We start from the raw sequence: 72089 nt of genomic DNA, 5'->3' as shown, positions 1-72089 counted from the left end.
CCTCCTTTCTGATGCTTTTACGGCCATAAGTGCAAGCAATATTGCGTGCAATTCGGCCGTAAAGATGGAGCAGCCATCGGGGAGTCTACGGGAGATTGTTTTGTTCCGAAAGGAGCAGGCACACGCGACCTTTCCCTCCATTTTGGATCCGTCTGTGTAGATGGTGCCACAATCTCTGTAGCTCTCCTGCAGTTCCCTAAAGTGGACTTGTGTATGCTTGGGTCTGTATTTTCTTTTTTGAAATTGAGGAGGGATAAATTTAATTTGGGTTTATTCATTAGCCAAGGAGGGTTCTGAGGGGTTTCTATTTTAGAGATTTGGTCAATGGGTGGAGTTAAATTTTGGATGGGTTCTCTCATTCGAAGGCCCAACGGCTGTATGACGTTAGGCCTTCGATTGTATAATTCTACCTCTGTGGGGTTAAATATGGAGTCAAAAGCAGGGTTCGTGGGGTTGGATTTTAGCTTGACTATATACTGCATTGCAAGCTTTTTCATTCTTATATCCATGGGGAGTTCTCCAGCCTCCACATGGAGACTTGGGATTGGTGATGTAAGAAACGCGCCGAGACAGAGACGCAGGGCAGCATTTTGTATTGGTTCCAGTATTTTTAGGTACGACTTCCTTGCTGCTCCATATATTATGGATCCGTAGTCTAGCTTGGATCGAATTAGACTCAGATAGAGCAGCAGCAAGGTATCTCTGTCAGCTCCCCAGTCCGTATGGCTGAGTACTCTTAGTATGTTTAATGACTTTTGGCATTTCTTCTTAAGTTCCTTAATGTGGGGGAGAAAATTAAATTTGGAATCTAAGGTGAGGCCTAAAAATTTTGTAGTTTTCACGACAGGGATCTTCTTTTTGTGTATAAATAGTTTAGGGTCTAGGTGGAGTCCACTTAGATTACAAAAATGCATACTAACTGTTTTGGAGTCTGAGAATTTGAAACCATTATAGTTTGCCCAACCCTGAATTTTGTTTAAACATAACTGCAATTTTCTTTCAAAGGTGTTCATGTTTTTCCCATAAGTGAGAATGACAAAGTCATCAACATACAAAGAGCACTCTATGCCAGGGGACAGCGCATTTATGATGCTATTTATTTTAATGTTGAACAGGGTGACTGACAGAATGCTGCCCTGGGGTACACCCATTTCCTGGTCATGAGTGTCAGAAGCGGAGTTGCCCACTCGAACCTGAAATTTTCGATCTTTCAGGAATTCCTCCACAAAAAGGGGGAGGTGTCCCTTAAGCCCCATAAGCGCCAGGTCACGTAGAATGCCATGTTTCCAGGTTGTGTCATAGGCCTTTTCTATATCGAAGAATACAGCTACTAGATGTTCTCTTCTGAGTAATGCATTTCTAATATAAGCTTCCAGCCTTACCAGTTGGTCAGTTGTTGTCCGCCCTTGCCGGAATCCGCACTGGTAGTTTGAGATCACTTTATTCCTTTCCAGGTACCAGACCAGCCTACTGTTAATCATTCTTTCCATGGTTTTGCAGATGCAGCTTGTTAGTGCTATTGGTCGATAGTTAGCTGGGTCAGAGCCGTCACTTCCCGGTTTAGGTATCGGTATAACTGTGGCTTTCCTCCAGCTGTTTGGGAAAGCGCCTGTTTGCCACACACAGTTATAGACCCCTAGCAGGACTGCCAATGAGGGTTCGGGAAGGTGCTTGAGGAACTGGTAATGGATTTCTTCTTCTCCAGGCGCTGTGTCATGTGACTTGTCCAGCGATTCCCTCAGTTCCTCAAGCGAGAACGGTTTGTTGTAGTCTTCATTGTTCTCTGACTCAATGGGGTGTCTTTCCTCCCTGGTTTTGACTTTTTGGAACTCTGGCGTGTAGTGTGCAGTGGATGATTTTTCTGCTATTGAGGATGCAAGGCAGTCAGCTATTTCTCTGGGGGACGTGACAGTTCGTCTTTGGTTTTTCAAATGCCCTATTGCATTTGATTCTTTCCCTTTGATTCGCCTTACTGCCTTCCAAACCGCTCTAGCAGAAGTTTTGGCATCCAGACTGCCGACAAAACTTCTCCAGGAATTCCTTTTGGCTGACCGTATGGTTTGTCTAGCCTTTGCTCTAGCTATCCTGAATAGCTTTAGGTTTTCCTGGGAAGGATTCTTTATAAATGCAGCCAGTCGTTTTTTCCTATCGCCAATAGGACTTTTGCAAGCTGTATCAAACCATGGTTTGCTAGGCCGTTTTGGATTTGCAGAGGTTAGGGGTACAACTTTCCTGGCTATACTTAGTAGCTTGCTAGCAAAGGTATCAGCTGGGTTCTGTTCATCGAGGATATTTTCTGTGATATCCTCGGAGCATCTTTTTTGGAATTGTTCCCAATTGGCCTTATTCAGTTTCCACCGCTGAGGTCGTCCTAATGAAGGGAGATTGTTAGTAATGATGATTGGGAAGTGATCACTTCCCCGTAGATCATTGCTAACTGACCATTTAAAGTCGTCCAGAAGTCCGGGGACGCATACGGTGAGGTCAATGCATGTGAGTGATCCAGTTCCTGGGTGCAAGTAGGTCAGTCCTAATAAGCATTGACCATATTTAATATCCTGTTCTAGATCAACAGCATACAATTAAACATAAGTGCGCACATAGCCACATTATTCCTAATGACAATTACAGATTTGTTTAGTCTTTGTTGTGTAATATTTGTTAATATTTCCTTTTAATTCTTTCTCTCCATAATTATTTTTCCCAGTTTTGACGGAATTCTTCATTTTTCTCATTACTTTTTCACTTCCCTGTTATGATTAAGCTTCAATAGCTTTGTCTTTCGTTATCAGAAAATGTTTCATTTGGTATAAATTTAAAGGGAAATTCATGCTATTTTTATATAACACAAAATAACATTTATAAAATTAAACATTAATTTTATATAACGAGGTCAACTCAGTTAGGGGAGAAAGAGTTAATGGTCTTTGACTAATTCTCTTTGTGTCTTTTATAAAAAGGGAAAAAAAAATGTAGATAGTCAAACATAAAAAGAAGTAGTTTTAGTAATTCAAATGTTCTTGCCTGACTGCACCCACGACAGAAAAATGTGTTGAGCTTAGGACAGCCCTGAGCTAAAGCTATAACTCCGTCATTGGTTATTTTGTTACACCAGGAGATATCTAGATAAGACAAGAGTGGACATCCTCGGTTCTGACCTGTACTGGTAGGACTGGTGTTGCTGGAATAGAACAGAGGAAAAAGTATTAAATATTAAGAGATATAATATCACAAGGAAGATATAGGGACTGGGATCAGGCTAATAAGGCTAGTTAAAAAGCCTTCGGGGGGGGGGGGGGGGGGGGGGGAGAGGAGAAGGAGGAGGAGTCAATGTCTTAAACATGGCTTGAAATATATCCAAAGCCTTTAAAATCATTATGTCAAAATTGTTTTAAGGGGAAGATTGCACTGTGCATTACCTAAACAATGGTATTTGGTATAATACAAAACAGAAAGTAAAGTTTTGTCAAAATCTTAATGAAAGGAATAGTTTAGATTGCTTTTAGATTACAAGAAATGAAGATATTAACAGAATGACATAAGAGCAATGACATACCTAAGGTATTTGAGTGAGGCATCTGTTATTTCTGGACAGGATGTAAGGTCCAGCTTCCGTAATTTAGAACTGTATTTACCTAAACTTTCACAAGTTCTGAAAGAGGTATAAAGCCCAGACATTAAAACACACTGATCAGTAGAATCAATATCATCAACAGATCAGAGCCTAACCATTTCGCAACTATAGTCGCTGCTAGACAATTAGAGTCACCAATTTTTAGTTAAGGATACACTGTTTGTTTTTAAAAACTATTTATACCTTTACAAACTCTGACCCAAGAGAGCTAGTGAAGCTATTTTTATGTGTTTATTTGGTATCTGCAGCATATTGGTATGGATTTTTATGATTTCTTTTTTTTTTTGCTAGCCTACAAAATTGGAACATAGTTAGCCAAATTTTAGGCTGTAATGGATATGATTTAAATAGATTTCAAGGAAATAATGATTAGGGTAAGTGATTTAAACTCATCTGAGACAAATAATAGTGAAAAGGAAGAAAAAATTGATGCTACATACAGTATTGATTATGTTAGATCTAGTCAAACTGGAGATTGGAATGCAACTAAATCTGATGTGATACCTTAATGTTTTTGAGCTCTGTAGACCTATTTATGACATGATCCTAAATCCTAGCTTTATCTTTATCTATTATAAAAAGAAAAGTTGTATTAGCTTTTTTTCTGTGAATTTTGTTGAAACATTGATTTATTAAATAACTGATACAGAGTTTTATATCCCATCTCTTAGGAATGAGGGAGATTGTTCTGTTACCAAAACACTACATTCTAAAAACCTATAAAGTAATAATGATAATTTCCTTCATAGAGTAATGTTAACAAGCATGCTTCTAGCTTCAAGGAGCTTAAAGAAAATAGAACCATGAATGCAACTTACAAATCTGTAATACTAGTACATTTGCTTAGAATTAAAGTCTCTATATGTCGACATTGTTGAGCAAAATTTCTGAAAAAAAAAAAAAAAAAAAAAAAAAAAAGAACAACTGTACAAGCCATCTTAAAGGAAATCCTGCTGCTCCTATTTGCCTTAAGGAAGAAAAGTATATTTAGGTTATGTAAACATCTCAGACTGACAGATTACACTCGCCATGATGTACACACATGAACAAAATTAAGCTTTCTAAGTAAATATGGCCTAATCATTGACAAACTTAATAAAATAGAGTTAGATAATATATATAGGTAACAGTAAACATTGTTTTTCCTAACCCTATTTAGATTAACTAGCAGATAATTTTTTATTAAAAATAATTGTGTCATGACCATTTTATTCTCAGTAATTTCGATGGGCAGGACATGTAGTCTGCATGCCAGAAAATTGCCTTTTTTAAACGACTTCTGCAGAGCTAACAAAAAAAGCCAAGAGAAGAAGTAGGCTTCTCTGCTGAAGACCCAACCTACCCATTCCATGTGTGGGGCCAGCTTTTAAAACCGAGGATATTGGACTCTATATCCATCTTTGAGTTCATAGGATTTGAGAAATGGGCTCATCTTTGACCACAAAGGAGGAGCTATATATATATTCTCAGTCACATCAATCTGGACTGGGAAGTGGTTAAGTGCTTGCATTCTGAATTGAGGAGTCTTGGGTTTGAATCTTGATGAAAACTGGGATTTTGAATTTCCGGAATTTTAGGATGCCCCTGAGTCCACTCAATTCTCATGGGCACCTGACATTAGTTGGAGTAAGTAAGGGCGGATGTTCATTGTGCTGGCATATTTTGCCCTTGTTACCCATCAATCATATTCACAGATGACCTTTACATCATCTGCTCTATAGATGGCATAGATATAGATAGAACACACTCATGCCAATATTGAATAATACAAAGATAGTCCTATATGAAAAAAACAACAACATGAAATTGTATCTGCTTTCAATTCTATGACTTACTGTAATGCTGTATCTGTTATACTCTGACAGCCTTTTAAACTAAGTGACTTGAGAAAGCCTCCACATCTTTGGGACATATACTCAACAACACGACCCTAAAACAGAGATTGTATAAAATGTAATGGCATATTAATTTCGACAACACATAAAGGTAGAGCTTCTTTCAAATGCACACATCTCCAATTACAATTCTAAATCGATTAAAAGCTTACTGCGGTGATTTGGTAGTAAATCACATATTAATTAAAGGTTTAATTAATTAATTAATTTTTTTTTAAGCTATTTATTTTTCTGTGACATGTTGAAGTGTAGGTAATTACATTTTTTTTAAACTTATGATTTAAAGGCACCATATACATTAGGTCATATCCCTGGCGAAGATTTTACCAATTTAGTGACTTATTTAATTATATACAAATGTAATAATAATATATTAATAATAATAACATCACACACTGAAAATATAATTAATATAAAAAAATGTGTGTTACAGTTTACTTTTAGAAATGTATAACTAAACTACACATCTTTGAGATTAAGTCTCTCAGAACTATACAGATGTTGAATTTTCAATGCCTTTAAACCAAGGTGAAATATAGCTTTTTGAATATCCAAATTGTTAAAGCATTAAATAAGCACAAGTTTCACATGAGGCTATATCAATGCTTGGCTTGTATATTTTCAAGATCAGTGGGGAAGTTCTTTACTAGGCAATTGAACTGCTGTTTTGGTGCAATTTATAGTACCAGTTTTTACTCTGCTACTCTAGACAGTAAAGTTCCCCTTTTAGACCTTTCAGGCTGATGATGTAAAGGTCATCTGTTTTTTTGGCAAACGGTTAACAAGCAAGTTGTCATTTGGCCAGCACAACAACCAACCGACTTTACTTTCCCCAACTTAAGTCATGTACCCATAAGGAATTGAGTGGACTCAGGGGCACCCTAAAAATCCTGAAATTTAAAATCCCAATTTCAAACCCAGGTTTGGAAGCCAAGCAATGAACAACAGCCACTGTGCTACTCTAGACAGTGCAAGATATTATAAATGGGATTAAACTTTTTTGTTTGAATTTTTTCTTCTGTAACGATTTGTTATTCTCTCCACTAGTAAATTCATTTTCCCAAAATAAATGAGCCAATACACAAAAAGATATTAAAAGGCCTGGCCTAAAGATTTTAAAGGAGATTTAATCTCTTACATACAATGAATTTTTTTTAGAGCTTGCAATGCAGAGCCTCATTTCTTTTACTTTCAAGATCCACTGCCATTTTATTCAACAACCAATGTTTTACTTCAAGTTTCATAAAATATCCTACCAAATACAATGCAAAAACTGCTATGCCCCCCCCCCCCCCCCCAGCATTTTAACCAAATACTAATGATGATAAAAGAATGACTAATTATTTTTTAAACAACTCTACTATAATCAGCATTCACTGCACTGCACATGACAACTACTTCAAAACATAATGTCATAAACCATTCTCTTCTTTACCTCAATATCTGTTTGGAAATCAAAAAGATCTATATTTTGCCAATTGCTACCATCCAAGGCCAGCATATTCCAGTACTAGAAAGAAAGAGAAATAGTAATAACTAAACAGAGGTGAACCAAATATTCGCTTCAAACAAGAATTAATTTAAAAAATAGCATTAAAAGATGGAAAATCTCATCTCTCCACAGTGATTTGTTTAAGAAAACCCTTCTATAACCAATGGCTAACAAGGAACCTGTTTATGTTTTTTGTCCTCAAGTCTGTTAAAAAATATTAGTTAGTATGTTATCTTTGGCCAATAGTATGAGACTGATCAACTATTCCCTAATAACTCAAATAACTTTTGTTCTAAAGTGTTTTATAAAAAGGGTTTTGCATTTTGATTTTTTATACAAGAGACAAAAAATATTAAAATGTAAGTGCTTTTATAGAATTGTGTTGAAAAACAAAACGTGTCTTTATGTTTTTTTATTGGCAATTTTGCTTCATTGTCAGGACTATTTAAATTGAGGAATTACTATGTAATAGTTTTATTTGAATTCAATTTTTGATTAGATTAAGGAAAAAAAAAATTAACAGTTATTATTGGACAGCATTTAGTGTATACGAACTAGTTGAAAACTTTTGGAATCAAAGCTATATTTTATAAGAATTCAAGCAAATGTAGGTAAAATTTGTTGAATAAAGAGACTTTTATTTTTTTTTAACATTTACAATTTTTTAAAGAACTCTATGACCTCTTGATAGATTGCTTCCAACTTGAAAATATTTTTTAGCTGACACATATAATGTTTCAGTGGACCTCCAACCACAAAGAATAATGGAGTGATAATTTATAGTTTTGTTGATCAAATATGAGTATAGCTGATGCCCTTTTACAATATGTAAATAATTTTGTTTTAAAAGGTACCTTAGAAACCTGGGCACATCTACATAAGGACACAACATCAAGGTATGAGAAGATTCTAGAAAAAAAAAAAAAACATATAATTAAGTCATTATATTAAAATTCAAAAAACAAAAATTAATTATGGTAACAATTTTCAAGAATTTAATGTAACCAAAAAATGATAACTGTTTTTAATTTACTTGTAATTGATTTAAAACATGAAATCATGTAATAAACAAAAAGGATTTGATAACAAATCAGCAGTTGATAATATCAGAAATAAATAATTTTAATTAGAGCAATGTTTCCCAAACTTTTTCCTTAAAGGAAAACTTTGAACATTCTCAGTATTTAGTGGAACACTTTGCTTATTTTTTTCTAGAGAGGTTAATTCACGTGGTGGCCTACTTGTTAATTATTGCAGTAGTTCTTGGAACACCTATTCAGGCCTCGTGGAACCCTAGTGTTCCACGGAACACAGTTTGGGAAACACTGAATTAGAGGAATATTTACTGCCTTAGTCTTCAACATTCCCAATGTAACGGATGCATGTGTAGTCAGATGTAGCTGAAGTATTTCTAGATATACTTCTGTATACTAAGTGCGTGCATACCTTGTATGATGTATTTTCAATCTGCGAGCTCTTCATGCACTCCGTCACAAATATAGTTAAGGTACTAAACAGGAACACAGACTCAAATGACCAAGTTGACTCAAGGTGAACTTCAAACAAACGTTTATTACAGAATGGGCCACAGTCTTGTCTGTCACTATAGAACGATGTTATCCCCTTGAGAATCTAGCGGTAACTGATCTCTACACGTCAATCTTAACCTCTAATCCCAAAGTCTATGTCATCGTTCTAAAATATCTGTTCACTGTCAGTACATTAAAGTGCATAACCGAACTAACTAAACTAGCTATCTAACACCAAAACTTATCATGTTGATGGAGAGTTATGAGCCCAATTTACTTTCTCAAATCTATTTACTTATGTATTAAGTAAATAACTACATGGCACTCCTTTAATTGAGGCACAGTGGCTGAGTGGAAAAGTGCTTGGCTTCCAAACCGCGGGATCCTGGGTTCGAATCCTGATGAATTTTTAATTTCTGGATCTTTAGCATGCCTTTGAGTCCAGCCACTTTCTAATGGGTACCTGACATTAATTTGAGAAAAGTAAAGGTGTCTGGTTGTTGCGCTGGCCACATGACACCCTCATTATCCATGGGCCACATAAATAGACGGCCTTAACATCATCTGCCCCATAGATCGCAAGGTCTGAAAGGGAGCTACTCCCTTATTAGAATTATTTCAACAAATACACAATATTGTGACCTTAATAAACTACGAAACCTTTGATAGCAACATTGATATATATGAAAACAATTCATGTTTAAAAAAAGGTTAAGAAAAAATAAATATGGGAAAAACAAAAACCTGCCTAAGAAGCAACTCTTTTGGCAATTTCTTATTGATGAGAGCATCATCTTCATATGTGGATTGAGAGATCTAGATGAAAGAGATGTATAGTTGAAACCCTTGCACATATATATGAATAGAGTTCATACAAAGTGAAGGAAATCTTACTGGTTAATTTGGTATAATGTTTGTCATAATGTTATTACACAAACATAACCATTAATATAAAATAGAATATGACTTACACTTGTCCAGTCAAATGAGCAAGGGGGAGCGCCATTTTTGGAGTTGCTCCTTCTCTTGCGCCTTGATTTTTCCTACAAAGAGACCCGGTGTGTGAATTTTTAAAAACTTTTTTATAAGATTCAATAATCATAAGCTTATAAATCAGCGTATGTGAAATGGTAGCTAGGGGTACTTTGCGATAGATAATACATCAAAATGTGGGAGCAGTTGATAAACTTAAGCGATCTAGCCAAACACAAAGTTTAATGATGATGACTCTCATGTCTTTTCCCAATCTCCTGCAGGAGATAACAGCCTTCAAAATCTGGACCGCCAAGACAACAAGCCCTTAGAGGAGATTCATAGTTTTTCTAGTTTGCAGTCAGTCTAAAATTAAACCAAAAATAAATACATAGATCTAGATCTAACTCATGTAGGCCAACATGTGTTCACTCTTACAGATAGTTCCAACTCATAAGTCAGACTATTCATTGTACACAATCATTCACAATGACAAGCCCAGGCCATTTTTTTTTAGGGGTTTATCTTTATTTATTTCTCAAATTTAATTATCTATAATATAGATCTAGATCTCCAGTACAATGATGGCTGCATGATTGTGACATTGTGTGGTAAGGCGCTCGTCTTGATGGTCTCATGTTCGAACCCAGCTCACAGTTACACTACAGATATCCCTAGTCGTCTAGATCTATATATTTATATATAAATTATAGATAATATATTTATATAATAATGATATATATAAGGCCTATAGATCTATATATATTTAATATATAAATAATAGATCTAGATCTACACTCTAGTCACTCTAGATTAGAGTGCTAGTGCTATTAGAGCATGGAATATGGGTTGCATGAGCTAGCCAGGAAAACCAGTGACTTGGCAGAATTTAAGTCATTGGTTAATATGTATGACTAAATGCATGACGCGTAGGACGTAATCATCTTCCTTTTTGAAGTAATGTCTGTATTAATAATTATATAAGATAAGATAAGATAGATTAAATAATATTATATTATATATAAACTACATATATGCCTCAGCCTCATATGATCATCATATGGATCTAGATCAAGATCTAGAATAATAAAAATATTGTCAATATTATGAATCGAGATTATTTTTTTTTATAGATTCTAGAATCTAGAGTTTATAATATATAAATCTATAGAATAGATCTAGAATCTAGATCTACATCATAAATTGATAAATGATCATAAATCATACTCATACAACAGTAAGTGAGTAACAATACTACTAGATCTAGATATCTATCAATTTACATCTATACTATACTATACTATTGACTGAGTATACTATAGCATAGCAGCCTCCAGAATACACTGTACAGGCAGATCTTCTAAACTACACTCTACAGTACAGTGAACTGTACTACTGCAGTCTGAGCAGAATAATAATAAGAAGAATAACTTCATAAGAGATCTACAATCGCATTTTGACTCGAACTCTAGCTTTATGTAAAACGATGATATACAAAGAGTTTCCTACCTCTGATTTGTGTTTAGTGTGATTACTATAATGATTATTATGATTGTGGTTATTCATGTCTCTACGCCATGAAAATAGTAATGGAAATATTTAGACTGAGTCCAACAACACTGCTGCCTAACAAAAAGAAAATAATAACATGAAATCTCCGACAAAGAGCTTTGAAAGGAGCATTCGCATTGGACAATCAATCGTGACGTAATTAGACGTTTTTAGAGCTTCTTTTAAGTTGTATCTGTTTTTTGTTGAAATTAGAAACGCCATCACTTGGATTGTTTATTATTTTGTTTTGCACAATAAAAGTCCATAGTCAACTGATACGAACGAAATAACAGAAAGATAAACAACATGGAGATTTTCGTTTCCCAAAATAGATTTGGCCGACCAATCAGATGAGAGATAGCATTCGGTAGACTCCCAGCTGATGGTCGATGTGCCCTAATATTTCAGTGTTTAGTTTCTAAAAATAGACTGTGTACTTTCGCGTGACAAATAGAAATTAAATCTAGCAACACAAAACATAAACAAAGCGGATTGTTTAGAAACGTTGTCAATGATGGCTCTGATAGTAAGTCTGTACTGTTTAAAACTCCAATGTAAATGAAACTCTTGATTGAAAAATACTTAAGCCTACGTAGAAAGAAAAGAAAATGGAATTATGGCATTTGTATATAAAAAAAAAATAATAATAACAATTTGGCCTGTTATTCTCTCAGTGGACTCGCTGTGAACGACCCAATTTAAGGTGGGGATGAGGAAAACGTAAAACTCGTAAAAGAGAAGGAATGCGTTTTTTTTACTTTTTTTTTTTTTTGGTGGGGGGGGGGGGGCGGGGGTAATTACTATTATTCTATAGGTATATATGAGCATTAAACAAACGTATAGCATTTTTAAAAAATGGGGCTATATCAACGTGTTTTTATGAATGCTTCAGTTAAAACTAAATTAATTTAGGTTGTAAAATGTCATACCAAAAATTTACTTGTAGGGCTATTGCAATAATATTTTGATAAATGGCATTCTTCTAATCCTCATGGCTCAATGATACTCATCCTTGTGATAAGCCTAGCTTGCGCTCCGGACTGTCGTATCGACGGTTCCGGTTTCGAACACTAGCTGTCCTTAGCCATTCCGCGACATCATATATGCGGAAGCAGAGGCGTAGCTAGCCACGTGCGGTAGGTGCGACCCGCACGGGCTGTCAATTTGTCAGGGATATCCAACTTTCCCCAAGTCTGTATTAAAAAAAATAATAAAGTGTCTATTCCCTATTCCTATTCTATACTGAACGACATTGTAGAAATGCCTGGGGGCAAGGTCGGAGTGGGTGTCAAAATTGGCCCTGGCATTACCATACGCATCTATTGTTATCTGGCCTTATCATAATTAAAATAAGTAAAGTTGGATAATGCATTGAAAACTGAACGCATGCATGAATAAACATAACGTATTGTAGGCCTGTATCTCTAATGTAAATAGACTTAAATGGTTTAGAAACTCAATTCGTACAAAAAAAAAACGTACATTAAAATTGCAATCCTAATTAGTTTTTACATTTTTTTATATAATAAAAGGGTAAAATATTTCACTCGATGGCTGCCTGATAGTCTGGTGTGCGCTCTGGAGTGTCGTGTTGATGGTCCCGAGTTCAAACCCTGCTTGCCGCCACCATCCCACTCCCTCACGTGATGTGGGATGTTTGGGTTAAGATATAACGATGTTTAGTTTTTAAGAAACATCCAAAACATGTAAACAAAACCAAATTAAAAGGAATCAACATAATGGCTGCCTGGTCGTGCGGTTTGCTCTCTGGACTGTCGTTTGGATTTCTCGATGGTCCCGGGTTCAAACCCTGAGGGCTCCCATCCCCCGTCGTCCTGCGTGAGGTTTGGACTAGGAAGTAAACTATCTTCAACTCTGAAGGAACATCCGAAACATGTAAAATATTTTACAAATAATAGGTTCTATCAACAGATCAACTTTAGCACTTTGAGGGGTAGTTCTTTTATCAACAGACTACTCGCTGACAGATCGTATATGCTTGTGTTGCAAAACATTTTGTTGTGCAAGTCTTATCACTAGCCCTCAACGTGAATCTCTGCAACTGTTCTTGTGTCATGTTGATTTTTAGCCTTTTTTTCTAAATGCAGAAACTTACAGAAACTTTAATTCATAAGTTAATTACGTACTTTACAGCCTAAGCACTAACACAAATGCAGCCCAGCTGTTAAGAATCCTTATTTTGCTTTCACAGCCTGCTCTTTTCAACAAAATCAATAGGCCTACTACATCTGCATTTAAATCCAACGATGGGCTCAATAAGTGGTGGAGTTTATTGCCGAAATTTGAAAACCAAGAGAATGCAGGGCTCACATTCAGTCAGCGCCTGTAGCTTGAAGTTTGTCTGTAAGTAAGACTAAAACTGCTTTATTGATCCTTCTGGAAATTTGTTGTGATTACAAGGACTTTTTTCTCATATAAAAACAACACAACAGAAACATTCACATAAATAAAAAAGACACAACATAAAGAGTTCATTCAGCGACTACACACAAGCATCTTGGTGTTGATAGAGTCTGACCGAGTAAGGCACGAACGAGTTTTTGTACCGCTCTGTTCTTGTCTTGATTGACAGTGTCGCCCACTTCGAGACGACTTGACATAGTTATGATTGAACGGGTGGCTGTTGTCTTCCAAGATTTTTGCGATTTTTCTTAGACATATATGTTAAAATATGGTAATGTTGTGCGTGTGATTTTTGATGCCCTTTTAATAATGTAGGTAAGTAGGTAACAGTATTGAGTTAGGGTTAGGATAATGACAGCAAGGTTTCAGTAAACAAGTGGGATATATAAAGTGGCGAGACTCATTGCCGCAGATAGTTTATAATAAATTGAGAGCGTTGCTTTAGTCTATGTTGTTCAAAGCGCTGCTTTCTACTAGGGGCTATGACGTCATTTTTCTATTAGAATTGTGTGTAGTATTTTTTTTTTCTACTTGTCGCGTTGTCATTATTTGATATGACATCATATTTTTTTTCTTTAAAAATCTGGTGTATTACGCCATCTTGGTCTTGATAGACAAGCTATACTATTTGTGGTCCTGTATTTTTTTTTCTTTTGATTAAAGTTACTGGACAGCCGTAATAGCGATAGCCTTGGATCTGTTCTTGGGTTTCAATGTTGGCGTGCGTTATCTATTTCATCGTTGAGTCGATACTGTGGACTATGGTATTACCCTGGATATTGTGGTCGTCATGTTTGTTAGTCTTGTTGCCAAGTTGTTGGTCAGAAGCTAATGACAGACCTTGTAGGCTACTATCATGATTGATGTTTATTGACAGTTTCTACAGTACCTGTTACAGAGACGAATCTTTGGCATAAGTTACGAAACTCTGAAGTTGAAATCATTACCAATGCTTTGTCAATGTTGTCAAGCAACATAGTATAAGGTGCTTACTTTATTAGTATTATTTAAGGAATTACTTAGAATGAACTTATTCAGTCTTATGAACTTATGGCGAATTATTTTCATAATTACTTCTGATTACTTATCATGCACATCATTTGCTTCAATATTATTGTATTAAATATGTATTTCATTTTAAATCATCCTACACATTATGTATTAGTTTATATACGACTGAGTGTGTATGGTGTCTGTTATGCTGAAATTCGGGACTTTCTATGGCCTTCTTCAGTGGCGTAGCGACTATGGATCATCTCATGGAAATGAGATGAATGCCCGGTCAGCGGTGCCGCAGATTCTGCTAGGGTGTAGCACTGGGTGCTGCAAACTGCTTTACGGTCGCCAGCTCCTGATTTTTCCTCAGGGTTGACTCCCGAAGCATTTCCCATGATTGGGTATAGCTGCAAGGCAACAGAGTTTTGAATTCAGAGTTTTCCAAGGTGGATTGCCAGCCATGGCTCACGAGCCCCTCCTGCCCGAAGCTTAAAAATTACTGGTTAATGCGCCAGTTACTCGCCTTTGCCCCTTCTCCTGTTAGTGAGAATAGCCGGACTCAATATCTAAGCCACACGTGAAGGCCAGGGACTAGTATAATTATAAAAGCAAAAGGAAAATAAAATTATTCTTTAATACACACAGACATTACTACACAGACATTTAGACATCTAATAAAGCTGAATTGAAGTCCTGACACTCATTTGAAACGAGTTGAAGAAGAATAGGAAAGACAGAATCGAGGTAATTTCCTTTCAAAGTAGCCTACCATCAACATTTTCAAAATGCATAAAAATTCTTGACACATTGATAAGTAGGCTACAGATAATAATTATTCTTTTAGATCTGAAGCAGGCAGATTGTTAGTATCAGGCGGAAGTTTAATTTTCTCACATACCTCTGGTTTTCGGTCTCCTGTAGTAACGGAGTTTGAGTTTGAGTTTTGAGTTAAGGCACATCGGCACAATTTAGGTCATGTCGTGCCCGTAATCCTTTAAGGATCACTATCCCTTTACATAACAAGCGCTAAAATCTATTAACGGAAATAATGTACTAGCAAGTATACCGTTTATAATAAACAATAATAATAGTCAGTGCGAGAATGCACATTTAAACTGAATGCTCTAAAAGTTTATAGACTACTATTTTGGAGGACACCAATGAATACCCGATACTCAATCTCGGATGAAGCGGAAATTTTGCATAATTATTTCTTTTACCCGACAACACAAGAACCAATACATAAAAATCAACCAATTAGTTAATTAATTAATTGGTAATTAATTATTTTGTTTCGTATCTCGAACATGGGAACGAAATTGAAATTCGATTAAAGTGGTGGTATAAACTTAATTATACCCCTTTATAGGTCGCCGCTCAAAATTGAAACCAACAATATATAACTATACACTCTTTTTTTAGACAATAAGCACCTCACTAGCAAAGTTGTACGCACTTCAGTGCGAGGAGACGTGACCCAGGAGCTCAAATTCAGGTCGTCCCCCTCCTTTTTTTTTTAATTTTTTGGAAATGCTTTTAAAAACCAAAAACGGTAAAATCCATCCATATCGATCTCACCCCCCCCCCCCCTTACGTTGTTCCAACTGGTGCAGAGAAGTGATAGGATCATAGCGTATTGAAAGCTAAAAGTAAGAAATAGCGTCCAACAAAAACAATTGGTAAAGATATTCTTAATCGCAAAGATTTATTGATGTTAATCTAGATCTATTACAAAAAGAATTAAATGACTGATCCAAACTAATTGGTACAATTACATTCCAAACAAGTTACATTTTTTAAAAATATTTTTTTTATGTTTCTCTTTACATTAGTTAGGTCTACTTTGAATATATTTTTTTATATATGTTGTTTTCGGCCACTTTACCATCAGCCTAGTTATCTAGAATGTATTTGACCTAAATAGCACGAGATGTACATAACGCAACAAGAAAAAAGCGAAGTTTGGTGGACTCTCGGGGCGCCAATCAATTTTTATTGACATTATTTTTTTGTACCATGTGACTTTTGTCATTTCTGCTATCTCAAGTGTGAATCAGCAATCAATAAGAGGCGTGTCCATTTCTGTATGTTATTCAACAATCATTGTGTTTGTTAGTCTGCGTTGTTTCCTCCTGGCGCTACAATACCCGGAAGTAGATTCTTTTCAGCTAGTGACGATCCTTTGACGTAATGCTATTTTTTTTCTTTTAGGTTGTTTTCAGATTTTGAGGGGAATTGTTTTTAATCCTATGGCCTTCGATTGGTGAGAGCCTCGCAGAAGACTTCATTATTTTTATTTTTATTAAAAGACGAAAAAGCAAAACTTGTGCCCAATGTTACTGTTTGGAGACACTAGGTTTTAAATAAATTGTGTAATTGTATTTTTTTCGCTGTTTTCGCTTAGGGCCTCCAATGATCTAAGGCTGGCTTTGTCAACACAATATTAAAAAAAACAAAACACTGGATAGATCCACCTGGATGGGAGCATAATGTAAGGGTCCCGGATTGCAGGTACCTTACATAACAAGTGCCAAGATTAATGAGGAATGCAGTAGTTGGTTTCGCAGGGCCATCCGTGATCTACATATATACCATTTATTTCGAAAACGACTCTAACGATTTTCTTTAAAATATCAAGGTGTATGTATCAAATCATCTGCCACATTGCTAAAACTCGAGTTCGACCGTTATAACTGTCAAAACATGTTTCATTATCGTAAAATTAATTTTGACTTTCAATTTCTAAAAAAGGGGAATTCCGCTTAGTCTATATCATTTTATATAGGCCTATAGATAAACAGGAACACCAGAATCACTTTAAAAGAAAATAACTAATAGGGTTTGTTGGACTAGTCCGTTTCGTTTCTCTGATTTAAAAGTATTGGGCCGGAAGTCGCTTTTTTCCCTATATATCTTTGTATTTTTCAGTTCTCTTTTTAAATTAAACAGACATTATTATGCTATAATTTTAAGTGTGCCTGATAGAGAAAAAATTTCTGCACAAAAATACGGGTAGTTGGGATATAACTCGATAGAGGCTATAAAAAGAAAAGACCTGAAACTAGCGCGTGAAACTACACATTTACAGTACTTTATTTGATAAGTATTTTACCCAAGATCTGTGGGTTTTTTTTAGGACTAGCTTATTTCAAGTTTCCGACATTTTCCGATACACAATTTCATACACAAAATAATTGTTGAAAAAAATTGTAGTGATTTTAAACTTTAAATGATTACTTAAAAAGGTGTTACTCTAATCAATTTTGAATATTATTTTGTTATGAATGTCATTGTTTATTTTGTGTCTGTTCTAGTTTCTTAAATTTTTCTTGAGTAAAGGGGTCGTTTTTCTCCTAATGGATATACCTGATTTCTCCAAGCAGCCTTTGTAAAATATTGGTCCTAAATCATGCTATGTTTATAAACGAAAAATCGCATGGCTGCATTATGATGAATGTACGTGTTAGTTCAGTATATTTTACATTACTAGGTAACTATAAATAACCGCATAAATAGACGTAAGTTTATTTTTTTTTTCTGTTAGATAAAGTCATATGGCAAATTTAGTTTATATCCTAATTCTAAAAAGGAATAATAATAGAATTATACAGTAAAAATAATCACTAAGTTTTTCTTTTAATAGTTTTGAAAGTCTAACTGAGTTTGTGTTTTTGCAGATGTACACAAGCTACACAATGAGTCAGTCCATCTCTTCTAATTATTTAGAAATGAGTGTAAAAATGTAGACTTCGATATTTTTAGCCTGAATTTAAGAAGTTACAAACTTCAAATAACTAATATATTGCCTCTTCCATAAAATTTTGTTCTTAAAAAATAAATTTATCCAATGCTCGAAATCCTGCTTGTATACTTAGGCCCTATTTAAATCAATCCGGTATCAATGTATTAAGTAGCAATAACCCCGCAAAATAAATTAAATGAAAGAAGATTGAGATATACATATTTTTTTGTGACGGTACGCACCGGTACGGGGTACCGGCACCTTTTTTTCAATGTCTGGAAAAATTATTACTTTTCTTGTAATTCAACGTTAATTGTTAATTTATTATTAGTTGAAAGTTAGGCAATCTATCACTGAGTACCGGAGCCTCTTTTTTATTTTTACAAAAAAAAAAAAAAAGCACTTTATATACTTTCAGCCGACATGCCGTATTATTAAAAACACCTCTATGTGAACTTCTCAATCATCTAGAGTCTTAGACAGTCATTATTTTAGACTAGATTTAAGTAGAGTCTAGACCTAGATTTAGTAGGCCTAGCTCTATTATTATAAAAATAAAAAAAATCAGTCATTATAGACATCATTCGCAATTTTATTATTAGGACTAGGCATTGAAGTAAATCTATTAATAAACTATAATAGATCTAAGTCTAAGTACTAACTTATTAAATAAGTCATTATAAGTAGAAGTATTATAATGAATATTGTATAGATCTAGATTGACTAGATTATAGATAGATCTATAGATAGATCTCTAGTTTAGTAGATTAAGTATAGAGCATACTAAACGTATTACAGTATTATTAGATCTATGTCTAATGTCTATATCTAAGAATTAAAAAAACTTTAGTCTTTATTAATATCTAGACTTTTTTTCTAATAAAAACTGACTATAGGCATAGCATAGGCTAGACTCGGCAATCTAGTCTCAAGATAGAATATATACTATTACTAGATCTATTCGATTTTTATATATAGACTCTAGATCTAGACTAGAATTAGATTATAGATCTAAATATAGGCCTACTAATAAGGAGAGATGATATGAGGTATTAGCTAATAGCGTTGCACAAGAAACAAACCTGGGTTTTTCTAAACTCTAATACTTGGTATGTAATAGTAAAACAGCACCTATGTAAATAAATCGTAACTAGCAATCAAAAACCTAGATTTTTTGTAGTATATATAGGTCTGTGGTTGTATTTTATATAGCCTTCGTAACTTCTTCTATAGAGAAATGACTTTTGTAATTTCTTTTACTGAAAATTGGGCTAATCGCGTCTGACACATATATAATTTTTATGTTCAGCAACAAACCCTATTAGTAAAGTAACTATTGGCAATAAATTACTTTGTTTGTTATCTCAAACAAGGGAAAGAAATAGTACTTTACTGAAGTGGTGGTATAAGCTGAATTTGTCCCCTTTATAGATTATCGTCTGAGGCTTCTTTAATTACACGACTGATCTAAACTAATTGATACTTAATATAAGATTTTTTTTTTTAAAAAACTATTTTTTTTTTTATTTTGATTGTTCTCAAATATTGTAAGGAAAGATGTCCCCTTAGAGGCTTTTTGTATTTGTAATGTTTCGTGAATGAGGACCTGTCCTCCTTGACTCCATCAGATATATTACAATACACTCTTCCCCAGATGTTAATTTTACAGAATAGATAATAAACCTTTACATACCATGTTATAGAGACATGCAAAAAAAAAAAAAAAGAAATAAAAACAAAATGGGGTACAAACTAAATAGAGAATATGTGTCGTAGTTAAAACGTCTTATTCATTACAAAAAACAAACCCCTTCCATCATAATGTATAACTCCTGTTAATACACGGAACTCTTCTGAGCAGAAGATACTTAAACTTGACTGATGCAGACATTTTGATAGCTTGGTGATTTGATCTTATTGCCATTATCATAGAGCAGTACGCAATCACTTGTCTCAACGGCTTTGGCTTTAGGTTTCGAATGTTTTTTACGTTTAATATGGACTATTATTGCGACGATGGAACACAGAAGAACAACACAGGTAGCCCCAACAACAAAGCTGTAGTTAAACTTCGATCCTGGAGAATTCGATAATGAAATATTGGTGATGGTAAATCTAGTTTCATTGAAACGGAGAGCTCTATTAGATGTTTCTTCCGGTGGGCTTGACATTTCATTGAGTGTCCACTCAATGCCAGCTGTCGTGACGTCAGAAATTAGTTTCGTAGCAGAAGTAGATCTAGTTTTTAATGTCGCTGCTTTCCTTAACGAGGTCGCGCATTGAGAATCGCAGCTTTTCTCTGTCGCATAATGTGGGTCAACAAAAGACAATTTGGTAAAGGCGGGCTTTTTCCAGGCGAGGTTCACACACGCTGACAAGCAGTTGTCCCCGAGCAGCAGTGGGGTGGTCAGTTCCAGCCTTAAGGAGCAGACGTCGACAGAGGGCGTGCAATGAAAATGAATTCCATCTCCGTGCTTATCAATAGTACACGTCATTTGTTTAGGGATTACAGATGCAGGGGAAATATTTTCAAAGTAATTACGGCTAACGGAGTTGATTTGGTAGACATCTCCTCGAAGTGTTCCGGTGGCGTTGCAGACGAAAAGTGGACAATCGCAAAGGCAGGCCATAAATCTGAAACATACAAAAGCAAATTCTTTTTACGTACATGAGATCGGGTTATTCCGTATACTTGTTCTACGCCTTTCATTCAATGATACTTAAAGTAAGCCGAGCTTTTTAAATTAAGTACGCATTCAGAATTTAATTTGTGTTTATTGTGTTATGGCAGTTTTTCCCAAGTGTTTTGCTTAATGGAACACTTCGCACAAACTTAAATCTGAGTATTTAGCGAAAAAAATTGCTTTTTTCTGTTGTTGTTTTTTTTTTAGAGACATTGGTGGCTAATTATTCCAGTAGTTCGTGGAACACTTATTCAGGCATCGCGGAACGTAGGGTTCCGCGGAACACAGTTTGGGAAACACTGCGTTCTAGTAAGGATGAGAAGATATTTTTTATCACAAGGTCTGAAAGGGAATTTTACATCTTCATCAGTCAACGAAATATAAAAACAGTAAAAAAAAAATATCGCTTGCCTAAAAAAAAGTTTGTAATTTTGAGGAAACATTTCATTAACACAACTATTTCTATGCGAAACTATTTTTAATCACTATGAAATAAGTTCTGTAAAAATTTTGAGCTAAAATTGAAATAGATAATTTAAAAAATAGATTTTTAGAAAGATTAGTTTCGTATCTCCTCTCCTCTCCATAGCTTTATTACCATAGACATATATAAATATAGACTAGAAAATAACTTCATGTAACTTGAAAACATGTATATCATATCTATTGTTGTCGGATTTCCGAATTCTGAATAGTTGCATGATCTTCAGTCTTAGAGATTAAACAAAAATACACTGCTGTATAATAACGTACAAAAAATTGCAAGTCACAAATTTTCGTTTCATAAAACTCTTTTATCGGCCAGTCTATATTTATTTATGTCTTTGGTTATTACAAAAAAAAAAAAACAAAAAAAAAACTTTTTAATTGTTAAATTAAAATATTCTTACTGATGAAAATAGTTTCCGTTGAAACTTATAAGTCTAATGTCTTCGCTGTACTGTAGACTTAACACAGGCTTGAAGTCGTCCTTCATGGTAGAATGGCCGCTGACATATTTTCCCGTACAAATGTACAGCAAACAAAAGAGGACATGTCTCTCCTTGAGCATTATATAAATCATTGTACTATGAGGTATATAGTTGTTGGTTGTGAAAATTTGGTTGGAACGAAAATTTGATTTTATTTATTTGTCAGAGTTCTAAGAGCCTGGATTTTCTGAAGAGATACAACATTATGAAAGTTTTCGTGAGAATGTTTTCAAGTGTACTGTTTGACCAATACAAATCGGGACAACAGATTTACGTATGACATCTCATTTGAAACCGGAAGTTGTAACTCTTAGTACATTTCATTAGTTTTCCAGTTCGTCGGTAGGTTAAGGAAATTAAAACTTTGGCTTTGAAAAATTAGTCACGGTAGTGAAAGTTCAAATATTATGTAGAAAAAAAAACACTTATCTGGTACTTCTTTTAATATAATTATCAAAGTTCAAACACATACCCACCAAAGGAAACAATCTCGCACGTTTAATAGGGCTAAATAATTTTACTTATTTGGGCATTTACAAATAATTACAGCTTTTGTTTCAGCAGTATTTTTGATCTCCAATACTGTCCACACCGGCCTCCAGAACACAGAATATAGTTATTACCATTCGACAGCTACGCTGGGGCGGACACCTATCCCACACGGGAGACGTCCGCATGCCAAAGGCGATACTTTTAGGCGACCTTAAAGAAGAAAGACGTAACAGAGGTTCTTTCTCCCCCCCCCCCCACCGTAAGCGCAATAGAGATCAGTTTAGGTGGCATTTCGTCATACTGGCTTAGATGACCTCTGATAGAGACAGTTTGAGATCTCTCACAAAGGCTGCGGGACACACATTTCAGACCTAAAAGGAAAATCATTATGGAAGACAGGCGCAGAAGACTGAAAGAAAACTTAAATAGACCGCCGGCGGACAACGGCTTTGTCTGCACGAGATGCGGAAGAATACGCAGGTCTCAACTGGATTTGCGCAGTCAAGTGAAACAGTTCACTCCTCCTGAATCTTCGGAATCAAAGACATTGCTATTATTATTGTTCTCGTTTTATTTCTATCTTCCCAAAAACACTGAAATAATTACCATCAAATATATAAAAACTGTTTATTTTCTGTCTTCTGTATTTTTATTATATTTTTAATGAGACACAAATGTGACTACCATAAATTATTTAGAAACCTTAACGCAATTTTCTATAAATTGTATTGTAACACTTTTTTTTTCTTGCAAAAAGCCGAATAACATGTAATACAGAAGACAAAGCCGCATTACTGGAAATAAATCAATAAACTCACATTCGGTTACTAAGAGTCTAGACACATGCGTAACTCATAGAAGGATAAAAGAAAAAGTTACACATTCAGAGTTTGCGGTCATCTGTTTCTATGGCCAACGGTTATACAGGGTGTCATGTAGCCATTTAAGTTTGGTGGACTCAGGGGCGCCCCCCCCCCCCCAAAACAAAAAATCACGAAATTGAAAATCCCAGTCTTCACCAAGATTTGAACCCAGTACCCAAAGTTCGGAATGAAATCGCCTTATCATTCAGCCGCCTGTAGTATGTAGTGGCCAAACTTTCTGTTATTTATGAGTGATTTGTGTTTGAATCAGAAAATAATAAAGAAAGAACTCGATTGCAGGATACAATTTAATGAAAGTAAACAACATATGGTTGTCTTGTCGTGTGGTTAGCGCTTTGAAATGCAGACTTGATGGTCACGGGTTCCCACCCAACCTATCGCCATCCCCCGCTACCCTGAGGCTCAGTCTAGGGCTCTTTTTACTTTACTTAGATTTAGGTCCTCCTCGCCGTTTGGTGCATTGGGCGACAAGCTCTCTCACAAAGATCTGTCACTGGCAATGTCTGAAGCCTCCTCCCACCTGGTGTCCACTGTTCTGAGGTCCTCCATGAAAGTGTGTCGCCAGGTAATACGAGGACGTCCCTGTTTGCATTTTCCTCGTATTGGCCTCCATGTCATCGCAACTCTTGGTATACGTAGTTTTTTTTGTCCCGCAAACCTCATGCGACTCTCTGTCACAACCTCACTAAGTGTTCGACTCCCAGTTCGGCATAGGATTTCCTTGTTTGAGACCTGATCCATATAACAGAGTCCCAAAATCTGTCTCAGCCATTTTTTGTTGTCTAGAGATCTAGGGTTTAGCTCTGAAGGAATGTCTTAAACATGTATAAGATAAGATACGATAATTTTATTGATCCAATCAAATGGAAATTCAGTTTGACTACAATTGACAACCTCAGCGTAACTACTTTACAAAAACAATATAGATGAAAAAATTCGAACAACATTCACTCACGAAACGCATACACATTCATAACCAGCGCTTTATGAGTTTGACTTCTATGTACTTCTCGATGACGACACTCTGGCCGAAAGTGGGATAAAGGAGTTTTGAAATCTTTCTGTTTTAGTCCTAATGGAAAGGAGACGACCACTTCGTTCAGAGTGAATGTAGCAGTGGTTTAATCGGTGCAGGTTGTTTTTAAGAATCGTGAGTGTTTTGGAAATGCATCTTTCTTGAAAAAGCTCTTGAATGTAAAATAATCCTACGCTGGTTATTTTTCACACTTATGGTCAATGCCTGCCTGACAAGACCTCCATTATCCGGTTTCTGGTAACCCTACCTAACCCTAACCCTACCTTACTGACCAATCTATTCTCTGTTGGATTGTACATAAGCACAAAGTTGGCAACATATTTAGCTGCGTTAGACATACATATTTACCAGATTAGCAACCCAATAGCTGTGCTGCTTTTTCATATTGCATCCCGTGCAGAAATGTTTTATGAATGAACAATACATGTGTCATGCTTCAGAAACAACAGAAGAGATACGTTTGACACACATTAGCAGGAAATAAATTCTCCGTGTTGTTTGTTTTCTTGTAAATTACTTAACCTTTGAACTATTTAGATTCATCATAGTATTTAAAGACAAGAAGACAACCGTATCGCTAACGCTTACATCGCTTTTGGTGGTCTTTAAATGAGAGTATAGCGGATTAGGTCTTCGCTTACCTACGAAAGTAAATGTCGATAAAGCAGTGGTTCTCACCACGCTTTTGTATGGCTCTGAGACCTAGATGCTGTATAGAAAGCTTCTAGGTGATTTCGCTCCATGATGGGCATACGTTTGTAAGGGTAGCTCAGTAATAACTGTTCTGCCTACACGATGAGTATAGTATTTGGAACCGTTTTTAAATGTTAAGCTGAAGATGTTTTTAAAAAAAATTCAAATTATAGTTAATAATAAAAAAAAAATAAGGCTTGTCTTCGAGTTCGAAGATTAGTGAGGAATGCAGTATTTCCCGTGGCTGCGCAGCCCCAGCTGTGACCTACATATTTTGCCACAATCAAGACAAGCATAACCAGTGTCCGCAGGTGGACAGGTGTAATATATAACACTATTGCATACATCCACAATACACTTTATTATATATACACTTAGAAAACCATTGCGTAAAAAACATAAAACACTTTATTGCAAACTAAATCATAACACTTTTTTAACATGCAAAACATAACCTTTTAGGGCATGTCATTTTAAAACACTACATACGGGTACTATTCGAATACAAAACACATTCCAGAATGTAAACTCCTCAGCATACAATACATAGCGTTTTATACGTTTATAGTAGGCTAATACACAACTCTTTATTGCATGTACATAAATATCGGTTTACACCATACGGATAGAAAATCTTTCATAGCATACAATACATATAAGCTTATTGAGTATATTTATACACAAATAAACAAGTTTAAATCTTGAATGATAGACATTATCGGTACATTCTGGATGCTGATACTCATATAATTATGAGTTCAATTAGAAGTTTCTATTAACTGTTAAGTTGCTAGGAAAAAACACATTCACACACCTTTCAACATTTGTCTTCAAATACACAGTTTAAAAAGTTAAAAAAAAAAAGTTTTCCCAGTCAAAATAAAGTATTTTAATTCACAACTAATATTTGGCTATGATAAAGACATTTGACATAACTCATGAAGAAAAAAAATTAGCCTAAACAGCCGATTATCTACGACTACAAGCTACCCACACTCACACATATACAATCAAAGTTTACATGAAAACGAATGCAATAAGACACATATAATACATATGTATGTTAAAAACACTTCACATAATTTCCTAACATTTGGATTTATTAGATCTATGACATGCGTTAACATTACTGATATAGCTTCGGTTTATGCCGAGTGTATGGGCCAACTCAAAACAACGTGTGTCGGGAACAAATCGGAACTCATCAACTTCTACTGCAAATGTACGAAATTATTGAGAGAGAGACAGAGAGAGAGAGAGAGAGAAAGATAGAGGGTATGGTTTTGAGTGTGTGAGTGCAAAAAAGAGAGAAGAGAGAAAAAAATACAGAAAGTGAGAGCTATATGTGTGTGTGTGTGTGTGTGAGAGAGAAAGAGAGAGAGAGAGAGAGAAAGAAAGAAACAGAGCTCTGAAACAATTGCTATTGACCTATTAAAATTTACTTTCCTTTGACAATTACAATATTTCACATCCCAAGTGAGATTGTTCATTGCTGTATTTATTGTTATTTGTTTTCAAGCAGCTAGCCTTAGTTCTATAACTTTGAGATAGAACACGCCATTTTGTTTTTCAAATTTATAATTTATGCAAAGGTCAAAGTTTGCCATCACCGTCTGCTTTTATATTTTTACTTGAACGATGTTCGACATTCTCGTCCTTTGCTTCAGCAGACGTGACCTTTTTCTGAGACTTGTCAAGTTCCGAAAGCTCAACGAAACCTATAGGAGAGACTTGGCTGTGGTCGGCTATCCGCAGCTCGTCACTGGGATCTTCTTCGTGCAGAAATTTCGAGGATCTTTTCTCGACCTGGTCGTGTTGATCGGATAGAGTTTTAGATCCCTTCTTTTTCTTTTGACGTCGAATGCAGCACATCAGGACTATAAGGACTATTAATGAGATGAGAAGTATAGCACCTACTACGCCAACGATAATCCAAATAAATATCGGAACCCGGGAGACGGCTTCAGCCACAGTCTCGTCATCATCCTGACCGCTCTCGCAGACGTCCCCGCAGATTCTCTGTACTACTTCCGGGTCGTGCCCGAATTCGGTGACCTGTGAGGCGTCCCACAGGAAGATGGCGGATTTATCGTTGCTAGAAAGCTTGCAGGCGTCGAAGGCGTCATCGCAGGTGAGATTAGACCGCGTGCAGAGGAGCTCCCCCTTTTCTTGAATGTAGCGCTGGTCTTGCAAGGCGCACCTGAAGATAAATTTGGATGGATCGCTAGACTTCTCCGATACTGTCAGATTCGCAGTGTGAACGTAGTCCGAACCGTAGACATGTTCTGTTTCTGTAGCACACCGCGTTGTTTTGTCGTCATTTAAACATTCAAGCCATCTGAAAAGAAAGGGAATACGTAGTAACGACGTAGGCTTAGACTAAAATAGACCCCATGTTTATTCATCTTGTGTACTACAGTTATAGTAAAACTGAATTTAATTATTTTTTTTGACCAATAAAATTATCTTATTTTAATATAGATGATATATGCATAAGGATGCACTGGGGACATGGACCTTCCGATTCGACAGCATCGCACAGGACCAAGCGAACAAACCACTAGAATCACAAGGCCATCCAGATCCCCGAAAAAAAGAATCTTTCTGACTAGTTGTGTTTCGCCAGCATTAATATTATGATTATTTACATTATGAATACCTTACCTTCTAGTTATTATAATTAGGTTATCTTTATTTGTGTCTCTTAACAAGCCCATTCTAGAATATGGCCAGCACAACGACCAACCGCCTTTACTTTCTTCAACTTAAGTCATGTACCAATTAGAATTGGGTAGACTCAGGGGCGTCCTAGAAATTCCGAAATAAAAAAATCCCAGTCTTCACAGAGATTCGAACTCGGCGCTTCTCAGTTCGCAATCTAAGTGCTTTATCACAGGACCAACATTCTTACTCCCCACCCCTTTATTAAAATAACTCGTTGTAATATAATTTGGTTACAAATTTCTTTTGAAAATAGATTTTTTTGTTTGCTATGCTTTTATTTGTTTAGGTGACTAGAACATAGTCATTTAGGACGCTGTAGATTATACAAGGTTGTTTACGTGACTAGAACATAGTCATTTAGGACGCTGTAGATTATACACGGTTGTTTACTTGACTAGAGCATAGTCATTTAGGACGCTGTAGATTATACACGGTTGTTTTACGTGATTAGAACATAGTCATTTAGGACGCTGTAGATTATACACGGTTGTTTTACGTGACTAGAACATAGTCATTTAGGACGCTGTAGATTATACTAGTTTGTTTACGTGACTAGAACATAGTCATTTAGGACGCTGTAGATTATACAAGGTTGTTTACGTAACTAGAAAGAACATAGTCATTTAGGACGCTGTAGATTATACAAGGTTGTTTACGTGACTAGAACATAGTCATTTAGGACGCTGTAGATTATACTAGTTTGTTTACGTGACTAGAACATAGTTATTTAGGACGCTGTAGATTATACTAGTTTGTTTACGTAACTAGAACATAGTCATTTAGGACGCTGTAGATTATACTAGTTTGTTTACGTGACTAGAACATAGTTATTTAGGACGCTGTAGATTACACAAGGTTGTTTACGTAACTAGAACATAGTCATTTAGGACGCTGTAGATTATACTAGTTTGTTTACGTGACTAGAACATAGTTATTTAGGACGCTGTAGATTATACTATTTGTTTACGTGACTAGAACATAGTTATTTAGGACGCTGTAGATTATACTAGTTTGTTTACGTGACTACAACATAGTCATTTAGGACGCTGTAGATTATACAAGGTTGTTTACGTGACTAGAACATAGTTATTTAGGACGCTGTAGATTATACAAGGTTGTTTACGTGACTAGAACATAGTTATTTAGGACGCTGTAGATTATACAAGGTTGTTTACGTGACTAGAACATAGTCATTTAGGACGCTGTAGATTATACAAGGTTGTTTACGTAACTAGAACATAGTTATTTAGGACGCTGTAGATTATACAAGGTTGTTTACGTGACTAGAACATAGTCATTTAGGACGCTGTAGATTATACAAGGTTGTTTACGTAACTAGAACATAGTCATTTAGGACGCTGTAGATTATACAAGGTTGTTTACGTAACTAGAACATAGTCATTTAGGACGCTGTAGATTATACAAGGTTGTTTACGTGACTAGAACATAGTCATTTAGGACGCTGTAGATTATACAAGGTTGTTTACGTGACTAGAACATAGTTATTTAGGACGCTGTAGATTATACAAGGTTGTTTACGTAACTAGAACATAGTTATTTAGGACGCTGTAGATTATACAAGTTTGTTTACTTACGATGCCAATAGATCTTCGTCGAACTGAATCGTGAATCCGTGCCATGGCTGCTCAGTCACCGTCAGGTTCAGAACGACACCCTTGAGATAGTTGACAATCTTGCCATTTTTCTTGCCCGTCGTCACGTCTGCTTTCACGGGATTCGCTGTAGTTGTAGTTGGCAAGGCAGACGTTGTGTTCACTTCTGTTGTACCTGTGACATTATTGACATTGGCAGCAGCTGTAGCGACAGAAGTGTTCTGGGAAACAGTGACGCTTACAACCATCAAGAGGACGAAACACTGTATTCTTTTACTCAAACCAGAGATAGCCATATTTGTTTGTTTTGTTAAGATATTCACCTGCATAAATAAACAAGCAAAAATATTTAATAATAAAAACTTATCCCAGGGGAGGAAATATACATTCTACAGCCACTTCTCGCAATAATGTAAAAATATATATATATATATAATTAATTTATCAGTACTATTAATTAACTAGTTCGTTAATTGTTTTTCATTGATTTATATTTGTTAGGAATAATTATGCAAAGTTTCAACTTGATCCGATAATGGCAATTGGTAGATATATCGTGTTCAGAATTTGTACGAGACAGACAAAGTAAAATAGTAGATATGAGGTTTGTAAAATATGATTGGCTTAATAGCAACCATTTTTGGAATGGATTCAATGCGTTCTGGCTGTTACAATTGTCTTTGATCCAGACAATTCGTTTATGTATAACTCTAGTGAATAAAGAAATAAAGTATATTTCAATGTTTTACCAGCTGTCTGAATGTGTAAGTTTTCAACATGTGAAGTTTGGTAAAAGTTAATTAATTCTAATAGGTGAAAACCTTCAAAATTGTGACAACTAGCCCCTTCGTTCCCTATATATGTATATAATACTTATATACAATCTTTCAATGTCAAGACTATGCTTCTTAACTAGATCCATCAATACTAGGGGGCCTAAATCTCAAGCTAGATGCAGTTAATCTAGTCTATACTACCGTCTTCAAAGTCTAGATCTATATCACCAAATTAGAATTTTCTATACTCTGAGTAGATTTATACACGGGGTAAATTGGTTTCTTTTTTTTTTTTTTCAATTTTCATTCTTAATTAATACACTAGTTATACAACTTCTTCCCTAGAGATGGCAAGGTATGAAAAGGGTAACTTTACTTATTGTTCAGAGCGAATTAATCGCTCTTACAAAATGTTATTAGCTTCCAAAGGAGTAATTTTATTTTTTAAAGCTTTTTTTCATGCTACTTATTTATTCGTGTTTTTTTAAATCACTCTGACAGCCACGTTTACCAATGGATGGTGCTAAAGGAGATATAAGTTTTGATAAAAGGAACAAATTCAGTTAAAAAAGGTCAATCAGGTGTTACTTAAGTCAAGAACAAATTTCAATGGAATAACTCTTTTCTATTGATCACAAAGTGGAGTTTTAAATTGGGATTTGACGAAAGCTGAGTGGCGTTTGCTAAATGCCCAAATGCAGCACAAAACCGTTCTACCCCGTTACTTCTTGCCCTCAAAGGGGAGACCATACATGCTTTATAAAATTTTTTTTTTTTTTTCGGTTGTAAAATATGTAAGATTAGCTTCGTTTTAACTAGCAGAAATTATATACACTACTTGAAAAAAATATCATGATTTCGGATTTTCAATATATTTTCTAGTTCACAAGATCTAAGCGGTCGGACTGACGTACGGACAGACAGACCACATAAAGCTTATAGCACCCATTTCCCTTTCGGGGACCGCTAAATATGTCACGGCCGTGGATCACAGTATTTCTTACGGCATCTTCCATGATCTAAGAAATATTCAGACCAAATTTCAACTCAATGATATCGTTTATTACTTTAACATGTTTACATGCAAACAGACTTCGTGTAATTGGCTTTAAATTCTAGTTTTTTTGTGATACTAATTACAAGTAGATGAATATATAAAAACACTTGACGCATTCTAAATTAATGGGTAAAATAGCTAGAATAGTCAAGTAAATCTTAATAAATCTTAAATCTCAGGGGTCAGTTATTTGTGTTGATTAAATTCAATTCCAATTTTTATTTATTGACAAGACAGATATCAACACTAAAAACCAGAGAAAAACGAATTCACATTAGAAAAAAAAATAATCACAGTGTATAGTTAATACTCTCTCATTACATAATAAAGTTGCTGTAAGTAAAGTTCCCCTTTCAAACCTTGCGGTCTATAGGGCAGAGGATGTGAAGGACAACTGTTTCCAAGGCCGACGGTTAACGAGGGTCACACGTGGCCATCACAACGACCAACCGCTTTACTTTCCCCAACTAATGTCAGGTACCAATTAGATATATAGAAACAGCGCGTTTAAAAAACGTGAATCAAAATTATTATCAGAATCAAAATCTAAAATCATCCACATTGTCATTAACATAATTAATAAGCATGTTTGAGAAAGTAATGACATTATTATCTTTGTTGAGAATACTTATAGAATCCATTACTTAGATTATTTTTTTATAGATAATAATTGGTTTTATTCTTGTAATTGTAATACATATAAGACATGTTGATGTCTTATTCAATTTAACACTAATAGATTTTTAAATTACATTATTGTAGAGTAGTTTAAATATCCGTAGTCTTTTATTAAATGCTTTTGAAATTATGAGCTTGCATTACAATCTTCCACAAATTCCATATTTATGAAATATTACGTATACAATTATATATAATTTCTTCTTTTTTTTATCTAAATAATTACCTTTACTGAAAGTGTATTCAAATTATAATTATTTTCAGCTTAGTGCGAAACAGTTGCAAATAGTCCTAACAAATGTTAGTTAGTACACAGCGGCATATCTTTTATAGAGTTTGATAAATGTCTCTGGTCATCAGTTGATGATGTAAGCCTCGTGTCATAATTAAATCTACAAACAAGACTGGGTCCAAACTGGGTCATGATGACTTCATTCCAGACGGAGTTACTCATTGCGCGTGACGTAAACTGACAGATGCTTGAAATAAAGAAGAGCAAAAATTTGTTTTTACTAATTATAGGTACATCTTTGTTATTATAGGTACATCTTTGTTATTATAGGTACATCTTTGTTATTATAGGTACATCTTTGTTATTATAGGTACATCTTTGTTATTATAGGTACATCTTTGTTATTATAGGTACATCTTTGTTATTATAGGTACATCTTTGTTGTTTATACTTTTGACTAGAAGCCAAATCACAGAGAAATGGTTGTAGTATTTTTGTTAATATTCGTCTTATGTTCCTTCAGAAACCTCCTAGTCCAAATCTCCTAGCCCAAACCTCCAAGCCCAAACCTCTAGCCCAAACCTCCTAGCCCAAACCTCATAGCCCAAATCTTCTAATCCAAACCTCCTAGCCCAAATCTCCTAATCCAATCTCTTAGCCCAAACCTACTAGCATAAACATCCTAGCCCAAACCTTCAAGCCCAAACCACCTAATCCAAACCCTCTAATTCAAACCTCTTAGTCCAAACCTTCTAGTCAATTCTAGTCCAAACTTCCTAATCCAAACCTCCTTGTCCAAACCTCCCGCAGGTTTCAAACTCGGTACCATTGAGACAAGAGTCCACAGCCCTTACCACAGTACAAGACAATCATTAGGGGAATAAATGATTTTAAAATGGATTCAAATGATTAGTTGGCGCTAAGAAAATGACTTTAATGCTTTCTGTGTGTTCCTAAATTGGCACTCTATAAAGAGGACATTGGACAAGATTTTTAAAAACAACTTTTATTCTTGTTTATTCTGCTCCCACAATCTGTTTTACTTAAAATTGTTACTTTCTCGTGAGCTAAACAATTATGTATTGCATACACATAGAAGATGAAATAGTTTGTTTTTTTTACAAGGAGGTACACTACTATAATTATCCCAACTCACTAATGAATTGCGACATACTGTATGATTCAGAGATTAAGAGGCTACTAAAACTATTTATATCTCTTAAATTCATCAAAGAAAATGAACTTCTTAAGAGCCTTGTATCACACGGCCATTGCATTACTGAAGAGCTCTTGAAAACATGTGATTTAACATCGTCACTGTAGACCAAGTCACCATCCAAATTAGACTTGTACTGTCTGCAATGTCTATTCTAAATGGGTTATTATCTTTCGGAAATGCTAGATTGGCTATTTTTAGATATGCAATGATATATTATATATGAACCTTTATTCTCTCATACTTTACATACTTTTAATAGATAAACATTATTAGTTTTTCTTCATTGAAAGCCATATTTTCTTCTTAAAAATTGAATTCATGTATTTTGCTGTAGATTTTACGGCAGTGAGATTGAAATCCTGGTTTTAAATGTTTTATGGGTAGCCAAGCGATTCACAAACAGAATCAAAGACAAAAAGCAGATGGCCTTGCTTGACCATTGACTCCCTGAACAACTTTTCGATTGGGAAGTTGTGCATTTCATAACGTCCTCAATGCGACTAAGATAAGCAAAGACACCCCCAGGAGCTCTCTCATGAAATGCGGAATCAACATGACACAATTGACAGGGTATTGTAGCCGATCGTTGACTTGTAGCACCAAACTGCTGGTAGACATTAACACTGTTGTAGGCGTTATAAATATATATATATTTATATAAATTAAAAAAATTAAAATTAAATTATGGCTTTTATATAGCGCTACTTTTATGCTTTGAACACTTTGGTCCAATCTCAGTTGTGGACCAGTGAGGGGGAATGAGTGTCTAGAAAAAGGTTTTTCCGTGCTGCCTTTAGGCGCTCAGTAAACAGAACTCTGCCCGAGTCGGGTGTCGAACCTCGAGCCCCCTTCATGGGGGCCTCTCGGCCACGCTTCCCACAACTACTATTAACTAATAAAACTTCAAATACTTGAATAACTTCCTTGTGAACAAAACTAAATAGAACTTTTATTATAATATAGATAAAATCAAGTTCAAATGAGATAACATAATTGTACTAGACCCTAGTAATAATATTCTTTAACAAAATCTAACTCAATATAATAACACAACCTTCCAGTTTCATGTCCTGGAGTTGTCTCCCCTAACTAAGACCATATGACGACAATGCCACTCATGTTGCATCTTCCCACCGTCACCATAGAAAAACACACACACATACATTTCATAACTCTGGAAAAGTCTAATCCTGGATGACTCCTCGTGGCACGTAGTCGTGAGTGTAGAGGTTTCAAGAAAATGTAGTCGTGAGTGTAGAGGTTTCAAGTAAATGTAGTCGTGAGTGTAGAGGTTTCAAGTAAATGTAGTCGTGAGTGTAGAGGTTTCAAGTAAAAGTAGTCGTGAGCGTAGAGGTTTCAAGAAAATGTAGTCGTGAGTGTAGAGGTTTCAAGTTAGTGTAGTCGTGAGTGTAGAGGTTTCAAGTAAATGTAGTCGTGAGCGTAGAGGTTTCAAGAAAATGTAGTCGTGAGTGTAGAGGTTTCAAGTTAGTGTAGTCGTGAGTGTAGAGGTTTCAAGTAAATGTAGTCGTGAGTGTAGAGGTTTCAAGTAAATGTAGTCGTGAGTGTAGAGGTTTCAAGTTAGTGTAGTCGTGAGTGTAGAGGTTTCAAGTAAATGTAGTCGTGAGTGTAGAGGTTTCAAGTAAATGTAGTCGTGAGTGTAGAGGTTTCAAGTAAATGTAGTCGTGAGTGTAGAGGTTTCAAGTAAATGTAGTCGTGAGTGTAGAGGTTTCAAGTAAATGTAGTCGTGAGTGTAGAGGTTTCAAGTAAGCATACTGGTGAGTATAGAGGTTTCAAGTAAGTACACTGGTGAGTATAGAGGTTTCAAGTAAGTACACTGCTGAGTGTAGAGGTTTCAAGTAAGTACACTGGTGAGTATAGAGGTTTCAAGTAAGTACACTGGTGAGTATAGAGGTTTCAAGTAAGTACACTGGTGAGTATAGAGGTTTCAAGTAAGTACACTAGTGAGTGTAGAGGTTTCAAGTAAGTACACTGGTGAGTATAGAGGTTTCAAGTAAGTACACTGGTGAGTATAGAGGTTTCAAGTAAGTACACTGGTGAGTATAGAGGTTTCAAGTAAGTACACTGGTGAGTATAGAGGTTTCAAGTAAGTACACTGGTGAGTGTAGAGGTTTCAAGTAAGTACACTGGTGAGTGTAGAGGTTTCAAGTAAGTACACTGGTGAGTATAGAGGTTTCAAGTAAGTACACTGGTGAGTGTAGAGGTTTCAAGTAAGTACACTGGTGAGTGTAGAGGTTTCAAGTAAGTACACTGGTGAGTGTAGAGGTTTCAAGTAAGTACACTGGTGAGTGTAGAGGTTTCAAGTAAGTACACTGGTGAGTATAGAGGTTTCAAGTAAGTACACTGGTGAGTGTAGAGGTTTCAAGTAAGTACACTGGTGAGTGTAGAGGTTTCAAGTAAGTACACTGGTGAGTATAGAGGTTTCAAGTAAGTACACTGGTGAGTGTAGAGGTTTCAAGTAAGTATACTGGTGAGTGTAGAGGCTTCATGCAAGCAGGACAGACGCCAGCAACGAAAGAACATCAGGGAAAAGCAAATGCAGTCAGTATAGAAATTAAAAGCAACCTACCCTTGCTTTGATTATAATGGGCTTTACAAAATGAGATAGCACTCATGTCTGACCAACAAGGAAGAGCTTTTATTATTATTTTGTGGTCGATAATAATAAAGCTTGTCTTCCAAAGTTCGAGCCCGAAGACGTACTTATTTTGACAAATCCAGGGCAAGCATAACCATTGTCCGCAGGTGGTCGAATAAGACTTTCTTTTCGCCGTCTACGTCTGTCCTCGGAAGCGGGATATTCTTTTGGTCTCAAATTTGTACCCCTCGGCCGCCATGTTCTCTTCTCTATGTTAGCTAAGGCAAGCTTAGTTGGTCTTCTGTGGGGCACCTCTGTTACGTTGACCACCTTCTAGCTCACCAAAAAAAAAAGACTGCTTTTGGCATACGTTTTGTGAACGATACTTCCCTCTTATAAGAATATAAAGCATTGAAAAGCTTCATTTCTTTTATTTTTTTTACCCTACCTGTATTTCCATATTATACAATTATTATTAGTCTAAGAGATATAACATAGAAATGTTTTGTGTAGTTTGTTTAATTTTTCAAAACGTAATATTGTCACGTGACGCGATTTAAGCTATACCGACCTAGAGGTTCTTCAAGCCAGAACTTTTGTACTAAACTGTTTGGGAAGGTCACAGCTTCTGCAATGACACATTTCGTCCATCTCCACTCCTTCATACTAATAGCTTATGAGACATTAGACCAGCGATGAGGGTAGATCAGTGATGCCCAAATTACGGCCCGCGGGCCAGACCCGGCCCTCTTCATGGTTCCATCCGGCCCACTGAAACGTCAGCACAAAGTGTAAGGCTAGCTACAGTGTTGCTCTCATTTTAGAAGAGTAATGAAGCCATTTTTCAGCGCATTAAAAAACAACAAAATATCCCATTATTAATTAATGTAAGTACTAGATCCAAGGGATTCTAATGAAATAGTTTGAGGTCAATTTAATTTCGTACTTTATGGTGATATGACCCGCGACCCGAGTGTTGGAAATTAGATTGGCCCGTAGACCGAATAAGGTTGGTCATCACTGCTGTAGATTATTGCATAATCAAGACTTCGATTAACAAACTCTGCTTACGTGATACTAATACTCTACTGTATAGCTATACAGATTATTTTGTTTAAAATCCGAATTAAAAAAAAAACTTTAGATAGATAAGTGTTATTTATAGAAACGTGTAGTATTATTATTAGGCTAAATTTGTCCTAATTGAATTTTTTAGTATTTTAAAAATATTTAGTTTCATCAAAATTTTAATTCGTGTCCTCAAAGGTGAAGCACTTATTGCGTCGAAGTTTTACAGGTAAGGAGTCACTGATAAGACTATCTTGTTGTTTCTTTATTTACCTGGCGGACCAGCTCATAGTTAATTGGGTTAAGAAATACCAGCTAATTGTATCATCCAGGTGTTAAAAACAAGGTCGTTGTGCCCATAGACTATGGACCTGTGGACAGTAAATCTTTCAGGTCAACATGGACGCATAGCATACGTAAATAACGACACATTTATGCATGCACATAGCGACCTTTTACACGTGTCTCTTAGGAACATTAACACTGGTGTAAATTCAAGGGAGAGAGAGCCACGGACTACAGAAAATAATAACGATGTTTATTAGGATGTTATTATGTTATTCTGAAATAAATGAGAACAACAACACACATAAAGTCTTGGTCTTTAGCTATTCTCCTGCTCAAACAGTTCACTGGAGCCGCCTATGTTGAACATGCATCGCGGCTGCCAGAGGTTAACAGATCTGTATCACGGACTGTCACAGAGTAACAGATCCGTATCTTGTCTTATCTTATATAATGCAGACGTCACTTCAAAATAGAAGATTATTACGTATCGCTCTACTGTTGTCACAGAAACCGATGTTGTTTTAGAATATGAAGAAAGTATTCTACTACTTAGACACGACCTTTTGCTGCCTTGCGCACCATCCTGACTACCCCACAGATCAACTCACCTCGTCTCTAACCATCCTGACTACCCCACAGATCAACTCACCTCGTCTCTAACCATCCTGACTACCCCACAGATCAACTCAACTGGCCTCCAACCTTCCTGCTGGTCTATATACTGGTAGTGAATTATTTCCTTCTACTGTATTTTTAGTCAATTCCCTACTCTTGGGTGGAAGATGTTACGTTTCTCCTCCCTCGTACGAAGGCTCCGCCACTCCTTCATAACACCGAGCTTCCGGTTCTAAACGGTGTGCCGTTGCGCATTATCCCGGGTTACGCTATCCCCTTAGTGGCACCCGGCTAGAAACGGTCAATATAGGAAACTAACAGTGAAGCAAAACGAGACTCCAGCCTAAGAACTATGTTCATTGCACTGGCCGGGATGGAAAGAGAGCCCCCAACGACCCTATCACGATTCGCAAGGGGGCTGTTTTATGACATGGCCACTGTGATACCGTGAAAAAAAAATGGAGGAAACTCCCCGGTGTGCTCTGCCTTCGGACTCACCTCTAGTGACCAGGGTCTCGAGCCACCGGAAATACGGATGTGATCTCTTTACATCTGTTGAAATCTGTTCCAGACAGAACAACTGCTTAGACAGAAGGCGGAAGTGAGCTCTCATTGGCCTAAAGTTTCAAGAGTCTGACTCAACTCTCTCGGACAATTACAAATTTGGTGTGCATCATAAACAAAGGGTCATGAGCAGAAGTACAATACTCTTATAATCTCAATATCATACGCACACGACATAATAATGTTTAGCCAACTAGGTAAACTTTTGAGTACAAAGTAATCGCTACTTCCTCTTTTTTTTTCAAGGCGTCTTGGAGAGGAAAAAAAAGGGGGAGGGGCTTATGGTCATTATATAGCGAATATTGACTGAATATCTAAACATGAACAATCTACGTCATCGACTATGGGAATATCCGGATATTACGTAAATACCATGAAGGAACTATAAACATTTGTTACGGCTCTTTACAAAGTTAAAGGAGTAACTGAAAATTTGTTACGTAAAATAAAGGGCACCTTCTTCTCAACCTCCAGTAACGAGCTCCTGAAACTAAGGAAAATGCTTCCTTATGCATAGTGAAATTACTTATGATAGTGATGCCAAAATTACGGCCCTTTACGTGGTTTCACCCGGCCCGCCAAAACGACAGCAAAGTTTAGAAAATCTCACTCCAAAAAACAAAAACAAAAAACAACAATAATTGAGAAATATATCTTTACCTACTTTAGGGCCCCCACTTTTTCTCTGAAGGGTTGGTGCAATAACCTTTAACATTTGTGTGTTTATGAAATGCGTAGGACGTAATCATCTTCTTTTTTGAAGTAACGTCTGCATTATAGAAGATATTTAAGATAATGGGACTCTGAATGTAGAATCTACCAGAAAAAATGAACGGATCTTTACTATTTGTGGACATGATAATAAGTCAACATATTTGTTTTATAAAGAAACGGTGGATGTTTTGAAAAAAACAACAACATTTAAACGGAATTATCAAACAAATATGGAGGCATTATTGAATTGAGCCGCGAATTAAAGATTGTTGAACTACGCCTAAAGATTGGAGGATCGACGGGAAAATTTACAAAAAAGAGACAAGAAAATTTGTCGGTGGTAACGCTAGCAACAATGTTGCTCACATTTTAAGCAGAGAAATAAAGCCATATTCAGACGCGTAAAATATAAGATAAACCTCAAATATTCCATTAATTACTTTTGTTGTAGAACTGCGTGTTTTAATCAAAAATACTTAAAAGTCATATTAATTTCGTTAATGTACCTAATTGGTGATATGGTCAGACCATATTAGATTTGTGCATGAAGACCTGTTAATACAAAGTAATTTCCTATAGCAATGTACAGCATTTATTTCTGTTTTCTTTTTGGTGTAATAATTTTACATTCAGACAAATTGAAAAGTGTATGAGCCGGCATATTACTTCATTTACTCAATTAAATGAGGTTCGTGGGTTGCAGGGGCGTAGCTAGGAATTCGCGATCATTTAGGGGCCCGGGGGACTTGACTTCTTTTGGGGGCCACTGAATTTTGCGTAATATTTAATGTAAAAATTACTAATTTGGCGCACCTCTCAAGTGGGGATCTGGGGGATTTTCAAATTTACCCCATCCCCTTGACCTAGCTACGCCACTGATGGGTTGACGGTTAAAAAAAAAATCCCATCTCTTTTCTTATAAACTATAGTCTATAATTATAAATTCCAAAAAGTATTATATAAGAAACAAAGACAAAAATACTGATTTCAAAAATGCAAAACATTTTATTGTAATGTAAAAATGATATAGAAAATTATATATAAACTGCATGGGTATCTATTAATAGAATAATATTGTTTCGGTAAACAGAACACACATTTTGTAATTGTTTTTTTTTTCATAGAAATATATATGATAAGATTTAATAATTTTTAAAATGTCAATAAATATATAATGTTAATTGTATATTGTCTAACTATATGACACACATGTGAATAAACTTATAATTTAAATATGAATCAATATGTAAGTTCATTATAAGGAATCATTTTTAAAGGAAAGCTAGAATGCTTTAAAAAAAAAAACTGAGGTAAAATATAACATGGAAACTAGCATGTATATTTACAATATTAAAAAAAAAACACATCTCAGGAATAAAAAAAAAACTAATTGGATTTTTTTCTAAGTATGAATACAATCATTTGCTGGTATAGTAGTAAAGCAAGTTCCCCTTTCAGACCTTACGATCTATAGAACAAATGATGTTTCTGCTGCCCACGGTTAACGAGGGTGCCATGTGGTCAGCACAACGACCAACCGCCTTTACTTTTCCCCAACTAACGTCAGGTACCCATTTGAGCAGGGTCGACTCAGAGGCGCCCTAAAGATCCCGATATTAAAAATCCCAGCCTTCATCAGGATTCGAACATATCATATTCTTATTAGTATTTGTTTTTGCATTTGAAGATTATGGTTCAGTGTTTAATGTATGATTGCAACTTTACTTTTAAGACTTCTATCATGAAGGCTTTCTAAATTTCATGATTTTACTTAAGGTTTTGCTTTAATCAAATGTGAATATTCAATGTTTATGAATCTCACTGCTCTATTTTGTGTCTGTTTTCTTGAGTGGACAGGTTCCAAACAGAGGAGGCATATTCTATATAGGGAAATATAAGATGACCAAGATGACCATTTCATCTCGAAAGATATAAAAGGTCAAAGGGGGCCATCTTGTAATCGAAACGTGTAATGGCAAAGTGAAATCAAGTTGTATAACCATCCTCATAAAAGATTTTGAAAACATAGATTTGAAAGCCTTATAATGGTCACACTTACATTGTACGCCACAACCAATACCTGTTTTTTTTTTTCAACTGTTTTTATACAGCGCATCTTTCAACGCATTGCATACTCAGTGTCCAATCTTTTTTGTGGACCAGTTGGGGGGGGGGGGGGAATGGTATCTGAGAGAAGGTTTCCGTGTAGCTTTTAGGTGCTCAGCAAACACAAATTTTATCGAGTAGGGATTCGAACTCCAGCCCCCTTGTGAGGTGGCCAAGCCCTAGCCAAGCGGCTTTGGCCTCTAAGCGACACATCCCATTCTAATAATTCATTTTCTTGGGTAAATATCACAATGGAATCAATAAATGCTGCTCGAGGTGTTACACAAACTCTAAACAAACAAAATATCGAAACGCATTGGGAAACAGTCTAAAAAAACAATATCAATAAAATATTCCCTAAATAACATAGTCGTTTGTACTACACAAGAATGTAACAATTATAACAGAATGACGTATTATTACGAACATTTTTTTTTTTTTGCAAGTGTCATTTAAGTACTATTTTTAACAGTAAAAGAAAAAAAAAAGAATACTTTTAAGTTATGCTCGTAAGAAGAAACCTGAAGTCAAACTGACAATTTTCTTTTATATGTGCATTTACACTAAAAGCCAACTACACTAGACAGGGTTAAATTCACTAATAAGTTTGAGAAGCTACAATTTTATAACGAATTCACACTGTAATTCTTGTTTGTTTTTTTTAGTTATTTTTTTTTTTACTTTCAATTGTCAAAATATACTGTCATTTACTTGCGAGGCCAACGCACGGACTAACACACACATACACACACATATACACACACAGAGCGATAAACACTGCCAACCATTGGCGCTGACATCAACAGAATATTATACAATGTCATGCATTGAAACAAACATGATAAAATCGAATGTCATGAATTGACATCAAAACGATATATAAAAATGATATTATACAATATAAGGCACTGATATCAATAGGATATTATTCAATGACAGGCATTAACATCAAAATAATTTTATAAGGTACTAACATGATAAAATCGAATGTCATGAATTGACATCAACATAATATGACACAATATTAGGCACTGACATCAATAGGATATTATTCAATGCCAGGCATTGAAATCCAAATGATATTATACAAAGTCAGGAACTGACATTCAACAAAGGCCTTAAACAGCTTCACACAATTAACGTGATACTATACAATGTTAGGCACTGATCTATCTATGGCCTCCTTCAGTCGCGAAGCGACTATGGATCATCTCACGTGATATGAATGCCTGGGCATTAGCTGTGGTCAGAACGATGTCGTCCACACATCAGTATGCCTCTCCACGCAGCTGATGTATCCAAAGGAACGGCAGTGCCGGTACAGTTTGGGGTCAGCGGCGTCGCAGGTTCTGCCAGGTTATTATACAATGTCAGGCACTGATATCAACAGAATATTATACAATGTCAGGCATTGACATCCAAACGGCATTTAACAACTTCACGCTATTACAACATGATGTAAACAAAATGCCACACGCTGACACATGTATACCAATAAGCAAAGTGACGGATCATCAAACACACACACACACACACACAATCAAATGCTGTAGTATAATGTAACATACAAAGGAATAAATGCTGTCACAGTTTTTGTTTCAATCTTAAATGGCTCTCCCACAAAGAAAACACCAACTCATATAATAAAAAGATTCCAGCCTTTTAACGAGTTACAATCATTATACATTCTCGATAAAAAAAATTTCAGAAGCTCAAATACCATAATAATGACTATATGAGGTGAACTATTGGGGTGTTTTCGGGCCTCTTAATAAGGAATGTAGTTTTGAAGGACATGGTCAGCATTCTCTGGTGAAACTCTACATGGGCAGATTTCACTGGTTCCAATTTTCAGCTTCCGGAACATATGTTGTCTCATTCTGTTGTGTCCGGTTCTGTGGGGATTAGACGTTGATCTTGTCAGGATAGCTTATAATAGGAGTCATCTTTCTTGTGATACGGATGAGAGCTTGTCCATTTCTCATTTATTCTAATCACCATTAGTTTCTTCATTTCTTCTGGCCAGAGTGCAATGTTTAATTGTTTGTTCTCCCACACTTGGCGAGTGTGTCAGCCTTCTCATTTCCTTGATTTAATTGTATTAAACATGGTAGGCTAGTATACACAATTTTTATATTCTTATTATTTTTCTTCAATAGCGGCACAGTTCATTTTAAGAATTGCCATAAGCGATCTCCTAAAAAGAAATGGTTCATGACTACATCTGTTTGATATCTTCATTAACTGTTTGAAATCTTCATTAACTGTTTGACATCTTCATTAACTGTTTGACATCTTCATTACCAAAAAAAGGTGTAGGCTAAAATATTCGCTTAAATATCTAAAGTTTTCTTTAATGTTTAGCAATTTACATACTAATAGTTAATTCGAAAACGCTTGAGATGGAGAAGATTTTATGAAAATTCGAGTTCCGAGATACTAAGTCCACAGCTTAATAAAATGAGCTATTTGAATATAAATTAAACACAGTTTCTGGTGTTTATATCATCAGAAATATATTTCACTGTAGATGAAAGATAAATGTTGGTTTTTAGATGTGTGCATATTTTGATGAATGATGCAAATATAAAGTTAATATATTGCCTAAGTGTCGCTTGTTCTTGAGTTTCGTGTACTGGATGATCTTTGACTTTCCTCTATTTCTGCGTAAGGGTTTTCTGGAGAGCTAAAGAAATCAGTTGAACTGAGATTGATGTTTTGCGCCAAAGAGTATCCTGCACCGTCAGCGGGATCCTTGTGACCCTCGGGCGCGCGCTGATTGGTAGGCGTCTGGGCAGGAGGCGCCATGTTGTAAACATTAATGGGGCGGCTGGTTTGAACTCCGATTGTGGCGTATTCGGGAGTTGGGGCAGATTTAATGCCCACGTTTTCATATTGCCCTTGAGGTTTTACATTTTCATACTGCCCGTTCGGTTGAACGTTTTGGTACTGGCCCGCTCTCCCCGAGGAGCCGCCTTTACTGTTTAGGTCCACATATCGAGTGCTGCTGACGTCTAGGGTGGCGTGCATGGGCGAGCCCGAAGGTCCACTCTTGAGGTCTGCGAACTCAATATCAGAGGCGTCGCTGTTGACGCTTTCCATTCTAGCGCCTCTGTTATGGCTGACGGCGCCTTCCGAATTGTTGAATCTCCTGGGCCTTCCTTGGTGCCCGCGCCGCCCTCGATACCAGACCACAGCCAGGATCACGAGTATCACCACCACAAGAATTCCGAAGATGACCCCTAGAATGATCCCAGAGTGGCCTTCTTCTCCCTTTCCGGTGGAGCCTCCAGCTAAGGGGTCATCAGTAGGTTTACCCGAAGTTGTGCTCGCTGTAATGATGGTAGGTACAGTGATCAAATTCGTTGATTGCGTGCAAGTAGCGCAGGTGACGTCAACGTAGTTCGGGTTAAAGGTTATGTCTAGCTGCTGCTCGGCCGACCAGTACCAGGAACTCGATTCCAACGTGATCGGAAGGCAATTGGTGCAGGGTGCCCTGGTACAAGTCACATTGCTCTCTAGTCGTATGGCAAAGCTCAACAGATCTTCGGCTCTGCAAACGAAAGGATCAGGTGCGGCTCTTGCTACTCTGGCACTTGACGGAATGAGGTCTATACGCTTGACGTTGTAGACATAGACCGAGCCAGCTTCAAAAGACATGATGATGATGCACTTAGATGCTGATGTGTTGTTAAGACAGGAAGAGAATCTGTTGAAGAAATGAAAAAGTTAATTAGTTTCATTGCCCAACAGAGTTACACAAAGAAAAGATATCAAAAAGATAGGGGAAAAAAGATGTATATTATTTCACAATAAATTATATTTTTGAAGTTTCCGGGCTATAATTCCCAGCCTTAACGTGGCAATCAAGTGGATAGAGTATACGATAAGGCCAATAGAAAAGCAAAACCAGTAGCGTAGATAGGGTTTTGGAGGCCCGGGCGACTTGACATTTTTGGGGTTCTTGCATTTTGACATTCGACATCATGACATGAAAAAATGGCGTAATATAAAAATGTAAAACCACATTTCGGACACTCATTGGGGAGATCCCCTCAATTAGGGGTCAGGGGGATTTTAAAGATAGTACCCCCCCTTCCCCCACCCTAGCTATGCCACTGAGAACAACCCCCTGTTGAGGTGCGTAACGGTCGAGTCCATTGCGGTGGCGGAATGGAAGAGAGTGCCAACATGTCACTTTCCACACGGTTTTCCTTAAAGGGGGCCGTTACGTGGCGGACACCTGCCTAGTTGACGTGGTGCAGAGTAGGAACATTGGGTATTTTAAAGCCAGTACGCTCGGACATCGGCCTTACCTCAAGCCCTAACGTCTCTAGGGATACCAGCCATCGATCATATGGATGTAACAAGTTTACATCTGCTTGGATCCCTCCCAGACATAGCAGCTAATCAGACAGGCCGATAGAGAGAGATTCCATGGGCCTAGTTCCAAGTCTTCAAGTCAACTCTTGCGACAATTACCAAGATGATGCATTGGAGAGTTCATGTATTGCTTGCTTGAGTCCCAAAGACATCTTAAGATCGCATCTCATATTTTGTTAACGGTTTTGGGTAGAACCCACTTCTGGCGTGTGTCTTGTCGGAATGTCAAGATGGTCTTTTATTGCGCTGACTGTCACGTGACATGAACGTGAATTGTTGAAAAACAAAAATAAAAAATGAGACATCACGTGACAGACTGAATCCAGGAAATGGGAAGCTGGATAAAACTTGGAGTAATTGCTCCTACAGTCTGGATAGAGTGTAGACGTACTATTGTATAAGGCAGTGATGCCCAAAATATAGCCCGCGGGCCAGATCCGGCCCGTGACTTGGTTTTCTAGATTTAATAAGTCACGAAACTATAGCAACAAAGTAAAATTAAAAGTGTATTTTCTCTTTTGGACCTTGCAGTACATGAGGCAGATGTTAAGTTGTTCTGTAACTCTTGTAAATGTTTCATAAGGATGTCACGTGACCCTCTCAATGATCACCTAAACTTTCCCCCATGTTCAAAGTGCAGAATCCCAGTACTCAAAGATATTTAATTTTGAGACACCTCGGCTTGCCTAGTGTTATTTTTATGTTTTATTTTATGAAACTAACTTGAAATATATCTTCTGGGAGTCATTGTACAGATAATGGAAGCGAACAGTAAGGACAATCGACCTTTAATAATAATAATTATAGATTTTATATAGCGCACTTTCATGCTTTTAGCATGCTCAGAGCGCTATGGTCCAATTTCATTTTTTGAGACCAGTGGGAGAAGGGGGTATCTGGGAGAAAGTTTTCCGTGCTGCCTTTAGGCGCTCAGTAAACACAACTCGAGATCGAACCTCCAGCCCCCTACATAAGTAGCCAAGCCAAGTTAAAGCGTACTTAACCTCTAGACCACGCATCCCAGAGATTTCCCGCTGACATGTTAAAGGTTAGAACTTTTTAACCCGTCTACTAAATTACTGAGGCGGTTTTGACAGAAGAAAATAGAATCGCATAACACTAATGTTTGTACATACAAAAAAAAAATGAATATCTTGGCTTCTGAACCGGGGGTCCCTAGCTCAAATCCTGGTGAAGACTGGGATTTTTAATTTCGATAGATTCGATTGTAAATTCTGTGCGTATTTTTTTTTCAATATATAGGCTACGTTAGAGGCACGCTGGCTGAGTGGCTAGGCTCTAATCACTCTAATGGGTACCTGACATTAATTGGGGAAAACAAAAGACGGTTGGTTGTTGTGCTGGCCACATGACACCATCGTTAACCGTAGGCAACAGATGACCTTGACATCATCAGACCTATAGATCATAAAATCTGAAAGGGCAACTTTACTTTACTTTTGTACATATAGGTCAAAAGTACACATATAGACAGGTACTTGCTTTTCTTACTGTATGTACATAATACACTTACTCTTTAGCGTATTGTACATTCATATGAATATTCGCTGGATGAGTTGTATTTTCCTTCACTCTGATAATCATAGCTAAGTCGTCTGGGGAAGGTGTCGCTAGAGATGGTTTTGAAGTTGTTGCAGTGGTGGTCTGCGGCTGTGTAGGTAAAGATGTGGCAGTAGGTTCTAATGGTGATGATGTCTGAATCGTTGCTGTCGGACTAGGTGCTATGCTGAAAGTAGTCTCGCTGCTGAAAGTATCTGCGCTGCTGAAAGAAGTTGCGCTACTGAAAGAAGTTGCGCTGCTTGGCTGAAAAGTTGCATTTTGCGTAATAGTTGCTGAAAAATCCGATGGCATGAAAGTTGTTGGTGAAGGCGTGACGTATAATGTTGATACGTCCGAGGTTGTAGAACTAAATGCGATGTTGGACGTAGAAGTGATGTTTTGATGAACACTTGAGGATGAATTCTCTGAAGAAAAATACGATTTTGATGAAAACTCAGAAGACAAAAGTGGTGTGTTTGATGTCTCGAGGGCAGATGTGGAAAAAGATGGCGTAGGAAGCAAAGTAGAATTTGATGATGCTGTCTGAAGTGATGATGTCTCTAGCGATGATGTCTCTAGCGATGTTGTCTCTAGCGATGATGTCTCTAGCGATGACGTCTGTTGCAACGCTGTCTGTAGCGATGATGTCTGTTGTGACGCTGTCTGTAGCGATGACTTCTGTAGCGATGATGTCTGTAGCGATGATGTCTCTAGCGATGTTGTCTGTAGTGACGCTGTCTGCAGTGATGATGTCTCTAGCGATGGTTTCTGTAACGATGATGTCTGTAACGATGCTGTCATTAGCGATTCTGTCGATGAAAGTGCTGTCGACAGGGACGCGTTCGACGCTAAGTCTGTTAATGAACTAAAAACCGTCTCAGAAAAAATTCGTAAATTAGCAGTTCCATTTGGTGATATTGTCGAAGAAGTCGTAGGCGCAATAGAAAGCGTTTGGTTTAAGGACAGGGTGCTAGCCTCACTGAAGGCGTTGAAAACAGACGTGGGATTGATGCTGAGTGACGTCTCTGACGACGACGCTGTGTATGTCGTCATTTTCGTTGCTGTGGTTGAAACTACTGTGCTTGAATCGTTGCTCACTAAAGACGAGATCTGAATGCTGTGAACAGATGGAGCTTCAGCTGATAATGAGGATGACGTAAATGTTGATGTTGCTGAAGCTGGCGTAGAAGTTGTTGAAGACTGCGATGCAACTGGATCGATAGAAACAAGCAACACGACAAAAAAGCACATAGTTGGCAGCTCCATCATGTCTTGTCTCTAAAAAAAAGATTTCTGTAACAAGAAGAAAAAAAGAAAATGGTGTAAAAAAAAAGAAAACACAAATTTTCATCTTTTAAAAGTATTTTTTTTTGATACTATAATATTGAGCGATTTTTTAAAGAGCAATTTGAAAGCATATGGTGCTGTAATTCTGTAAGACTTATTGTTCTGTAGGACAATTTTTTTGTTGAACTTATTTTTTTGTAGGACTAATTTTTATGTAGGAATAATTGTTTCGTACACCTAATTTTTGTAGGACAATTTTTTTTTGTAGGAATAATGTTCGTGTAGGACTAATTGTTTTGTAGGACTATTTTAATGTAGGACTAATTGTTTTGTAAGACTAGTTGTTCTATAAGAGTAATTTTTCTCTGGGACTAATTGTTTTGTAGTAGCCTAGTAATTGTTTTTTAGGACTAATTTTTTTATAAGACTAGTTGTTCTGTAAGACTAATTTTTCTGCGGGGCAACTTTTAACTTATAAGGCCTGCTTCTATGAGAGACATGTTGGTTAGTTCAAAATTGAGATAAACAAGCCCAGGATATTTTTGTATACAAACAATCGAAGTTGGAGTTTACAGATTTGTAGTACTAAGAAATAGTATCACACCAAACGCAGATTTAAATCACATTATTTGTTGCAGATTAACACGACCCCGAAAAGCAGAAGAAAAACTGGTCTTTCCAAGCACGGTATGTTGGTATATATATATATATATATATATATATATATATATATATATATATATATATATATATATATATATATATATATATATATATATATATATATATATATATAATCAAAGCAATGGTCATCTATGTTGAGTGATAGAAAGACATGAGCCATATGCAGCACAATGTGAAGAAAGATGATGGTGACAAAGAATGCTATGGACAGCGAAAATGCATTGACTTCAGCACTCAAAAGAAAGCAAGCCGAACAAAAATATCTGGTTCCTCTACCATCAAAACAAGTGGTTCCTTAATGCGTTGGATGTGGAATGGAACCGCTGTAAGAGATTAACCAAAAGTCGTCCTAAGACTGAAGCAGGAACAACATTATACAAATATTTCTATGTACATACACCAAGCATAATTCATGTTAGTTTTTTGATATACACAAAAAAAAAATGGGAATCCTTGCGCTAGATCTAATCGTGACTGACGAACAAACGGACGGTAGATAACAAAACAACAATTGGACGGCACCCTAATGGAAATAGGCGCTACAACGCTTTATAGTCATAAATTCATTAATGTTTATTATTTAGGACAACATTATTTAATGGTATTAATTTATTTGGAATATTGTGAGTGTATTACTACCCAGAAAGTTTGAAATCTTCCATAATATATAGGAAAAAAAAGACAGAGAGTTTATAGATCTATTTCTCTCAATCTATACAGGTATTGTAATTGGATTACTTGATGCATATATAATTATTTTTTCTGGTGTAAGGGTATGATAGAGCGAACGGGAAAAGACAATGAATGAGAAATAGAGAGAGAAAGAGAGAAAGAGATAACAATTAAGAATTAACACAAGGAGAAAGAGAGAGAAAGAGAGAGAGAGAGAGTATACACAAATTTAGACAGAGTGGTATAGACAAAGATACAAGGAAAATTCAAACAGTTTAGAAATGGTTCTCAACCTTTTTTTTTAAACGGAACACTTCGCACACTCTGAGTATTTATCGAAATACTTTGCTTATTTTTTAGAGAAATTAATTCTCGTGGTTGCCTACTGGTCAATTATTCCAGAAGTTCGTGGAACACCTATTCAGGCCTCGCGAAACACAAGGGTTCCACGGAACACAGTTTGGGAAACACTGGTTTAGAAGATAATAAAAGTTAGACGGATTGAGAGAAAGCGTCCTAAAGGCTTTAAATTTAGTCTAGGATCTTGCTGATTTAGTAGATCGGCAGTACAAATGATGTACCAATGCACAGTAAGTTTTAAGAATGGTCTCTTACTCTGGCACTCAGCCAAAGAAAAATTGTTTCATAACCCTTACTTTTGGTATTACAGAAGGTGTCGCACATCTAAGTGCAACCAACTGTAACCATGAATGATATTGTCAATTACTTTTGTCTGCACTGAGCCGTGAATCACGCTATTTGCCTTTTTTTTTTCTTGTAAAGAGCTTAAACTAGCTCTCTGAGATTTTACTTCCTAGATAATGAATGAACGACTTAACACTACTGTCAGGGCTCGCCCTAGGCATAGGCAAACTAGGCAGCCGCTTAGGACCACCGATATGTTTGGGCCTAGCACAGGACTAGCAAACATTTTAGAGGGAAAAAAAAGCGAAACTAGGATCAAATCTCAAACAGCAGAACTCTAGGACTGGTCTGCTAGCCTAGCTCTAGGGCTCTACTAGGATTCGAGATGCCTTACGGAGCACGATGGAAATCGCTATATAAATTATATTTGTTGATTTTGATAGAGATGCAGGAAGGTTTGAATTCTCTACGTTTTTTTTCGGACTTTTATTGTATTCAGGGCCGGCCTTAGGCCAATTTAACCGATTGCCCAAATTGTGGTTGACAGGGGCCCCTCAATTTTTAATTTAACATATCACAATCAGTCATGTGTCTTGTCACAGGCCAAGATGTAGGACTTAAAGGGTTAACATAATTAGTGTATCGTATGATGAACGTAGCTTTATTTTAACCCACTGACGCCTATAAAGTCTTAAGTGCTTTAGTAGCATGTTGTATATGAAATGTTTATATAATGATCTAATTAATACTAATAGTTGTTATTTTTTAAAAAGAGGACAACGCAAACATCCACTAAAATGGGCCCCGCAATTCGTAAGGCCAGCCTTGATTTAGTGTATCGTATGATTAACGTAGCTTTATTTTAAACCACTTACGCCTATAAAGTTTGGAGTGCTTTAGAAGCATGTTGTATATGAAATGTTTAAATAATGATCTAATTAATACTAATACTTGTTATTTCAAAAACAAAAAGAGGACAACGCTAACATCCACTAAAATGGGCCCCGGAATTCGTATGGCCGGCCTTGATTGTACTATTTCATTTGGAGCCACCTAATTCACTTCTCCTAGAGCCTCCCATAACCTCCAGCCGGCTGTTAAACAAATATATTTTTAAAAGCTCTCAGTCTAACACAGAGATTATATAAATATTTGTTTGGTTAAAACATTTTTAGAATAAGTCCCATTGTAATAATAATAATATATCGACTTCAGGCAAATTCAAATAGTTCCAATGAGACAAACTTTTTTTTAAACCATGCTCTAGCTGCTTTTGAATATGATATCACTACTGAGCTGCAACTGTTGTTACGTCAGAGCACTATATATCTTATATGATACAGAAGTAACTTCAAAACAGAAGATGATTACGTCCTACGCGTCATGCATTTAATCATGTATATTAACCAATGACCTAAACTTTGCCAAGTCACTAATTTTCCTGGCTAGCTCAAGCAACCGATTCCATGATCTAATAACACTAGGGAAGAAGGAGCTTTTGTTCAAATTTGTCCTAGCATATGGAACGAGAAATGTGCCTTTAATATATATATATTTAACTTTAACCATTCCATCTGGCTTAAATATCTAAGAGGTATTTGTTGGTAAGTGGCATAAATGGCTACCTTGAGGGGTGGGTGGGCAGAGGTTTAATCCGGGAGTAGACTTACAATTTTTTAAAAAATTGAGATTTGACACGAGATGTGTTTGCTAAGCCAACACAGGCAGCACGGACACCATCTCCAATATGTTCCCTCTCCTGGAATATCCACAAAACATATTGAACCAGCGTGCATAAAGTCTGCTATGTAAGCATAAAAGATGTTACACAAAAACAATGTATGCTTGTACTGTTGTACTACACTTCTAAAGTTGTAAGAGATCTCGAATTTTGGCTATAAAGAATCATTTAGCATATCTAGCTATCACCAATATTCAAAGAGCATTCGGTTAAATATAATCTATTTTCCAGATTGCATAAGAAACAACAACAACAAAACAACAACAACAACAAAACAACAACAACAAGAAAAACATCAAAAATACTTTTTAAACGAGAAAATATAAAAAATACTTAAAAAAAAACTTATAAAAAGCATAGGTGTATCTATTCGTTTGGATGAACCATAGAATTAAATCTGTAATTGATCTAGACTAACAATAATAAATCTGCTTGTAGCTTTCTCAATAAGCTATGATTCTATCACTTGTCTAGACAGGTTGAGAAAGGGGTGGGACCGTGGGGGGGGGAGAAAGAAGGGGATAACTGGGTGATCGCTTTTTAAATGCAGTAATGCGAAAAAGGTGAACGACCTGAATTTGAACTCGACGGCTAAAGACTCCTTAAGCCACTTAGCAAGCGAATCGTTTATGAAAATAGAAGGTTTGATAGTTATCTATTGTTAGCTTCAAACTTGAAAGCGCCGACCTACAAGTATAAAGGGGGCTAATTCAACGTATACCACCACATCAGTCAAGTACAGTTTCGTCCACTTATTCGAGACACCAAACAACATAATTAATTACCAATAGTTAATATACTATTTTTTAAAAAATTGATTCTCGTTTTGTCCGGTAAAAGAAATAATTGTGCGAAATTTCAACTTGATCCAAACTATGGTGTGGGAGAAGTAGCGTGCACAGACTTTTGAACAGACAGACAGAGTGGAGATAACAAACAATGATATCATTATTACATGCGAGTTTATGTTTTAATTCTATATTTAAAGTACAGGAACATGTGGCTGTTGCCTGGTATGGTATACGGTCTATCTTTTGCAGAACTGTAAACAAAGACAATATTTGAGTCTACATTTTATCCCAGTGAGCCAAGTTTAAAATGTAGGTGTGTACGTGTTTAATGTACCGTGTCAACAGGAAACATAATACACATTTCGTTCTGAAAAAAACTAACACATTACACGCAATGTTTCTTGTTTACAAATGACGTAATCATCAACAAGTGAAGATCTAGTTGACTACACAGTCGTTGGTCTATCTACACAGTTGTCTGTCTACGTGCAAAGTTGAATGTCTACCTACACTGCTGTTTGTCTATCTACACAGTTGTCCGTCTACGTGCAAAGTTGAATGTCTACCTACACTGCTGTTTGTCTATCTACACAGTTGTCTGTCTACGTGCAAAGCTAAATGTCTACCTAAATTGCTGTTTGTCCTTCCACACAGTTGTCTGTCTACGTGCAAAGCTAAATGTCTACCTACACTGCTGTTTGTCTTTCTACATAGTTGTCTGTCTACCTACACAGTTGTCTGTCTACGTGCAAAGCTAAATGTCTACCTACACTGCTGTTTGTCTTTCTACATAGTTGTCTGTCTACCTGCAAAGCTAAATGTCAACCTACACTGCTGTTGGCCGATTCGGATGAAATAGAGACAGGAATTTCGTTTTTGATGGGCCGCAGAGGTTTCGACTATTTAACGTGACTCTTATTTCAAACGCTTACTCGGTGTTAGTATAGGACTTAGTCAATCCGATGGGATGGGCAGCGGTGACACAAACCGCTGAGCTACCCATGAAGGGGGCTCCAGTTCGAATCCCGACTCGGGCAGAATTTTGTTTGGCCGAGTGCCTTAAGACAGAACATAAAACCTCTCCACACAGGCTCACAAGAGTTTAGACCATAGCGCTCTGAGCCTGAAGCATGTGACATGAACGATCAAAAGACATTTTTTAAGGTGTACATGATGCTCAAAGCTATTTAATGTTTTTCAACTTTAACTACAAAGTCTGAAAGCGTTTACAGTTTATATATATGTATATATGTATATATGAAGGAAAAACCATATATACATACACGCGTAAATTGTATACAGTCAGGTGTGGTAGTGGTGCTACTTTTGCGTGTGATTATGTGTATGTATGGAAAGATACAAGACACAGACAAACATCAAGGAAATAGACTAAGAATCACAAAGGAAGGGATTAGAAACAGGATCACAACGGCAATAGCGCCCTACGATGACCTGCTGACCACTTGCTAAAAACGCAAACTAAAAGTAAATAGCCATATCAGAAGGTCCTTAAGACTAGCAAAAGACCTTGTTTCAGGGAACGGTAACAGGAAAAAGACGAAGAGGCAGACAGAACAAGCGACGGTAAGGTATTAGTGAAGACAATATAAAATAATGGACGGGCCTGTTATTGAAAGAGATTCTGTTCAGGGCAAAAGAGGAATGGAGAAAGACAAAACAGATCAAGTGTGGTGCTCCACCTGAATCAGATGTCCTTTATGGTTCGAGACGAGCACATCCCTTTTATGAACCAATTGACCCGTGAAAGGTTTTTATCTCGTGGCCAGGATGAGAAATTGGCTCTTCACCGATCTCTCTGTCAGGAGACCCCCAGCGACTAGGTGATCATATAGTCACATCCGTCTAGTAATGTTGCACGGCCCTCCAAGAAGCGACATGAATTCCTCCTTTCATGCGGGGCCCGAGGCCAAAGCCCCACGTGGGGGCCTTCCTTATGCCTATACTCTCCCATCGTACCCGCGGTGGGTCCATCACCACACGTATGGGCCCCGTTGGGGAACGGGTCGATGGGGGTTTCGACTGGTTAGCAAGCCTTTTTGACATCCCCACCACGTGCAGGTACATTCGCTAGAGCATACAGTGGAAGCTCACTGGGAGCCATGTTGGCTCTCGTACTTGGCCTATCCACTTCCCCGGGCGGACGTTTCCACGGAGGCGCCACGATGAGGCGACGGGGAGCTGGCAATCCTCCATGGTGCTCTACCAGACTAATGGAGAGATGGAAAGTAAAGGATGGGAAATTCTACTGGGCCAAAGTAAAAACACAAGACGTTTGGGCCACGAGCTCTTCGTCAGCTTGCAATAAACAAACAATGCAAACATGGTTTCCAATACATGCATGCTTATCTGTTGTATTTCTCTATTCACTTGTGGAGCAGTCAATCTTTTTACGTTTCACGTGCGATGTATGGGGAATGTCTCTCCAAGAGTTTTTACAATCAGAAATAATAGAAGAGATATGCCACAGTTGCTTTAAGTCTGAATGGGGCTAACTAGTGTAAAACAAAATTCATAATTCGATAAAAAGTAAAATAAAACAAAACCAAATGAAATACTCAGAAAGACACAAAGATAGAGCCACATTCTTATTCCTTATGCTAGAACTAATTCGTACAAGTGCTCCCTCTTCCCTAGTGCTTAGCAGAGTCATTGCATAACTAGATTGGCACATAAAATGCATAGGACGTAATTATCTTTTTTTTTTTGAAGTTACGTCTGTAATATATAAGAAAAGATCTCAACAGATATGTTAATTATTTTTTCCCATTTTTTTGCAACTAATGTTGTTGTTCGATTTATATTACATCTAGACCTATCCAGGAGCAGGGTGATTATTACCAATACTAAATTTACCAGGTTTGTTGGGAAGCAAAAACTTGTCAACAATATTTGGCCACCAGGGATAATAAGCTTGTTTTGATATTTATTTTTATTTAATTGGTAACACTTAATCAACAAGTTTATTGATTCTTTTAAGCGTTTGATTATCAGGCTCTAGATAACAAGACTACACGATCATGTTAAAACATCAGCACGCAAAATAATAAAAAAAAACTAAACAATAAAAAAAATAAACCTAACAAAATGCCCTTCTCAGTTACATTGTCACTGGCATTTGATGAAAGTCAGTAATGTAAAAAACCCGTGCCGTGTGTAGACAGCAGTATTCACAACATTGCGTATTTAATATGCGTACCTGTGACGTATATATGTGTGTATGTGTCCTCTCTGTATGTTCGCTTGTTTGTATGCAGTTCAAATCTGGGCCGTAGTTTTTTTTTTATAGCTTGATGTTTACACAAGATTTGAACAATCTTTTAGTAGATCTTGGGGCAAGATAAGCGGACCTATCATTCGTTAGCACCAGGGCACAATGCATAGTACACAGTAGGCCCTACTAGATTCTGACTGCCTGGTCGTTTGGTATGCGCTCTGTCGTTCGATGGTCACGGGTTTGAACGCTGCCCGCTTCCTCGGACTTCCTTTCCAGCGGTCTAAGCAAGGATGTAATTATTTCAAATCTGAAATAGCATCTGAAACGTTTAATACATCAAGTTTGAACTAGGATTTAAAACTTTGTTTTTCATTCCTGAAAGAAGTTTTTTTTCGTGAAATTCCAAATGTCAGACAATTGAACGATGGCATGCCAATGTCACATCCTTATCCTTTTCACTTTTTTTCTTTACACCCCTGCACTACAAATATAGAACCACTAGATTGGTCCTTTGTGTAAAGTTACATGTAGAATAAATGTAAGACCCTAGAGCAGAAACCTGTGGGTCGCGGAATTTTTAGGGCGCCCCTTGTCCATCCAACTCCGATGGGTGCCTGCTTTTAGTAAAGGCTGTTGGCCACATGACAACCTGCTCGTTAACCGTTGGCCAAAGAAACGGCTTACCTTAACATTATCTGCCATTTACATCGCAATGTCTCAAGGGGGAGCTTTACTATTTATTGAAAAACACAATAGTTAAAGTGAAAGGTTCAATCATCCAATTCAACAGGCAGTAATATCATTTCGCATTAAAAGTCAAATCATGAAAATAATTATTTTCACGCCTCCCCGAAAATCAACATAGAAGAGTAAAACTACAAGGAAATATTTCCACTTAAAATAGACCCACCAGCATTAACTTTTTTTTCACGTGTTTTAACGAATAGAGTAATAAGAAGAATTCTTTTTTTTTTTGGTCTTTTTTCTTATAATTTTCTACACCATTCTCTATCTATACCAATACATAATAAAAATGTATAAATGATAAAAACTTTAAAATAGGTAACTGCGAGTTACGTTTGACTGCCTTACATTTACTATCAAACCACATGTACATGTAACGTGTTTCGGTATTGAAGTATAATTAGAAAAAGCTTGGTCATTTTTTTTTTAGCCAATCTATCAAGGATATTGTTTAGTTATTAATTACCATTTGAGTTACCAACGTTCCAAGAGGTTGCCACATGAACTATATTTAAAACCTGTTTGAAACCTATTTGAAACCTGCTTTGACCTTTTACAATTCTTGGCATTGGCTTACAAACTCTTCATTGATACAAAAGGTAGGACCATGGTTGGACTGCCTATTAAGTCTGTCTTTTCCACAAATGTTTTTACTATTTTCACATAGAAAAAAGATATGGTTTGACTCAGTATGTAAATGCCCGTGAACTATTTTTAAGTACAAGAAAAATATCTTTAATAAAGGCAACAACATAATTTCCTTTATCACAGTCTTTCCCCTTTGACATCATATTAAAAGTGTTTAGAAAAGTATTTAAAAAAAACTTAGCAATACTTTGAATAGATCACTACTTTGTATGATAAACACTGTAGCGATACTTATAAAAAAAAAGCCCACAAAAGAGGCAAGTTGGCCCATAAACGAGGCACATAAAGCCCCAAAAAGAGGCCTAAGGCCCAAGGATTCCTATGATGATAAAGCTAAAACTGAATAGCGCAAATTCTGAGGTTTCCTTAAAAAAAAAAGTGTTTCCTTCAAAGATCACAGAAAGGTTTTTAGAAAAGTATTTAAAAAAAACGTAGCAATACTTTGAATAGATCACTACTTTGTATGATAAACATTGTCGCGATACTTATGATCCAATAAACCACATCTACAGTGAACTAGATAATGAAAACAAAAAAACACATTTAAACATAATTTGGACAGCAGCGCCTTTGGAAGTCTCCATCCCATCCGTGTTATGACAATTATAATGTAATCAATATTCTTACATTTAAAACAATTACTGATTTAAATTTATTTCTCTGTTCTATAATAAATTATCTAAATAATGATCATAAGTTGTTTATTTTAAATCTATCACTATATAGACTATTATAGACCTTACCTAAATAACTGCGTTATGTTCCCCTAATCATTGATGCCCTGTCGCGGCACATTTAGTATCGTATAAAGACGGATATAAATCGTTAAAATACAAAGAACCCTTTCGATTTATATGGCAGATGATGTAAAAAAAAAAGCATCTGATTATATGGTCGACGGTTAATAAGAGTGTCATGTGGTCAGCACAACGACCAATCGCATTTACCTTCCCCAACTAATGTCAGGTACCCAGTAAAGTTGGTTGGACTCTGCAGCTTCCTGAAAATCCCCAAATCCCAGACTTCACCAGGGCTCGAACCTATGGTTCTCTGTTCGGAAGCCAAGCGCATTACCACTCAGCCACCATGCCGTCTTAATAAATGTAATAAAACCATAGACATTAGACACAGAAGGCGAAAAGAAAATCTAAATCGACCACCTGCGGACAATGGTTATGCTTGCCATGGGTGTGGCAAAATATGTAGGTCGCAGCTGGGGCTGCGCAGCCACATGAAATACTGCATTCACTAATCTTAGGACTCGAAGACGAGCATAATTATTATTATATTATTATCATACTATTCTTATTATTCTATTATGATAATATCATTATGGTATCTTCTTCAACTTTATTTTGATTGTGTTCAAAAGCTTACACTGGACTCCTGTTAATCTAATAAAATATTCATAAAGAAACAAAGATAAAGACACATTTCTCGTTCCATATGCTAGGACAAATTTGTACAAATACTCCTTCTTCCCTAGTGCTATTAGAGCATGGAATGGGTTGCCTGAGCTAGCCAGGAAAACCAGTGACTTAGCAGGGTAAAGGTCGACACTCTTAACTTATGGTGTTATTAAACATTTTGGTTTTTCAAAGTCTTCTCCCTTGTCACACTCATTCATCTTTAAATGTCTGTATCCTGAATGTTTAAAAAAAAAAAAAAAAACTATTTACATTGGAAGTAGGCGAGGCCAGATCCTGGTTAAAGGGCATACCTTTGATATGCATGACTTGATTTTTTTTTTTCCTTTAAAATTCTTTTTCTATAGAAAGAGGGTACCATTTTTTCTTTTACTATGCAGCATAGATTAACATTTAAAAAAAAAGTCTTGACATGCATTTATGGTATGTCCACAAGTGCACGGCCCTCAATGAAAATCCAGTGCCGAGGACAGAAGTAGACTGCGAAAAGGGCAACTAAATGGACCACCGGTGGACAACGGTTATATGTGCGCTGGATGTGGTAAAATATGTAGGTCGCAGCTGGGACTGCGTTTTCACGTGAAATACTGTCATAAATATTCGGACTCGAAGACAAGAATTATTATCTACACAGGGCGCGGCACATAACTGTCTTTTAAAAGTAAATTTCTTAAGAGCTTTAACCTTTATAATAATGTTTGTAACGTCAGGTATTGGAAACAAAGTATGTGTAGGTGCCATGTGAATAGTCATACATTATGTGTTGGTGCCTTGTGAATAGTCATACATTATATGTAGGTGCCATGTGAATAGTCATACATTATGTGTGGGTGCCTTGTGAATAGTCATACATTATATGTAGGTGCCCTGTGAATAGTCATACATTATGTGTGGGTGCCTTGTGAATAGTCATACATTATGTGTGGCTGCCATGTGAATAGTCATACATTATGTGTGGCTGCCATGTGAATAGTCATACATTATGTGTGGGTGCCTTGTGAATAGTCATACATTATGTGTGGGTGCCATGTGAATAGTCATACATTATGTGTGGGTGCCTTGTGAATAGTCATACATTATGTGTGGGTGCCTTGTGAATAGTCATACATTATATGTGGGTGCCATGTGAATAGTCATACATTATGTGTGGGTGCCATGTGAACAGTCATATATAGAGAACCTAGCACCTCCCAGAACATACTTTCACCTAAGATCTAACCTAGTATCAGCGTAAGAAAGCCATGACTAGAAGTAGATGTCTGTTAACATTTGGTTAGGGAATAGAATTGGATTTAGCTTAACTGGCACTTCAAAGTCAGCAGGTAACACATTTTTTTCCTCCTCATCTACACCCTCTTTGCCCCTTTTTTAAGCCGAGAAGAGGACTAAATATCGACAATCGTTGTGCTGGCCATACTATACACTTGTTAACCATTAATCATGATAAAAGAAAAATGCATGCAAATTTGCAGAAGATAATATAAACCAGATTGTTATAAAGGGGAGAGTTATTCTCTCTTGGTACCCTGTGAGTGAATCATGTCTTTTCAATAACAACTTCTGATCGTCAAAAGGTCTATCTAATACGCTCTAATAGCGCCTTGGCTGGATATTATGTTTGTTTGAGTCAAAAACCTATAAAAAAAGCTAACAAGATCCTCGAAATAAAGAATCACCCTTTGTGTCAGGATTTTGTGATTTTACCATCACTAAAGAGATACAAGACACCGATAGCAAAGACAAACAGACACAAACACTCTTTTGTTCCCCTGGCCATCAAATCATTAAATAAGAACAATCTAGTATAAACTTTGTCACATGTAAATTATGAGTGAGTCTGGTGTGAATGTACACTTTGGTTTCTTATAGTTATAATGTTTTTTGTTTGGTGTAATGCACAAATTGTAAAGACAAATTTTCATTCGGACAAAAAAGATTATTATTATTATTATTAACAGCTCTATATGAATTAAACTATTATTATTATTATTATTATTATTATTAGTCCATATTTGGATGACTCAATATGATATGAATGTTATATACATGAGAGGAAGAGTCTTATGGTGAAGAGATGATTGATAATCATAATACCAATAATAGTTTCTACACAACGACTAGAAAAACAGACTCCAAGGTAAAGACTACTTGAACAAGAAAAGCTTGTCAGGATAGATTCCAAACATGATCTCTATGAATAGAACCCAAGAATAGGCGAAATGAAAAGAGTACGGAACTAGAATACTAATAGACTCAATGGAAAATAGACTGCTAGAATACAGCATCAATAGATTCCTTGAAAAACGCGTTCAATAGACTGCTAGAATAGAGCATCAATAGATTCCTTGAAAAACGCGTTCAATAGACTGCTAGAATACAGCATCAATAGATTCCTTGAAAAACGCGTTTAATAGACTGCTAGAATACAGCATCAATAGATTCCTTGAAAAACGCGTTCAATAGACTGCTAGAATACAGCATCAATAGATTCCTTGAAAAACGCGTTCAATAGACTGCTAGAATACAGCATCAATAGATTCCTTGAAAAACGCGTTCAATAGACTGCTAGAATACAGCATCAATAGATTCCTTGAAAAACGCGTTCAATAGACTGCTAGAATACAGCATCAATAGATTGATTGAAAAACGCGTTCAATAGACTGCTAGAAAAGAGCATCAATAGATTCCTTGAAAAACGCGTTCAATAGACTGCTAGAATACAATCTGTGAACAGACAGACTAGAAGTAGAGACTATGAAATGACTTCAAGGATAGAACTATAATAAACTTCGTGAAAAAAAGATCTTTTCACAACAACCACTTCCACATTATTAAACCCTGGAAACAGATCGTGAATAGAAATCTCTTCAAACTGTCAAAAATATAGTCTGACATATGAATTGAAGTGAAGTACACCCCAAGATTGCATTTAAGGTGTATACTACTACAAACAACAACTTTAAAAAGAGATTTGGTTCAATTCTAAAGTTTTGTATGCCACTTTTGTGCGGACGTAATAAAAAGGAATTCTTAAATTTTTTGTTACTAAATAATTATCTGGTATTAAATTCAGAATTTGTTAAAGTCAGAATTAGCCGGATGACGAATGTGGCACATACCCAGTGCACAAATAGCCCTTAAATGACGTTTAAGCATGTAATCTCTAAACGATTAACGTACCAGTAAACGAAGAAACCTACTGGACCCGAATTATGCAACAATCTTTATCGAAAGCCTACCTTTAATAGCATTATATTTTATACAGAATGTCTTTTAAAGTCTCAAACGGGAGCATCCAGTAGCAAAATACTACAAGTTACTGCAGAATGTAAAGGTGGATAAGAATGTAATGCAAATGTGCATAAGAATGTAATGTAAATGTGGATAAGAATGTAATGTAAAAGGTGGATAAGAGCTTTAAAACAAAATAAGTTCGTAATAAAACTTCATACTCAAAGTACGTGCCAACTTACCTATGTAAACACAGATATATGAACACTGTATAACAAATGAAAGAAGACTACACTACACCTTCCAAATTTCATTCAAGCGGTTACTATAGGTAGACACACATTTTTATGTATGCATATTCTCTATAAACAACAACTGAATACGACTCGGGAAGAGAAATGAAAAATTCAAATTGCTTTTTTTTTTATCCTTTGTAAGTCTTCTTATTTTCTAGATCTATATTCCTCTTGACAATAAAACATACATTCCCCGCTAGGTAAAGTTGAAACCTAGAAGGGGAGAGAATGCGTGTGTATGTTGTTTTTTTTTCTCTCTCACCTGAATGGCTCTTCACAAGAATGGGTCGGACTTTAAAATGGCTGTACATGGGACACGAACCCGCTGTACCATGGACCTAATAATATTACAACTGGCATGAATAGAAGGAAAAAAAAATATATGTGCTGGAATGTGTGCGTGTAAGAGGGGGGGCGGCGTGTGGGGTGATTGGGGCTTGGCATGTGAGATAATGGCAAATAGAAAGATAGTAAATCTGTCTCGGACAAGAACTTTTTGGGGGGATTTCAGGAATGGTTAATGTGACAGTCTGTTAATTATAAGGGATATAAAATCTAATGTGCACAATGGGAAATGTAATTAGGAGCTTTGGTAAAAATACAACAACAAAATTACTTTTTTTTTTTTTTTAGGTACATAGACATTCTCACCAGATCCAAATGCCATTGAATGCACTCCCATTTACTTCAATTAAAAAAAAAGGTAAATAAAAGTAAAGGGACCTAGTCTATCCTCAATAATAATAAATGCAAATATCTTCATATATAATAAATGCAAATATCTTCATATGCAAATGAAATGCCTAGCCCTAATAAATGGAATGAATTATAATTATAAGGAATCGATAATCCGATATACCCACGGAAAATTTCCTTTTGTGATCATATCTCCTTAATGTATATGGTATTCCCAATCCCTTTCTATTCTCTGTAGTTATAATCCCTATTCTACCGAGTATTTAGAAAATCCACGGGTGGTGGGAACGGTTTTAAAACGCATATGAGTTATTTATATTATCTGCTCTAAAATATGTTACCGTTGGATAGGTACCCTATAGCCAGAATTATGTAATTAACCTCGTAATCATCACCATTACCTAGTAATATGTACTATATAGTAATGATAACTTTAAAAAAAATGTAATAATTTAGCATAGCATGTACATAATATTAGGAATTTAGGATAAGAGGCGCTTCAGTTTCTCTGACTGGGTTGATGAATATTTTATGTCGCATGTACAAGGGGCAATAACTTTTCCTTTCTCCAACTTGTCAGGTATCAGCCAGAGCTGGGCCTAAGTGATTTAAGAATGTCCACTGATACAGAAACAACACATAGGGCTACTGGAGAACTTAAGTCTTCTACATTCCTTGTTAGTCATGAGTAGTCTGCTAGTGAAGCATCGTAGCCCTGTGTGGGTGTAATACATATCTATGACATTTGCTTAGTATATGCCCTTCTCTAGAGATATGGTTCCTTTGGGTAATGGCAAACTAGCCATTGTATCAAAGTTAGTACTTTCCAACGGGTTTGGAGAGAGGGCTGTAAAAGGTACAGCAGCTATAAAACATAAAAAAAAAAAAAACATGATTTACAAATAGAAAAAAAAAACTAATAAAATACTCAGCAAGACTCAAAGATAGAGGCACATTTCTTATTCCATACGCTAGAACAAATTCTGTCTTAGTACCATTAAAGAATAGAATGGGTTACCTGAATTAGGAAAACCAACGACTTAGCAGACTATATTAGCATATGAAATGCGAGGATTTAATAATCTTATTTTTTAAAAAAAAAACGTCTGTAATATATACTTAAGATAAGAAGATAACCTCATCCAATTTTTTTTACATTTTTTGTTAACACAAACGTTATAATTTCAATAACACTCCTTCAATGAAATGTGTTTTTTTTTTCACATTTGTAACTAATGTATACTACTCATTTATGTAGCTTCTTCACTTAAGGGTTTGTGGGCAAGTTTTGACTATCTCACTAAAGAGGTCACCGGGTCAATAAAGTTTGAGAATCTCTGATCTATGGTGTTTGAGGAAACGGGATAAGCCAATGAGACTCTCGAGGTACAAGTTGCACACGCTGTAAAAACATATTGTACCTTCATAAACCGATGGTCAGAATTCTGCAGAAATAAGACTAGAGCTACTTTACCTTTTGCACTCGTATCCAGAAGTGTCTATAAGTTGAGTGATTTTACTAATGGTGTTACTGTAACCAAATGATTAGATGAGATTTTATGAATTTATTTATGTCCAGATTAAAGTACCTCTAAAATCAACAAGCACTCATTCGGTTTCTTTAATTGTGATGAGGCTTATTACGGGAGAATCTATATTGTATCAGCGGTGGCTGAGCGGTAAAACGCTTGATTTCCAAATCCAAAGTTCGAAGTCTGAACACGGGTTTAAATCATGGTGAAGATTTGGATTTTTAATTTAGGAATTTTCGTGCGCCTCGTGAGTCCAACCAGCTCTAATGGGTACCTGACACTAATTGGGGAAAAGTAAAAGCGGTTGATTTTTGTGCTGGCCACATGATACCCTCGTTAAACGTGGGTCACAAAAACTGATGACTTTTACAATACAATACAAAAAACAGAAATGAAAAAGTGGTTTTAGTGCTGGGACAAGTCCCAAAAAGCCCGTGGAGTCTGGGAGCACATAAGGCGCCCTGACCGCACTTCCCCGTGGTGGAGGCTGTCCAGGCCTGAGCAAGCTATTATAGCACAGTGCAGGACATGCCATTGTACTGTTGGCTCATATTTCTCGCGGCTTTGCCCAAATTTTGATTCACGGTGCCCCGCTGCGGGGAAGAAGAGGAAACCGTGCCTCATATTCTGTTTGACTGCCCCAGACTTGCTAATCTCCGTCTCGACAGGTCTGGGAAACCAAAAATTCTCGACCTGTATGGCGACATTTATGCACTACGCAAGACATCAGGGTTTCAGTCCAGGGCCTTTGCAAGAGAGGATTTGAGCCTCTCAAGCCCTTTCTCTAATGGAGTTTGATGATGATGATGATGATGACTTTTACATCCTCTGCCCTATAGATCGCAAGGTCTGAAAGAAGAAGAAGAGAAAGCAGACATCAACTTCCTTACAATGACCTATAATGTCGACTCTTTTTTTGTAACCGGAATCTGTGGTGTCCTTGTTCAGATATTGGTATAAGTTCTTCGTTTGATACTATTTCAAAAAGCTGCTCCGTATTAGTGTAGATTCCTCTATGATTGAGATCTGAGTTTGATCACGCTCTAAGGGGTTCAGTACCTAATCGGGAATATCCGAGTGAATTGTGTCTTCAAATCTCTGGTTTAGGTCATAGAATAGTACGTAATAGAAATATTGAACAGTACTTAGTATCGAGTTGATAATTATTAAAGGTATCCGATCGGCTAAACTGGCTTTTAGCGAAGAAATTATTTTAATTGTATACAATTTTCATCTTTGTGTGGAACCCCTGTGTTCGTCTTGCGGACGCCTGGGGGTCCGCGGAGCACAGTTTGAGAACTTCTGCCATAGATAGGTTGTGGGGTGGGGGGATGGCGGACGTTTCTTTTTCGTTCTGGGAAAATAAGCATCAAAAGAATTAAAGTTTAAAAGTCTGGCCATGCCATTTGAAACAGGTCGATTTGTACAATTATCTCTAGTTCAAGAATGATAGGAATCTCTTAACTGCAAACTCAGTTTAGATCAGTATTTTTAATTGACATCTGAACTCTGCTTTTATGTCTACAATTTTTTTTGTGTGCTTTGTTTTTATGCAAAACCTTTTTTTCTTCTTAAAATGAAGTCTTTTAATCAGAGTAAAAATGAAGTATGTATTTTGTGATGCACGCGAGAGATAAGGTACAAACAACAATGTTGTGGTAAATGCCGACGTTAGGTACTATTCCAAAGGCCCTCGCTTTCGGCGAGCAAGTCGGCGTGACAAATGTACCTTTCTAAAACGCTTTAAAGACAAGCTCAAGGGCAAGCGCCTGGCAGCAAGTGACCTACAAACGAATGTATTACAAGGATACATTGTCACCAAAAGGAAAGGTACCTCCGAAGACAAGCGATATTAAATGGATCCCTTAAAGTCAATGGTCTGAAATGCATCAGATGCATGCCTCTTGCTCCATTAAATAGCCGGGTCTGCATAGTCACACCCAAGTCTGCATAGTCACACCCAAGTCTGCATAGTCACACCCAAGTCTGCATTCTTGTTTGTCCTTCGAACACAAAACAAACCTTAAATTGTTTATGGTGAAGTGGTATACAATGTGGACTCAAGGATATAACATCAAGTAGTGCCTGGGCAGTTGGACATTGTTAAATAGTTAATGCAATTTTTCCTGCTTGTTGTTATTCAATACTAAGAATGAGCATGGCTGTACACAAAGCAGTGTATTATTTTCAGGATCACATCTTTTAAAAAGTAATTACACATTAAAATTTCCATTTATAGTTAGATCTTACTTTGTAACATAGTGTTCTATTTATCGAATTCTGAAATACAAATCAGAATTGATTGAACGAAATAATTGTAAAGTCTATGAATGTCAAACACATGGTTAACAAGTCTGTGAATATAGCTTTTGATTATTATTAGAAGAAATTTTTAATTTTTTTTTTACAAATCTTATATTAAATGACTCTGACTGTCTGGTACAAATAGTGTACAAATTGTGTACATATTATTTCTCCCACTTTCCATTCTCGGATCAGGTTGAAACTTATAAACATTACTTAATGTCCCTAACACAACACGAATCCATCACAAAAATAACCAACTAATTAATTAATTAGAGAATAATTACTTTGTTTGATATAGAATAAGGGAAATAAATAATACAGTATTGATATTTGCTGTAAATGTGCAGTTCTTTCCCTAATATAATCTGTTTTTATTTTGTTTGTTTTATTTTAAATTGACATTTACAGGTAAGTAGACATTCCGATTTCTCAAAGTGTAGAGAAACTTGATAGCTTTTGTTTTTCCAAGTGATAGATACACACTAGTAGGGAAAGACACAACTCATATTGATCAACTAGATTTCACATAATCTAAATATAAAGATATTTATTACATGATATGCTGATCAGATTAAAAACTTCAATGTGTCTAGTCTTTAAATTTTGTGATATCTTCAAAAAGTCATTTTCCGAGTGAAAAGAGACACGCATCTTTCCTTACTAAGAATGACTTTACTATCTCAAAATTACCGTTTTAGAGTAGAAAGAGTTGATCCGAAGGCTCATTCGAAATAGGCTTGTAACACTGACTGAATAAAGCGATCTGTCTGGAATAGGTCCAAGTCAATGTCTATAAAACAATACTTGCAATGTGTCAGGTACTTTGGACGCACGGACTAGAAAACTTGGCTGAGCACAACAGGAATCCCCGCCATATTCCTAAAGTTTACCAAGCAAAGTATGCGGGACTCGCCAATGATGAAACGGTGCCTGGATTTCTGACATTGTGGTGGGAGCTTTCTTGCAGCTCCGCACTGTGAATGCTCTCCCACTCCTTGAGACACTCCTACAAGAGTCTTAATTTTACTACCCATTTGGCCTAATGGTTTCCTCCAACGATCGTTTTCACCCGAGTGCCACATTGACCAAACTGTCAATGTCAAACTGACCAAGATCTTCAGTACTACTATTGATTGTGGCTTGAGCTCTACTTATAAGCTTTCCTTATGCTTCTTTTTAAACCTTTTTCTTTTTTTTTTCTCTTTCAGTGCACAATTAACAATTATAAAGTGTGCGTAGAAACTAGGTTTCCAGTGTGATTTAGTTTGAGTTTTTAGCTATTTTAAAATAGTTTTAAGAACAACGAATCAACAACTTGCAAAGCTTTACAATTTCATTCTGGCTAATTTGCTTTTATTTCCATAAATTAAACAAATGTATTGTCTCTGTAATTGAGGCAATCACCATAGCACTACAGACAGTGGAAAACAGAACAGGACACACACCACTATTAAATTACCACCTGAACAAAATAAACTCCACACAACTCCCCCTTTGCAGACACTGCGCCCACCCCTTTGAAACCGTAAACCATATCCTCTTTGAATGCCCCTCCCTAACCCACCTTAGGCAGACCCTACTTCCACTACAGCCCTACATAACCAACACCCTGTAAGGCAGTGCTGAACAACTGAAGAAAACAGCACACTATTTTTCCTTGGCACAATCTGCAAAAGAGCTCACAGCTCAGCAGCAATAAAGCTGGCTAGAAGAAGAAGAAGAATTGTCTTTGTAAAATCTAAAATCGCTTTTATTATCATATGTCATGAGTGGAAACGATACATTTTAAATGTTTGCTTTATGAATTTAAAAAAGTAGTGTTATGTTATCATTGTTCCATTTGACGTTAAGTAACCGGGTTAAAATATAGATATGACCCTTTTCTTTAAATATGACTTCAAAACACAGAGTGTAAAGCGCTTGGTTACCAAACCTAGGGTTTGAATCTCGGAGAAGACTGGGATTTTAAATCTCGAGATTTTATAAGTATTTATTTTTAGTAACTAGTTGCCCAAAAGGTTAGTAATTTTGTTACAAGCCTATTAGTGACCCCCTTTGGGTTACCAAAAAAGATACTTAGTTAATAATAATGAAGTCGCTTTGTTTTTGCAACCATTGTGACGTGTACTCCATAGATTGCAAGGTTGTAAAGGGAAATCACTTGACTTTAAATTCTCTCATTTTACATTGATGCAAGTTATTTCCCATTGTTTTCCTAAGAATACATTCTGACTGTCCTGCCATAAAACTCTTTCCAATGTATCAAACACATGACCTTGTCTATTTTCATTGCAAAATGACATTATTTTGTGCTGGTGCCTATGTACGAACAACGTACGATCAATGTTTTGAAGTTGAACCTTTTTTTTTAAAGAACAAAATGGCGGCATGTCACATGACTGTTAATCAAGGGGTGACAGAGGGACACTTCTTATCTATGGTATTTACCTTAAGTTTTGCAGCCAAGAAAACAATAGTCCACGCTTATCACACAGGGCCAGATAAATACAATCTTTGAGTGTACTCCAATGCTATGGAAGACCCGGGAGCAGTTGCTTAGATTATAGAAATATTTGCGTCAATAGCTTTAGGTTAGGTTTGTGATTGAATGAGCATAAGCTGTACAAAGGAAACATCTAAAATGACAACTTTAAAAATGCTGAATTTAGAAATCAAGGCCTCTCTGTAAATTCCTCTTGTTATAAGAATGATTGCTTTTTACAAATACATGTTTTTGTATCTTTTTTTGTATATGGATAAACAAAACAATGTAAGCTATAAAAGTTGCCAACTATAAAAAAAAATATTGAGCTACAAACAGAAGAAGAGATTAGAAATTGGATTCTGAAGGGCTGAAATATATAAACAAACAAAGAAACAAATCTTATCAGTACTTCCATTATTTTGTACACCAGAAACACCAGAAAAGCCATTTATAGTTTTCCCGCTACAGATGAGGATCTATAACAGTGAATTCAATTCCTTTTTGAATACAAAGAAACGTTTGAGTGGAGTGCGGTAATTCCCGTTGAGGGCGTGTTAAAAAAGACTTTTTTCTTTGATGTCACACGAAACAATTTCATTAATTTAAAAAAAAAAGGAGTAAGCCAACTTAAAATTTTAAATAATTAAATAATTTTGACAAGATTATAACGGTCAAACCAGAGATTTTAATGTGGCTAATTAGCTACTAATTTTCCCCCAAAGATATAGAACCTACATAAATAGTCAATTTTCTCAAGCGAATCTTTAAAGGCGTTTTCAAATTACCCGCCCAGCTTACCTCGTGTCAGCTGATAATAGAAATTTAAAAACAAAACAAAAAAACACAAACGGCAAATACAAAAAGTCAAATGATTAAAAGAAAGAACTCTTGCATATTCTGCTGGGCTCCAGAACATATTCCACTAAACTCCAAGATATATCCTGCTTAACTCTTGGAGATACTCCATACGCTAGAACAAATTCGTACCAGTGCTCCTTCTTCCCTAGTGACATTAAAGTATGGAATCAGTTGCCTGAATCAGCCGGGAAAACTAAAGACAGTTGAAGTCATTGATTAACATGCATGACTAGATGCATGAAATGCGTAGGACGTAATTATCTTTTTTTTTTTAAATAACGTCTGTAATATATAAGATGATAAGAAAGGCAAGGATAAGACATCATTAAAAGCACAAATTAGCATATCCTGGTAATTTATAAGAAATAAGATACTAAATGTGTTTCTTACCTGCAATCCCTTAGTAATAACACTTCCCCATTTCCTCCCCCCCAATCATTTATTTAAACTACCCTTTAGTCTAGCTGTAAGCCCTGTGTGTGTAATTATAACCCTTTGGCTAGGAGAACAAATGATCCCAAAAACATCACCCATAAATAACTTTACTCATTAAGTTAGTGTCTACAGTAAACCAGATTTAGGTTCTCGTGACTCGCTCATTGACAAAAAAAATTCCAGGAATAGATTTCAAGACAAATCTCTTTGGTCCAACACAGTATTGTCACTGTATAGTCACTGTATAGTCACTGTATAGTTACTGTATAGTCACTGTATAGTCACTGTATAGTCACTGTATAGTCACTGTATAGTTACTGTATAGTCACTGTATAGTCACTGTATAGTTACTGTATAGTCACTGTATAGTCACTGTATAGTTACTGTATAGTCACTGTATAGTTACTGTATAGTCACTGTATAGTCACTGTATATTCAGGCCACCGAGGACATGTTTAAATTATGGGATACTTTCTTGTTGTTAAGAAACACTTGTAATCTCTACTAGATCTACCAATACAATACAGTAGTGCAGTGTATAGCCAAGCGTAGCCTCTTTACGATTATAACACGAGTGAAACTAACGAAGCCATGGTGAAGATTTTTACAACTTCAACAGGACCTTCTTTTCAAATGCATAAAATTTACAAAAAAAAAATAAAAAAAAATAAGAAATGTTTTAAAAACAACAACAATGAATTAAACGTAGTTGTATTAATTAGTTTGTATTAGTCATGTAATGAAATGTGTAATAGGTCTAGACTAGCAATAATAAAGTTGCTTTGTTGTGTAATAGGTCTAGACTAGCAATAATAAAGTTGCTTTGTTGTGTAATAGGTCTAGACTAGCAATAATAAAGTTGCTTTGTTGTGTAATAGGTCTAGACTAGCAATAATAAAGCTGCTTTGTTGTGTAATAGGTCTAGACTAGCAATAATAAAGCTGCTTTGTTGTGTAATAGGTCTAGACTAGCAATAATGAAGCTGCTTTGTTGTGTAATAGGTCTAGACTAGCAATAATAAAGCTGCTTTGTTGTGTAATAGGTCTAGACTAGCAATAATAAAGCTGCTTTGTTGTGTAATAGGTCTAGACTAGCAATAATAAAGCTGCTTTGTTGTGTAATAGGTCTAGACTAGCAATAATAAAGCTGCTTTGTTGTGTAATAGGTCTAGACTAGCAATAATAAAG

At 36.3% G+C, this 72089-nt stretch overlaps 4 protein-coding genes across 5 annotated transcripts in view; all 4 read right to left on the bottom strand.

Moving 5' to 3' along the window:
* The window catches only part of LOC106062829 (F-box/LRR-repeat protein 20-like), a 24967-nt gene extending 13575 nt beyond the window's left edge, over window positions 1–11392 (bottom strand). The window contains exons 1-9 of the mRNA XM_056004571.1: window positions 11032–11392; window positions 9522–9593; window positions 9299–9366; window positions 7876–7930; window positions 6965–7039; window positions 5470–5564; window positions 4453–4521; window positions 3557–3652; window positions 3025–3181 (exon numbers count right to left, since the gene is read on the bottom strand). Of these exons, the coding sequence (XP_055860546.1) occupies window positions 3025–3181; window positions 3557–3652; window positions 4453–4521; window positions 5470–5564; window positions 6965–7039; window positions 7876–7930; window positions 9299–9366; window positions 9522–9593; window positions 11032–11088 (744 nt within the window). The 5' untranslated portion in view covers window positions 11089–11392. The remainder of the gene's footprint in view (window positions 1–3024; window positions 3182–3556; window positions 3653–4452; window positions 4522–5469; window positions 5565–6964; window positions 7040–7875; window positions 7931–9298; window positions 9367–9521; window positions 9594–11031) is intronic.
* A 6391-nt stretch (window positions 11393–17783) lies between these two features.
* Window positions 17784–22203, bottom strand: LOC129921779 (uncharacterized). The gene is made up of 2 exons (XM_056004572.1): window positions 21810–22203; window positions 17784–20869 (listed from the first exon to the last, which is right to left on the bottom strand). Exons 1-2 carry the CDS (start codon window positions 21980–21982, stop codon window positions 20104–20106), a joined length of 939 nt encoding a protein of 312 aa, XP_055860547.1. The 5' UTR covers window positions 21983–22203; the 3' UTR covers window positions 17784–20103.
* A 3182-nt stretch (window positions 22204–25385) lies between these two features.
* Window positions 25386–32184, bottom strand: LOC106062828 (uncharacterized). Its single transcript, XM_013221134.2, has 3 exons — window positions 32070–32184; window positions 29315–29655; window positions 25386–27333 (listed from the first exon to the last, which is right to left on the bottom strand). Exons 2-3 carry the CDS (start codon window positions 29626–29628, stop codon window positions 26589–26591), a joined length of 1059 nt encoding a protein of 352 aa, XP_013076588.2. The 5' UTR covers window positions 29629–29655; window positions 32070–32184; the 3' UTR covers window positions 25386–26588.
* Window positions 32185–41900: 9716 nt separating this feature from the next.
* LOC106072485 (uncharacterized) lies at window positions 41901–62935 on the bottom strand. Of its 2 annotated transcripts, none has more exons than XM_013232862.2 (3): window positions 62536–62935; window positions 47163–48481; window positions 41901–44954 (listed from the first exon to the last, which is right to left on the bottom strand). In XM_013232862.2, exons 2-3 carry the CDS (start codon window positions 48455–48457, stop codon window positions 43850–43852), a joined length of 2400 nt encoding a protein of 799 aa, XP_013088316.2. In that variant the 5' UTR covers window positions 48458–48481; window positions 62536–62935; the 3' UTR covers window positions 41901–43849. The 2 variants fall into 2 exon arrangements, with proteins under 2 accessions (XP_013088316.2, XP_055860545.1); XM_056004570.1 differs by having other exon boundaries at window positions 47163–48466.
* Window positions 62936–72089: the final 9154 nt, after the last annotated feature.

This window comes from Biomphalaria glabrata, chromosome 11, assembly GCF_947242115.1.
Source record: "Biomphalaria glabrata chromosome 11, xgBioGlab47.1, whole genome shotgun sequence".
Taxonomy (NCBI): Eukaryota; Metazoa; Mollusca; class Gastropoda; family Planorbidae; genus Biomphalaria; species Biomphalaria glabrata.
This window is presented reverse-complemented; position numbering and strand designations above follow the sequence as displayed.

What these genes read in the sequence shown, in the direction of transcription:
- LOC129921779 (XM_056004572.1), bottom strand. Translation starts at nt 21,982, where the DNA reads ATGATTTATATAATGCTCAAGGAGAGACATGTCCTCTTTTGTTTGCTG. An exon ending in AACGGAAACTATTTTCATCA is followed by an intron (nt 20,870 to 21,809) that starts GTAAGAATATTT and finishes TGTATGTTTCAG; the next exon opens with ATTTATGGCCTGCCTTTGCG.
- LOC106062828 (XM_013221134.2), bottom strand. Translation starts at nt 29,628, where the DNA reads ATGGCTATCTCTGGTTTGAGTAAAAGAATACAGTGTTTCGTCCTCTTG. An exon ending in GACGAAGATCTATTGGCATC is followed by an intron (nt 27,334 to 29,314) that starts GTAAGTAAACAA and finishes CTTTCTTTTCAG; the next exon opens with ATGGCTTGAATGTTTAAATG.
- LOC106072485 (XM_013232862.2), bottom strand. Translation starts at nt 48,457, where the DNA reads ATGATGGAGCTGCCAACTATGTGCTTTTTTGTCGTGTTGCTTGTTTCT. An exon ending in AATGTACAATACGCTAAAGA is followed by an intron (nt 44,955 to 47,162) that starts GTAAGTGTATTA and finishes TTTCTTCAACAG; the next exon opens with ATTCTCTTCCTGTCTTAACA.